At 39.5% G+C, this 71575-nt stretch overlaps 4 protein-coding genes and 1 long non-coding RNA gene across 13 annotated transcripts in view; 3 read left to right on the top strand and 2 right to left on the bottom strand.

Moving 5' to 3' along the window:
• emx1 (empty spiracles homeobox 1) overlaps positions 1-3204 on the bottom strand; it is a 7743-nt gene extending 4539 nt beyond the window's left edge. The window contains exon 1 of the mRNA XM_044046944.1: positions 2572-3204. Coding sequence (XP_043902879.1) covers positions 2572-2932 — 361 coding nt within the window. The 5' untranslated portion in view covers positions 2933-3204. The remainder of the gene's footprint in view (positions 1-2571) is intronic.
• Positions 1-10768, top strand: part of LOC122782556 — an 11064-nt gene extending 296 nt beyond the window's left edge. The window contains exons 1-3 of one of the 2 annotated variants that reach the window (XR_006361931.1): positions 9782-9857; positions 9987-10110; positions 10465-10768. This is a non-coding gene — a long non-coding RNA (uncharacterized LOC122782556). Of the gene's footprint in view, positions 1-9781; positions 9858-9986; positions 10111-10464 lie in introns of those variants that run through there. The other variant, XR_006361932.1, reaches the window with a different exon arrangement.
• Positions 10769-14471: 3703 nt separating this feature from the next.
• Positions 14472-16642, bottom strand: noto (notochord homeobox). The gene is made up of 3 exons (XM_044046943.1): positions 16029-16642; positions 15747-15934; positions 14472-14825 (listed from the first exon to the last, which is right to left on the bottom strand). Exons 1-3 carry the CDS (start codon positions 16567-16569, stop codon positions 14619-14621), a joined length of 936 nt encoding a protein of 311 aa, XP_043902878.1. The 5' UTR covers positions 16570-16642; the 3' UTR covers positions 14472-14618.
• A 21983-nt stretch (positions 16643-38625) lies between these two features.
• cdc25b (cell division cycle 25B) lies at positions 38626-45595 on the top strand. Its single transcript, XM_044048029.1, has 15 exons — positions 38626-39168; positions 39342-39424; positions 40109-40160; positions 41306-41347; positions 41459-41492; positions 41684-41818; positions 42128-42247; positions 42333-42461; positions 42557-42634; positions 42767-42979; positions 43235-43339; positions 43455-43517; positions 43762-43860; positions 43972-44217; positions 44536-45595. The coding sequence occupies exons 1-15, from the start codon at positions 38963-38965 to the stop codon at positions 44674-44676; spliced, it is 1746 nt and encodes a 581-aa protein (XP_043903964.1). The 5' UTR covers positions 38626-38962; the 3' UTR covers positions 44677-45595.
• A 5492-nt stretch (positions 45596-51087) lies between these two features.
• Positions 51088-65556, top strand: ap5s1 (adaptor related protein complex 5 subunit sigma 1). 8 transcript variants are annotated; one of them, XM_044047358.1, is made up of 8 exons: positions 51088-51383; positions 52658-52949; positions 53091-53272; positions 62535-62596; positions 62974-63059; positions 64009-64279; positions 64394-64822; positions 64927-65556. In XM_044047358.1, exons 1-3 carry the CDS (start codon positions 51202-51204, stop codon positions 53217-53219), a joined length of 603 nt encoding a protein of 200 aa, XP_043903293.1. In that variant the 5' UTR covers positions 51088-51201; the 3' UTR covers positions 53220-53272; positions 62535-62596; positions 62974-63059; positions 64009-64279; positions 64394-64822; positions 64927-65556. The 8 variants fall into 8 exon arrangements, with proteins under 8 accessions (XP_043903293.1, XP_043903288.1, XP_043903287.1 ...); XM_044047353.1 differs by having other exon boundaries at positions 62535-62587; positions 64009-64822; XM_044047352.1 differs by having other exon boundaries at positions 64009-64822.
• Positions 65557-71575: the final 6019 nt, after the last annotated feature.

Here is a 71575-nt window from a genome sequence, read left to right as displayed (position 1 = left end):
AACTGGAGCACAGATTGTGAGCCAGGTCTTCTCATTCTACATCAGTGTCTGACCTCATAAATGCTCAACAGAATGAATGAATGAATGAATGAATGAATGGACACAAATACACAAATTTAAAGTACGGTTTATGTATTTAAATATGTCACTGTCATATGTCCCTATTGGTTTAAGGGGCAGGCATCCAAATACCTTTGTCCATATATGGTGTATATCCATTCAGCAAATATCCAAAAAGTCCAAAAAACAGTCTTATATTTTCTCTTTTTTTACACATATTTAAAATTGTTTTATTAATCTTCATATTTCATTGTAAATAATTGCACTCTAGTCTTTATTGTTTTAATTTAATTTAATTTACTTTAATTTAATTTAATTTAATTTAATTTAATTTAATTTAATTTAATTTAATTTAATTTAACATCACTGACATCAATGAGCCTGACTCTGATTCTAAAATTGAGCAAATTGCTCTGTTTTGCTGTCGTTATTGTTCAAATTCTGCCGTTTGTAATTTCTAGATATGAGTTTATTTATTTGAGCATGAAGAGACAACAACGGGTATATAAAAGTGAAATAAACACCTCCACTAAATAAAAATAACACTTATATACTGTGGTTTATTATAATAATTTTAACAGCAAAACAAAATAGATTTAAAATGTATTTTAAAAGCATATAACACTATCATAAGTCGTTTATTATAAGTGTAATATTTGCTGATACATTCACACATTAATATGTGTATTAACACTTGAAAAAGTGTTTCTATTATGTTGTTATGTAATAATTGCCGCTAATTTCAATTAATCTAATTAATTTAATTAATTCGTCTGGAACGCACATCACGCAGAGTCGCTGTTTTTTTTTAAAGTGATTAATAAAGGTGTAGTTAAATAAAACACGTGACAAAACTCGGGTTTTCGTACGTTGTATATGAAGATATTTTTTTAAAAAATGCGTCTGAATATTATTTTAATAGTTTAGAAATACGTTTATGACAGAATTGTTTTTTTTTTAAATCCGTTCTTTTATTTCTATTTCACAATATTTTGTAAAACAAAAAAGAAACAAATAGATCTTAAATATTTCCTATTAAATATCTATAACATTTTACATTTTTATTTTTAATTATCTGTATCCGATAAAACAAAACAAACTAAATCCAAAGAAGTCATTATATTATTTAATAAGACAATACTGTAATTATAATGCATCGGAATTCCAGTGCGTAAATATAGATTTTAATTGTCTATTTTTTTCAGACTATTATGATTGTGTTGGATTTGATCAGTTTTTGCGTCTTTAGTCCGGATGTTGTTGTTGTTATTGTGGTTGTTGTGGTTACAGTCTGACCTGAGGCGACTTTTCTTGTATAAAAGAGAGAAGAAGAAAAAAAGAAAAGAAAAATCCCCTCCGCGCTTTATCTTCTCCTGCTGTGGTTTTGTGAGAGTCGCTCCAGGGCTAACGAGACAGAAACAACGACAATCTGTTCAACTCTGAGGTCTTAATCCGTCAAACCAGGGCATATTTACAATATGTGTGATCATAGCGTCTTTTTAAATAATAAAAAAATGAAATAATTAAATAAAAACATAGATATTTAACATTGCTCTATATGAAAATGTGATTCATTTTTTAAGTACACGTGCGTTACTATAATTTTTTTATGAGATAAACCCAAATTGAAACATTTTGAACACGTCAATTCATTTGTTACATCCAATTATGTGGATTGTGTGAATTATTATGTTATTTATGTTAAAGCTTCAGAGCGTGTCAGTCACACAGACGCCACACCATGAGCCAAACATTCAGTGAGGAAATGATCAATTTTAGTGATAATTAATTGTATTTCCATAACAATAATGCCCTTTTTGGTGAGTCATCAATTGTGAAGTTTCTTGGTGAGATAACAATATCACTTTAACAGTGCAAATTCCATGTTCAGTCAATGAAGCCATTTTTAGTGAGTATATGGATCATTTATCTGATTTTCAGTAAATAAATACATTTTCAGTTAGTATTAATAAGTAATAATAAGTGAAGTGAATGAATGCATTTTTCAGTGAGTATAAATACCATTTTAGCGAGCACTCACTCCATTGTCGGTCATGTATTAATGTGTTTTGTATGGAGCATTTTCTCGAATTTTCAGTGAATAAATCCATTTTCAGTGAGTATTAGAACTATTTTCCGAGAATAATGCCAATTTATTGAGTATTAATGTCTCATTCAGCGAGTATAAATCCAATTTTAGCGAGTACTAATTCCATTTTCTGTCACTTATGCCCTTTTTTTTAGTGAGTATTAATACTATTTTCCGTGATTAATGCCCTTTTATTGAATATTATTCATTATTCCATGAGTATAAATACCATTTTAGTGAGTACTAATTCGATTTTCAGCCACTATTCCCATTTTTAGTGAGTATTATTGTCATTTTTCATTAAATAATGTTATTTTTAGCGACTAAATCATGTGCCTGCACGTTCCAGGGTTGACTGTGATCTTTTGAGTGAAATAAACATAGTGCTTTAATCGGATTACATTGCGTCTCCACTGGTTTACCTTGGAATCTGTGTCCGAAAAAGCGGTTCCGTAGCACCCACGGGTAGAAGTTGAGCGGGTCGCGCGGGTGTTGCGTGCCGAAGAAGTGCGGGTGTTGCAGGTGTGACGCCGGCGTGAGCTGGTGCGGAGCCACGGTGAGGGACGGATGGTTGACCGTGTCCGGAAACACCAGCTCCGGGCTCTGGTACAGCGATCTGGCCGCCGGAGGCTGGTGGTGGTAGCCGTTCATGAGCGCCTCTGTGGCGGGGCTGGAGTAACTTAGCGCCGTGGGTCGCACCGGATCCTCGACTGTGAGAGGGTTCTCTTTGGCGACCAGAGACTCGATGGTGAAGCAGCGCTTACCGGCGGAGGAAAACATCATCTCTGCTCACAAATGGAAACGAACACCCACCAAAAAGAAAATAACAATGCTAATAATAAAAAATGTTTTCCTTCCTCTTGTTGGAAAAGTCTCAGAGACGCATCATGATCACAGAAGGTGTGAGCAGCTTTCTGCCTCCACGAACTTCCTATAATCTCTTGATTTGCTCCAGTGAAGACGCTGCTGGGAAACTCAACACAGATCCATGAAGTAGAAGAAGAAGAAGAAGAAGATGATGATTATTATGTGATCGCACTCGCTTGCGTTTCTGTGCACAAGTGCGCACCAAAGTAACGCGCCTCCGAGATTTCCATGCAGCAGAGGAGGAGGGAGAAGACGCGGATTGGAGCAGAGCAGCTGTCAATCACTCTCCTCATTATTGTACAGCTATACCTGCTTCATATGGATCACATCAGTGAAGAAGAGGAGGAGGAGGAGGAGGAAGCTTCAGAAACACGCTGAAGAACATGTGTGCGCCAATTAAAGCCTCATTGTTCCTCCATTTTCTCACACTTAAAGCCCCGCTTCTTCTGAGGGGAGAAGCTGTCACGTGGTGTTTAGCTGAGTCGCGGCGTCTTTAAGAATGAATTCATATTTTTACGATCATAAATAAATTAATTCATAAATAAATAAGCTGTGGTGGGAAAAGGCGATTTTCTTTTCACCTTAAACTGACAAGGACGAAGTTTGCTTCCCGAAAGTTGAGGGGGAATTTAAATGATTTTGGCTGCATTACTGTTTTTTTTTTAACTTAAAACCCCCCACTAATTTAAGGGGAAAGTTGAGGGGCAACCTGATTGACTTTGACCTGTAAAAATAAATAGATAAATAAATGTATTCCTGCATCTTAACCAATCCTGTTCACTTTTGATTAGCTTATTTAAAGGGAAATTTGAGCGAAACTTACGTGATTTTGCGTTTTGACTGTGAAGTGAAATCCTAATTTTATTATTATTTATATTATTTATTCTTGCCTCTAAACCGATTTGGTGCCCTTCTGATTCAGTATTTAAGTGAACATTGAGGGAAACTTAAATAAGACAGCTTGGCTTTATTGTAAAAAAGAAAAGTAAGTGGAACCTTAATTTAAAAATGCCAACAAATTAACCAACAAACCATTTTTTGTCTGCTTCTAAACCAGTTTAGATGAGATCCAGTTCAAATCTGGACCACGACTCTTAGGGTTCAGATTAAGTTTAGTTTTAAAAAGACATTTTATCGATTTGCCTACATGTAGACCACATTGGACCAGGTCCAGATCAAAAATCCACTACACCCACACTTGTCAAATGGTCTAAACTATCTTAGATTCTCTAAAGACAAAAAAATATCTGCTTTGTTAAACCGTTATTATATTTGTCATATTTTTTTAAATATCATTTTATAGTTTTTTTCCTGACTGTAGACCACATTAGGTCCAGATCAAAATCCACCACACTCAGAATTGGCAAATCCATTCACAGGCACATTAATGTTATTTAGTGTGCTTTAGCTGCCAATAACAACACAACACATGGATTTTATTTACGAGATATGACTTCACACATGTGTTGGATTCATAAAATCACCAAATGTGTCTTTTTCTTATTGTTTTTTCTTTATATTTAACGTTAATTCTGCTCACATGGCCTCTTGCTTCTGGTGAATCTGCATTTATAAATCAGTGTCTTCTCTTTAATTTACACCTTTATGTTGGACTTATAATAAGGTCAAATTATTGATGTAAATAAAGGATGAATAAGGTGAAATAAGTGCAAATAAGTAAATAAACACATGAATAAGTGTGTTCGCTTCCTGCTGCACTTCACAACAGTTAATACACAATTAAACCTCAACAGTTAATCATTCATAATAATGACTTTGTCCGATATGCTTCCATAATTGAACATTTCAAATTAGGTTTTTATCGCCTCTTTGGTTTAAGGTTAGCTTAAGGTCGACTGATGGTCCAAGGAAACGTGTTATATCTGTGCAAAATTCAGCCAAATAGTAGATTCTAACAATTTGATTTTAATTAAACACGTTAAAAGGATGAAAGTGTGACTGACTAGTGTTTACAATACTGTAGAATTTGAGAAAAACACACAGTTTCTGCTGTTGTCTGTGTGTTTTGTGGCCCTGTGTGTGTGATGGTGGCTGCAGCTGCAGCTTTGTTTGCTGCTCCATGTCGTCGTCGTCACACTAACAGTTAATAATTCACACGTTAATGCGCTCGTTTGCTCACAGGCTGCACTAGAAAATCATTACCGATGGAAATTATGAGCTGAAACAAGTTGTTGATTAGGCGTTTAGAGCTAAAGACGCAGCACACGGTTTCTGTCAGCGAGTCCGATTTCATCCAAATTCGATTTTATTCTCATGTTCATCAATAACGACACTTAAAGTAAAGGACTTTTGTGTTAAACAGGTAAATCAACTTTAAATGAAGACATGGTTTCCAGTAGCAAAACTCAACTTTGACTATAACAATTTTATTTTTGAGAAATTGATTAGAATCTGTCTCATATTTGACACAAAGAAGATTTAACACAGTCAGGGAAGTGTGTGTGTGTGTGTGCGTGTATTTATGTCTTTGTGAGGTCCAAAAAACACCCTGTCCTTTTGACCTTGTGGGGACATTGTCTCTCGCCCCCACAACTTTAAAGGGCTTTCAGGGTTAAGACTGGCTTTCAGGGTTAGGGTTAGAATTGGGTTTAAGTTAGGGTAAGGGTTAATGTTAGTCACTTAGTTATGATGGTTGAGGTTAGGGTAAGGTGGTAGGGAATGCATTAAGTCAATGGTTTGTCCTCATTAAGGGCTTTTTCAGGGTTAAGACTTGGTTTAAGTGTTAGTTTTATAGAATTGAGTTTACTGTATGTTAGGGTAAGGGGTTAGGGAATGCATTATCAGTGTTGTGTCCTCATTAAGATATAAAAATAAGTGTGTGTTTGTGTGTGTGTGGGCACGGACACTTGTATTTATATCTTTATGAGGACATTTTGTCTGGTCCTCACAACTTTAAAGGACTTTTCCAGGGTTAAGGCCTGGTTTAAGGGTTCAAGTTAGAAGTGAATTTAGTTGAAGTTAGGGGTTAAGGTTAGTCACTCAGTTGTGATGTTTAAGGTTAGGGTAAGAGGCTTGGGAATGCATTATGTCAATGACGTGTCCCCACTAAGACATAAAAACAAGTTTGTGTCTGGGCCCCCACAACTTTAAAGGTATTTTTCGGGGTTAAGACCTGGTTTAAGGGTTATGGTTAGAATTGGGTTTAGGTTAGGATAAGGGTTATGGTTAGTCACTTAGTTGTGATGGTTTAGGTGAGGCTGAGGAATGCATTATGTCCCCACTAAGATATAAAAACAAGTGTGTGTGTGTGTGTGTGTACGGATGAATATCTGTATTTATTTTCAGGGAGGCTTTGAATTCCTTCAAACTGTTTCCATTGAATTCTTTTACACTGTAAATATTAATCTCATGCTCTATATAATCTGGTTACTCACTGTCCATATATGTTATTTATACAGTGACTAAATCTCAAGAGACATGTATAAAAAAATTAGAATTAATAATTGGGTTGTAAAGGTGTTCTAACGTTGTGAAGGTGTTTTAACGACAAATAAATCAGCGTTGACATTTTCAGCTGCATTAACTTGCCTTTCAATTTCTATTATCATAATAATAGCAATTGTATCGTCATCTATATTAAAATCCAGCAAGAAATGCACACAAAAATGGTGTTAAAATGAACACAGTTTGTGCCATTTCTGTCATTTAATTGTGTTGTAAAGCAGTGATTCCCAAAGTGTGCCCCCTGGTGGAGTGCACAGGTGTTGCAGGTGGTGTGGGCCATAACGGGTCATACAAAATAAACAAATAGAAAATGTTTTCATTTTCAGTTTTATAATTACAAACCAAAATGTGATTTTATGTAATTATTGGTATTTATTTATATACATTTAGCATGAAATGAAAACATGCAAGATGTACTTATATTATAATGTGTGCTTCAACTTATGTAGAGAAAAACAGTTGAACCAAAACAAGAAAGCTCTTTTGAGCTAAATTTACTCATCAGTGAAGTGAAATAAGTACATTTTCTTCTTTAAATACAGTTTTTTTTGTTACAGGCCACACAGTAAAGTCTTCATATTTAGCCAGTTCAGGTTGAAAACAGAATTAGTTGTTAAAATCTCCGCCTCAGTCACACGTTTCTTTACATGTAAACTCTGGTTCAGCAGCAGGAGGAAGTTTCAGACTGTGTTTTTTTTTTTTTTGTTTAACGGTGAAACTATGTGTGACGCACTGACCCTGATCACTGCTGGTTAATGGATGATCCGATCATTGTGCATTAACACACACACATACACAGGGCAGAGCAGTGGAGCGTTGTTCCATAGCTGCTGCTGATAGTCCCCCTGAGGCTGTGGAGCAGAGGAAATGAGTTTAATTAAATTAAAAGTTATATTTTATCCTGTTTTCCTCCTCTTCTTCTTCTTCATCTTCTTCTACCACCTCTAATACTAATTCTAAATGCATAACTGAGGCCACACATGATTGGTGTAGTGATTGCCTTTGCAGCAAGAAGACCCGGGTTCACGACCCGGTCAGAACAAGAGTCTTTATGCATTGAGTTTGCATGTTCTCCACGTGTGAGCGTGGCTTCCTCCAGGTTTCTCCCACAGTCCAGAAACATGCAGATTATGATCCGAGCACTCACAGTGGTGCGAGGACCTATTGCAATTCCTGGATCGTATTTTTGAAAAAAAATGGCATAAATTGTAAAATAAGGGAAATAGTAAACGTGGCGCAAAATCACTTGGTAGTGCCCCCAAAAGTGAAAACCTGAAAACCTAAAAACCAAACCTAAGTTCCACAAAACTTCACCAAAATATTGGGGAATATCGTAGTTTTGACGCATTATAAATGTTGGTGACAACGGACATAAATTGGCAAAAAATGTATAATATAAGGGAAATATCATATTTTTGACAAAATAAATGGTGGTAAAAAACGGACATAAATGTATAAAATAAAGGAAATATCGTATTTTTCAGGTATTAATGTTAGTGAAAACGGACAAAAATATAAACTAATGTAAATATATAAAAGTGGTGCAAAATGGCTCACTAGCGCCCCCAAAGGTGAACCCTGGTTGGACAAAGCTGTATCTAAGTTGCACCAAATTCCACAAAACTTGTTCAAACACATAATAGCCCGAGAAAATTCCTTTTCCTGGTACGATTCCTAATGGAAGCGCAAAAAAACCCTTAATATTTGTCTTAAGCTGATTATTTTTTTATTCTATTACCTTTTTTGTATTTGTCACCTTTTGACCTCTGACCCTTTGACTCCCCCTTGCTGCTGTAACAAGTGGAGTCATCTTCAAGAGAGAGGACGTGGTTGTAAGCTCAATGCTGCCACCTAGTGGCCAATCAAAGATAGAGCACTTTCATTACTATGATAAAGACGTTTGTGATTTGTTTGTTTTCTGTTATAATTAAAGTAAATGGCTACTACAATTCAATCACAACTGTAGTAACTTCTGAACAACTGTTTTTATTATATATATTTACACATATTCCATTTATATAATTCTATTTTTGTACAGTATACAGAGGCATAAACCACAAACACTTGAATGTATCTATGATTTAATCTTGTGTGTGTCTATATATTTTTTTTTAACTTGAATTGAACCATTAAAAATAACACATTCCACTTATATAAGTCTATTTTTGTACTCAAATTAAATTTTGGTCAAACATTGGCATATACCAAAAGAAATCTGAATATGTGTCATTTTGTTTTGCCTAATTCACATCATTAAAAATAAAAACATAGACTTGGACCGGCTCTGCTCTGGATGACGTCACCGTCGCGCTCTCACCTCGCGCCTTTCTCCTCGCGCCTTCATTAATAAACTAATTGGCCGTTTTGTTTCGCATTAGCGTTGTGTGCTCAGTTAATCTGTGCCGCTTCAAATTTCACTCCGCTGTAACGAGACGCGAAAAGTCGCACACCTGCGCGACAAGTGTCACCTGCTGCACCAAGCCCCGCCTACTCCTCCGCCGGCCCACACCTCGTCAGCATAAACAAACACAGACACACACACACGGAGAAAATCTGACTCCAAGGAAGGTTTTAACCTCAAATTAATCCGTTTTACAATAATTTGTGAAAACGTGAGTGTGTTAACTGAAGTCTATGTAATAAAGCTTTTCATAATCTCTTAATCTGACGATTTTATTCTAGATAAATTATTCTGTTTGAATCATAAACTGTGAAAAACATTTTCCCTAAACATGCAGGAAATGATGTTTGTCCACGAAACAAAAAGAAAAAAATATATAATTAATAGTTAATTATAATCAAAATCGTTGACGATTAATTTAGTACTCCTTGCAGCAGGTTTAAATCACTACAGTCTTTATTTGAAATTATAAGCAGTTTCCCATATTGTAGAAGTTAAAGTAACATTTTAACATAAAATGGTGGTAAAATATTCTTGTTAGAAAGTTAAGAAAATCTGATACCCATGTGTCTTTAGAGTCGTGTAAATATTAAAACGCTCACAAATGGAAGAGACAGGCTTATTTAAAACAAAACAAAATGTTTTCATTTGTTTTCACGCGTGAATTGATGCACTGAAGACATCAATGCCACCTTTAGTCATTTCCCCTGTCTGCTGCTGGTGCGTAAATTACGCGCGTTGGACGCATCACACGCGTAATTACGCATACAGTCCTTCTTGGTTAAATTCTCCTCCCTCTGTGTTTAAAAACAGGAAATGCTACTTCCTCCTGTCCCTCCTGTCCTCACTGTCCTCTCTCTCTCTCTCGCTCTCTCTCTCTCTCTCTCCCTCCCTCAGCAGAGCCTGGAGTCATTGTGCGTCTCAAATGCGCTTCTTTCACCGCGAGACAAAGAGCAGCTTCCACTTCAAACGCATGTAATGAAAGCTAATGACTATTAGATGGAGTAGAGAGCCTTCACCTCTGCAAATAAAATGCAAATGACCTTTTAACCCCGCCCCCTTCTCCCCTCATTTTTTACAATCGCTCTCTCTCTCTCTCTGCAGGTTATTGCTCTCCATGAGAACTTTCACACCTTACACGTCACAATCTGACACTGCTCAACAACTCATGAGGGCAGTCATGTGTCCAAAGGCCTTTTAGGTGGAAGAAAATGGTTCTCAAATTGTGGTGAGTATTCTACTGTATTGACCAGGTGTGCGTAGAAAAATTAAACAAATACTAAATAATATAGTAATAATTAGAGTCACCTTAGTGTAGTGATTAAAAGCTCTAAACAGAGTCGTTTAACCCTTAAACACATCACAGCGACACTTTTTTAGGTTTGTGGCTTATATAATATTTTTCATGCATATGTTAAAAAATGATGCCAAGTTTTCATGTAGTTTTTGTTTTTAGTTACCTAAAAAAAACTATTTTTCTGACTGTTTGTCTCAGTTGCAGGACAGGACATGTCTGTCCTGCAACTGTCCTCGAGACACACTTTTTCTCAGTTCGATTCAGTGACAGATTCTGTTTTCACAGGAAAGCCAGTGTCCAACAACCAGCAGCAAAACACATGGACCGGATCTTACAGTCTGACCGGACTGGACTGGACTTGGTTTGCCTGTGTGAGTAGACAGATCATTCATTCTATCTTCGTGCCGTGCCGTCCCATGCCCCAAATAACAAACTGATTTCACCTTTTTATACTTATACTTATACTTTATACTTCTTCTCTGAGAAGTCAGAAGTTAATCAAGCATAACCTTCAACCAGGAATCCAAATAAATAACTATAATTTGACATCTTTTTGCCAGTGCTGTTAAAGTAGGGCAGTTGTGTCTAATACAACATTAATCCTCAATTTAGAGGAGCTAAACTTAAAACATGTTGTTTTTATGGGATGTTTCCTCTGTATAAAAGCAAAACAGTCATGGTATTGTTCAAACGGCGAAACTAAGACGTGCTGTGTGAAGAGGAAAAGGGAGTCAGAGTGGAGTCAGGAACTCCAGCCAGCACTGACTGGTTTCCAGCCGTTAAGATTCTCTGTGCTAATTGGGACGATGAGCTCTGCCCCATCTCCAGCCTGGGTTTTCCCAGGACTCCTGCTTCTCTCTCTGTCCCTCAATGGGATTATGTTTGCAGAGAGGAGGAGGAGGAGGGAGGCAGGATGGGAGGGGGGGGGTGGGGAACTCTGATCACATCAGAAACTGCAGCTCAGGCTGAGCAGAGTGGAAGCAGAGTGGGTCGGGGGGGCAAGGAGATACAGAAGAGAAAGAGATCAATTCTGTTTCTTAAACTGAAGATGGTATTAGCTTTTAATGTTTTTTAAGTTTAAGTTTGTTTGTTTTTTCTAACCAGTAATTCAGTAAACCTGGGAATGATTTGTGAGTTAATGAAGTATCTGACTGACAGAGACTTCATTTGCTGCTTATTTGTAAAGTTTATTGTAACACGTTTTAATGGCAACAAATCAAATCATTTGTGTCTGTCTGTCTCCATTCATCCGTCTATCGTCTGTCTGTCTGTCTGTAGCTTGTGTAAAATGTACTCAGAGTAAAAGTTACTTGGTTACTTTTTTACAGGGTTGGGGTTTTTTCTTGTGTTGTACAAAAAGGACAAGGGGAGTTTTTTAATTAAAGGCAAACCATAACAGATGAAAGTACTGACAAATTAAAATATGTAAACACATAATGAATCAGGCAACATGGGTCAAAGGTCACAAATGCTTTAAGGGACCTTAATTAATGCCAGTTCACCTGTCCTTGTCATTCACCTGTCCTCGACATTCATTCACCTGTCCTCATCATTCTCCTGTCCTCGACATTCATTCACCTGTCCTCATCATTCATTCATTCACCTGTCCTCATCATTCACCTGTCCTACATTCATTCACCTGTCCTCATCATTCACCTGTCCTCATTCATTCACCTGTCCTCATCATTCACCCTCGACATTCATTCACCTGTGCTCATCATTCACCTGTCCTCAACATTCACCCGTCCTCACCATTCACCTGTCCTCAACCTTCATTCACTTGTCCTCATCATTCACCTGTCCTCATCATTCACCTGTCCTAATCATCATTCACCTGTCCTCAACCTTCATTCACTTGTCCTCACCTGTCCTCATCATTCACCTGTCCTGTCCTCAACCTTCACCTGTCCTCAACATTTATTCACCTGTCCTCAACCTAATCCTAATCACTCACCTGTCCTCGTCTGTGGTGCGTGAATTTATTTATTTATTTTTTTTACTCGGATGTGATTTAAAACATAGTGAAATTACAGCACTCCCAATAAAAATTAAAAGTAAAATTAGCAATTTTGAAAATGACTTTCAAAAGTTACTGTAACGCGAGTAAATGCACCTCTGGTGTCTGTTTGGCCTGACAAGCAGTAGTTGAATGACTGTACCTAATAAAGTGGCCGTGAGTGTATTAACACGTTTCATTGAATCAGTTTGGACTCTCTGTAATCTGTCATTTCCTGACATCTCTGCTGTTGATGATGAATGAATCTGTTAAATGTTGCTCTCATGAAGCCGTTAGACGAGGTGACAGTGTAAAGTTTCCCATTGACATAGAAAAAAGGGGGAGATTTTGGGATTACAGAGATTAAAGTGTTGCAATCACAGCGAACCACAGGACGGGACTTTGAGGTCGAGCTCCTCAATTAGCTCCTCTGATGGACTCGTTTGCTTGCGTCCTCGCCTCTGTCCTCCTCGGTCCTTCATGTCTGCAGGAGGACACTCCAGCCGACAGCGTGAGTCTCCACACTTTGAATAGAGCAGAGACAGGGACACCTGCTGTCAGCCGGAGGACAAGAGACCTGTCCACTCACAGAGAGAGAGAGCAGGCGTATGAAGCGTTTAAACAGATTAAAGACAAAAAGCTCCAGCGACAGTCTGACCCCAAACACCCCGGGTTACAGAGAATCCCAGCTAATCCCTCAGCTGCTTATTTATTTGCTTAGCTTAAGTCAGAGGGGAACCAGAGTCTGTCCCCAAATTAACGTCCCACATCAAACCCGGGAGGAAATGTCTCCATCGTCCTCAGACTGAGGAGCAATAAGCAGAGGTCAAAGGGATGCAGCGATGATTAAAGTGGGACGCGTACACATCAGAGAAGACGCCCCAGCTTCTCTTTTCCTGCACTTTAAACCAGTTTGTGGAACTAATGTGCAGATTAACGAGACAATGAACAGGTGAATGTTTAGTCATTGGACGTTTAAATTCACTTTTTTTTTAAAGTCTTCTCTAGCTGTAAAATGAGTTGAATCACAGATTTTTCAATAACTGAATTTATCAGATGATAAAAAATGTCACTAATGGGCTGATATGATGATAAAAATGATGATAAAGTGGATTAAATATATAATTAATGAGTAATTAATGAGATTGAATATCCACAATCTACATTTTAGATTTAAATGTAGTCCGTAAATGATCCAAAACGTCTTTAAAGTGGACAAATTTGACTGTATTATCTCATAATCTGTGCCTCAAAATGTACATTCACATCCCCAGTTAATATAAATGTCTACATAATCCACAACTGCTGATCAAATTGGATGAAATACACATATTTAGGTATAAATCTTTCAAGTTATGAGCTGAATCTTGTGTTTTTTTTCAATAACTAAACTGTTCAGATGATAAAAAAAATGGGAAATATCCCGGCTGATACGATGATATAATCTCAAAAAAAGTGGATAAAATATGTGTATTTATTTTGTTTTAGTCTCTGAAAACACGGTTTCAAATCCTCAATAGTAAAAATTGCTAAATAAACAAAAATTAGTGATGAAATTTGAAAACAAATATCTATGTTTAGGTTTAATTTTTGAGATCCCTCGTTTTTTCGATTGCTGAAATGGACAAAATATTTAAAAAATTGAATTTGATTCATTAGAAATTAAGAATTTAGATCTTTAAAGTGGACAAATTTGAGTAATAATGTCATAATCTGTTTGTTTTTTTTTCATCTCAATGTACATTTCCATCTCCACTTAATACAAATGACTAAACAATCCACAACTGGTGATGATATTACAATAACTTAACTGTTCAGGTGATAATTAATGTGATTTAGATGGAGTAAATTATTTCACAAATGGCTAAATAATCCACAACTGGTGATCAAATTTGATATAAAAATGTATGCATATTTAGATATAAACCATAAAAGTTTAATTTGAAAAATCTATGCCTCTTATTTTATAATATAAAATATCATTTATATGAATTTAAATTGAGTTTAAGTCGCAAATGTAATGTAATAATGTAATCTGTTTATCAATGACTGAAATCAGACTAAGACACAATTATGAGAATTTGTGCCTATAATAATATATAAAAAGTAAATGTGATTTAGATGCGTTTTAAATCCTTTAAAAACATGGTTTCCCAGTAAATCTCACAGTAAATAAAAATACTAATATATGAGTTAACCCCATTAATAATAATATATAGTTTTTTTGGGATTTAAGTAAATGCCTGTGAAGATGAAAGAAGAGGACAAAGTCACCGGTATGTGTCATAAAATATATTTCTGAATATTTCATCCAAATATACAAACATGGGACTCATCAAAGAGCAATAATAAAAAAGTAGAAAAATTAAATATATAGCTATACATCTATTAAATAATCACACAGTCCTCGGCCGTGTATGTACAGAGTCTTTGGTGTCTTCTGTCAGCAGTGGTCGGTGCAGTCGTCCGACACGTCGATGTCCACGTCCGAGTCGGAGAACTCCTCGTCCTCGTCGCCCTCGTCCCCGTGGCCCTGGGACCCGGGGCTCTTGGGCGGAGGAGCCAGTCCCAGTTTGGCCAGTTTGGCCTGTTGCTGCTCCAGACTCTGTTTGCGCCACTTGATGCGTCGGTTCTGGAACCAGACTTTGACCTGGAGGCGGAAAATAAAGGGGACGTTAGAAAACTGCACGGGTGAGGATACCACACACTGTATTCATTTTATTTTATACTGGCACGACCCTTTTTGTTCTATTTCTAATTTGATTGTGTTGTATTTTCTATTCTCTGTCCTTTAACTGCTGCAACATGTCAATTTACCCAGTGTGGGATCAATCAAATTTTAATTTAATCCATATTACAGTAAAATATTTAACTGTGAGTTGTAATTCACCATTGATGAGATATAAAAGCAGATTTCCGCTGAAGAAACAATCAAAACATTAACTACTATGCAATAATTCAAGGATTAGAGCAAAAAAAACCTATTTTTTTCTTCTTATCTCAAAAATGGAACAATTGCAATTCATAATTAATTTGCGATTTACTCCAAAATGTTGACAATATTGACAATAATGTCAAAAAAAATTCAATAGTTATATAGTAAAAAAAATATCCATTTTATATTCACTTCCCTTAAAAGTCTGCTGCCAACTAGTGGTTGGAGGCTTAAACACAACACAAACCCACTGTTGACGCTTCAGGGACAGAATCACACCATGAAATACAGCAGTATTTTTTTTTTGGTATGTATCGATATTTTATATTCCAGTATCTGTTATTGACGAGCTGATTATCAGTTAAATCACTGGATTGCATTTTTGGAGTTAAGATTTCTTCCCTATGGGAGCAGAATATTTGTGTTACAGTTGGAGAATTAGCTATTTTAAATGGCTTGAAATGGCTGTAGGTGTTAAATTACAGTACGGTGGTGGTTCTAAAACTGTGGTGCGTGTAGCACCAGTGGTACGCTGCAAGTTTTGCTTTTTAATCCAGAGGTTTAAGAATTCACAAAAAATGATACTGATCCACGCCTGGTGTCTAAATATTCACAATAAATGATGCTTGGACTTACTTGAGCCTCAGTGAGCTGCAGGGCGGAAGCCAGCAGGAACCTCTCGGATCCGACCATGTACTGCTGCCGCGCGAACTCCTTCTCCAGCCGGGACAGCTGCTCGCTGGTGAAGCTGGTGCGCATGCGTTTGGACTTGCCACTTTTGGACTTGAACGAGTGCAAACCGGCGTTCACCTTAGACATGGAGGCTGTGGAGCAGACGCGACACCACACGTTACAATCACACAATCATACAAACACACAAACAAACAAGAACGTTTAGGTGAATGACGCGGATTTTACCTTGTGCGTAAAAAGCTCCGCGGCACGTTGCCTGGTAGTTGAAGGGCGGGCAGCAGTAGACAGAGTATCCACTGGGCTGCGCGTGCACAGCGGAGTGCAGCATGTTTGGAGAGTACATGTAAGGAGCCGCGGTCACCGGCAAGTGTCCACTCAGAGGCACGAGTGGAGCCGCGGTCTGGTAGTGAGTGGGACTCGCTCTGTCGCAGCTCGCTTCCTCCGGTTTGGCGAGCAAAGCGTCGATGGTGAAAGATTTCCCACTGGGAGGCTTCGTGGGTGATGCGCGCTGGTATCCTTGGTGCTGCGGATAGAGCGGCGCGTAATTACGCATGGGGAATCCAAAGGCTCTGCTCGGCACCTGCATTGTGGAGTGAAGTTCTGGACACGAGAGGGGAAACAAGTTGTCGCTCCGAGCGCAGTGAGAAAGTGACTTGTCCTCCCCGGTGTCTCCTCCTCTTTTATACTCCCCCGTGGACGCGGAGGTGTCAACAGCCCCCCCGCGGCTCCTTTGTCTTTCTAAGTAGCACATGAGAGAAGCGAACATCCCGAAAACGTATCCAATTAATTGGTGGAGTAATACAAGCTGGGATTGTCAAACATCCTATAACCCTTTGAATGACGAGGCTTTTGAAGAGAGCTGAGTGCGTGCATTCATGGAGGGAGGAGGGTGAGGGGAGTCACAGAGATTTACTGCATGGGCTACAAATTCCTGCATGGATCTTAAGTCCAAATGTAATCATTACCGCTGAGGGAAAAGCCTTGATGTTTCCAAATCATCTTACTTTGGTGCCTTTTTAAGTCCAGGCTGCGCCACAGATGTTTGAAGCTGCGTCACAATTGGATAAAGACTTAGAGTTAAAGTACAATCATTTACAAAGAACACACTGTTGTTGTTGTTGTTGTGTTTTACTTCATTGTTTCAGATAGATGGATAGATAGATAGATAGATAACCATAAATAGATAAACCCTTTGACAATCAGTAGAAAAGTGACAATTATTGTTAATTTTTGTGAATGAAAAAGACATTTCAGTGCTGTACCATAACACTCCTAAGTAGATATCTGTATTTTAGTCACTCAATTGACCTTAAAATGGTTCAAAACACAGGTTTTAAAATGTAAAGATTTAGATATGAGTGTCAAACTGATAAATATAAATGAGTGACTGTCAATTACAAAAGTACAGGATTTGAAAGCAAACAATTAAAACCTTATGCGGATAAACCCTTTCACGATCTGTGTAAAGTGAATTAAATCAGAAATAGGGAACAAACGTGCATGAGCATTCATTTTTGTCTCTTAAAAAAATTGCTGTATGAAGTACATATATGTATTTAAGGGGGTACAGAACTTAAGGGGTACAAAATGACCCTTAACAAAGTTTATTGAACCTAAAGGGAAACTCCATACACTACTACAGTAAAGAAGTTATAAAGATAACACACAGTAAATGACAAAAAACAGGTTTAAAAATGTAAAGAATAGATTAAAGTGTCAATTTGCTACTGTTGGTTTTAAAGTATGGGGATTTTTAAAATGAACAATAAAAGCAGGAACATGGACCTTAATGTACCTGGCATGCCTTTTTTTTTTAAAAGGATTTCCATTTTGTCCTATAATAAGTATCAGTTATTGATGACAAAGGAACTGCTCTGATTATTATTGTATGTGACAGTGCCCCTGCTGTGATTCCTCCTGCAGCAGCAAAGTGAAGCCTCTGCTCTGTGTAAACACTCCATCATCTTTTTCCCTGCCTGCAATCAACGCGCTCTTTTCTCGCCGCGTGTCCTTTCACGGCGGCGGCGTCGCTCTTCGCGTGGCCTACCGAGTGCAGGCGTCGGATTCTGCGGCTCTGCCGGTGGTCACACGTTGACAGAGAGGTGCTGCTGCTGCTGCTGCTGCTGCTGCTGAGTGTGGACCACAAACTGAAACTCCTCTAATCTGATTCACTGACTTTTAATCCACTGTTTCATTCACTTTCTAATGATGGGACTGAGAGGAACTCTGGTTTCTAGATAGATAGGTAGATACTTAATGAGCTATTGTTGATTATAAAAGGGCAGGATTTTAAAAAATGCACCTTAAATAGACTTATTTGACACAGGTACCTGACCCCTGACACTAGGAGGTCAAATTAGAGATTCAATGGGGAGTAAAAAGGAAAATAATAATAATTCCTTGAAGAACAATAAGTCTTTGGACCCTAATGATGTATAAAATGAAGTATTAAAGCCTTAGGATGTGGCAGTATCTGTCGGAAAAACTACGGTGGCCTTCAGAGATCATTAAAAGGCAAATGGAAATTTCACCCAAATCTTACACACTGCACCTTTAAATCTGAGGTTGAAACTATTAAACCGGATGAAACCCAGTAAAGTGTTGTAAGAGCAGATTTTCCTCTCGCGGGTTTGTTTTTTTGGAGGATGAAGAAAACGCAGCGCGGCGTCTTTAAAGGAAGTGATTTGCTTTTGTGACACTGACACAAAACAAAGACTCTCTCTTTCTTCCTCTCTGTCTCTTTCTCTCTTTCTCTCTTTCTCTCTCCTCTTCTCTTTTAAGTGGGATTATTGCCAGCTCTGCAAACTCCGCGCGCCTCATTTCCATCGCTTGGACGTGGCGCGGTTTGGTGTGCGCGGCGCTTTCATTTAGTGCCTGTTAACAAACACATTGACGCAGCGCAGTGAACGCGGCCGCCGCCTTTGAGCTGCGTGCGCGTTATTTATCCTCGAGCCTCTGACACTAGAATGTCTAATGAAGGAGGCAAACACAGACTGATTCTCGACTCCGTCTGAACAATGACAGGACGCTTTAGTGAGGCCTTCATGACCCGGGACCACCCATCACTCCTGGACTCAGATCCTGGTCTGCTCTGGTCTGGTCCTCTAACTCACATTTAGGCCAATAGTCACAATAAGTGAAAATAAAGACAAAAAGGATGCTGCCTTTTACATTTCCAGGCCTGTCAGATTAAATGTGAACTCACTTAATCTCAAGTGAGTCTCAAATACAGGGCAATAAAATGTTTCCAGATTGACCAAAATATCTTAACTTCTTAAGATGAAATATGCCATTACTTAAATTGTTTTATTTTGCTTTATATAGACGATGTAAATTGATTACTTTGGATAAAGGGGCAGAGGAAATAAGTTTATTTTCCTACTTTTCAGTCAAGATTTGGACAATTTTGTGTTTATATTTAATTGTTTTGTTTTTTTATTTATCATAAATAAAAAAAAAGGCTTCAGATTAGAGTGAATTTTGAAGTGATTTTCATTTTGAAAACTGAAATGGTTCATAGGTTACAGCACGAGTGTCCATGAAATTTCTTGATTTTTCCATTGACTGAATATGAATGTAATTTACAGTTTTCATTATAAATCAGTAATCAGTTACTATTCATGTGATTTTGTGAAGCAAAACTCACTGATTCCAGTTTGGTAAATGTACAATTTTCCCCCTTTTTGGACATTTTATAGTTCTGGCAAAAATAAATCAAATAAAATTTAAGTAGATATTTTATAATATAGGTTTAACATTTCCTGTAACAAAGGTCCGCACATACAGTATGTGGCTTGTTTTCCCCCCAAAAAACAAAGTTACCAAGTGCTTTTCATGACACAAAGTGAAAGAAATTGTAATTATATTAAAAGTAGACGTGATAATCATTGAAACGGAACACAAACAAAACAACAACGGCCGTAAACTAAGAGTCAGAGACACTGTAAAGGTTTTAGGAGGAAACTCTTCTTGTTCTCCTTCATTCTTGTCACTGCTCACGTGAAACTGTAAATGTTCTGAGGAGAGAAACTAACGTGTGTTTTCTCCCTGAAGCTGCTGCTGCTGCTGCTGCTGCAGAGAAGCAGAGATTCCTCGTTGTGTATTGAAGCCAGACAAGGAATACACGGACCATTGTCCCAGAGAGAGCGTCCTCCTCTCATTCATAGTCATGTTCTCTAAGCACAGGAGAGGCTGCTCTCCATTAGCTCTGAGGGCCGGTCTTTGACTAAATGAGCTCGAAACTCCTCATCAGGACTCTTTCATTTCATTCAGGATCAGGAGATTCAAACCCTGATGGTTGCTCTTTTTGTCTGTATGTGCCTTCAGACTCTGGTGGTCCTTAAAAATCTGATTTAAGGACCACTTACTATATAAAAAAACACATTTGTTCTTTTAGGTTTATCTTCTTTCAAATAAAAGCATGACGTATATGTTGGTATGTTAGTGGGTGCGATTAAATATGTGCTTTTAATAAATATTTAGGGGATTCTTTTCTCTTTTTCTTTGAAAACAAACATGTTTTCTTGTATTTGCTGCCAGTTTAGGACCTTTTTATGTCATAAACACTAACCTCATTAAGACCAGAATGAGGCAGAACCTCATTTCTAAAGGTAACTGGTTGAGATTAGGGCTATTATGATTTGAATTGTGCTTGTAGTTCCAGGTTAAGGTTAAGATTAGGGATTAACTGGTCAACAACAGATGCACAAACCTGTGTCGCCCGACACAAGCAACGCTGTTCTTCCAGGTGATTGGATTCAAATTTATTGTCTTTACACACGTTACAAGTTCAAAGTAACGAAATGCAAAAGATATGAGATTATATACAAGAATAAATAGGTACAGTGATATGAAATATAAATATGGCAGTGTAACAGGTGACGGTATAGGTATAAATATTGCTTATTATTGCTTACAAATTTACAATAATAAAAAATAAAATAAATATAAATAAACAGAGAAAAAAATTGTGGGAGTAGAAACAAATTCAATAAAAGACTCATGTTTAATTTCCTTCTTCTGGTTTTATTTCATTTATTTTGTCCCCCAAAACGAGCATAATGTGTTCCCGCTGTCTTACAGTTCATCCCAGATGAGTTTGGGTCCAGAGAAGTCATCGGCGTTTGTTAAATAATTATGTTTTACTTCAAATATTAAACTAGATAGATTAAACTTAGATAGAAAAGAAGATTGTTTTGCTGTAGTTGTTCTATTCTCACAAGTTTTTATGTTTATTGTAAAGTGCTGTGTAAGTAAATATTGATTTTTTTTTATCCATCAGTGAAAGTGCAGAAACGCTCACAGACAAAGTTTTCTGTGAGTGAGAAGTCAGATGTCGGGACGTGGGCCGCGGATGTCGAAGTCTCACCTCGTCCCTCCGTTCACACGTGATTGAACGAGACAAAGGCATGAAGAAACACTGTCATCATTATTATTAGTGAGGTGAAAGGGGATCATTTTCTCACCTGCCTAACACATTCAACAGCCTCTGTCATCTCAGCCGTTCCTGTCCACGCACATCCATCGCTAATGGCTTTATGAAGCCGTTTGCAGAACCACGTCCACAACGGCCTGCCTCTGTCACCCTGCTGCTGCTGCTGCTCATGATGATGATGATGATGATGATGATGGGACTCGGGGGTCATTACTGTGACCTTGACTATGAATGGGGGCTCCTCAGAGAAAGAGGCAGGTAAGCAGCGTCTGGCTTCAATACACATCCGCGCTCTGCTGTGGATTTGTCTCCTCAAAACCACTTGCAGTCACACTCTGTACACTTGTATGCACAGTTTAATCAGGCTAAGGCCATAGTCTGACTAAGACAGGCAATCAGACAACAAGGAATTGGTACCGGTGCGAATCTAATCAGTTCCCTATTGACTTTTACGTCACAGAAAACCAGACGGTGAATGGTGAGATGGGTGGTGCTGTAGTTCGGTATGTTTCGTACCTGCTGTATATGTTAATCGTGATCGTGGCTCATGTGGTGTGGCCTTGTTGTTGTGATACGTCGTCTACTTCTACTTCCGGGTCAAAGAACGGGGGGGGAATTTTGGCACGTGTGCAGAAACGCCAAGTCCGACTCCAGTCCAACTCCAGTCCGACTCCAGTCCGATACATGCAGGAGTAATCGGACTATGAATCGCATTATCCGGGTATGTTAGTCCGATTAAAGACTAGCCGGATTTTAGTCGGACTAACATATTTACATGACTTTAAACTGAATTATTGTCTTAGTCTAGCTAAAATCGGGCTTTTAACATGCACGTAAGCACACTGTCAGAAACACAACTTTCCCTCTCGTGAAACAGACTAGATGGAGCTTGGCTCTTGGTTGCTGTTTTGTCCGAAGAAAATCTGCGATGTCATAAGATGCGATTTCCAAACAATACTGCAATTTATACATCATCTCCTTCCACTTCTGGGTCAAAGACCAGGGAAGACATTTTGGTGCCGACTAAGTCTATACATGCAGGAGTAATTGGACTATGAATCGCATTATCCAGGTATGTTAGTCCGACTAAGACTAGCTAGATTTTAGTAGGACTAGTGTGTTTACATGACATTAAGAAAACTGAATTATTACTGCGTATGACTTTTCACGTGTGTAAGTTTACACGTCGTTGATAAAAAAATACAAAACTGTCAACCCTCTGACTTTCTACTCATGAAAGAGACAGGGTATCTCAGGTCGTGTCTAAACAAGTCTGTAGTAAAGTGTCAGGTCGTTATGGGGGGCGTGTCCTTATAGGAGTCATTCACAAGTCTCGCAGAATAATTGCCTTTCAAATACCTTGAATTTGCATCAGTGCTTAAGCACATAAAGAACATAAGAAAATATGGTTCAAAACGGCTGCATAAATATTAAAGAAACAAAGTTAAATTTAATATGGGAGATTACAATAGAAAACAGTGCTTGTTGTTATTATTATAAGAATTATAATACTAAAGGCGAGGTGGTGTCAGGGTCAGAATTATTAGGATTATTATCAGTTACACGTTACATTACATGTCATTTAGCGTCACATAAGTGGGACACCGCTCAAGTTTAACCTCCACAAACATTTATTACGTTTAAGTTTAAGAGACTGGGTCATCTGTGTTTTTAATACCAATTAAAACTGAAATGTATACAAAAAAAAACAGGAAATAGTGACAATTCAAAAACTGTGCAGGGTATAAATGTGTGTTAATAAGAAATTACAATAGAAAACACTTGTTATTGTAATAACTATCATACTAAGGTAACATGGTGTCAGTCTTTTTAGGACAAATGAGTCAAAATGATGTTGTGAAAGAGGCTTTTTAAAATAAAATCTCTTTAAAACACAATTAAAAAGATCTCTGGAATTTATAATAATTATTTATTATAATGCATTTTTCAGGTGGAAATAAAGGAGTTGTGTGTCAATTTCTCTCATACTAGAATATGCACAGTTATGTCCACAAAATATACATTAAAATACATTTATTACTACTGTTTTTGGTTAGACTGGAGCAGAAATCACCCTTTAGACCCCTAAATACTAATTAAAACTTAAATATAAAACGGGAAATTATGAAAATTCAAAAATCTGTGCAAGATATAAATAGAAATCCAGTATGTAGAAAATGTAATAATTATAATACCAAGTTTATGTCAGTATTTTAAGGACAAATTAGTCAAATTAAGTATGTTGTGAAGGTGGCTTTTTTATGGATTTAAACCGAATCTCTTTAAAACACTTCCAATCCAACAAAAACAGAGTTGCACCAAAGTGCTGTGCAGTCCAAAATCATACTACTTTGTCTATAAAATAGACAAAAATAAAACGACACAAACGTGAAAACACCCACACAATTAGTAATAAAAGTACAAGTCGTGTTGTGGTGAAAGCTCTGTCTTTAAAATAGATTTAAAAACAGGAAGAGAAGAAGCCTGCCTAACAGTTAAAGGCAAACTTATTTAAAACACCTGTATAACTTATATAAATAAAACAGTTTCTCTACTAGAATAAGTGCAGTTATATGTCACGCATGGACGTCCACAGCTCTGTTAAAACACAGATGAATCACCGTGACCGGAGCGTCTGTGTTTGTCCTGCTAAATTAATACCATCGGCTCAACGCGTCAAATGTGAAATGAACTCACTAATTCCAGCTTCTTGTGAGAGTCACTATGCAGATGTGTGTGTGTTTTGCATTTGCATGTGTGGCCGGCAGGATGACCGCCCATTAGCATTAGCATTAGCATCGACACCAGTGCTGTGAAGTGCTACTGTACGGGGCCCAGGGAGAGAGTGAGAGAGAGACATAGAGCAGCTCTCTCTCTCTCCCCTCGGGGCTCAGAGTGGCCACTCTGGCACAGAAATGAACGTCCACATCATTAACAACTTAATGAGGGATTAACTTTGCCCCTGAACAGTTTCTGTTGACCCACGTAGCTGCTCTGCCCTGGGAACGTAGCGCGTGTGTATTGGAGCCGTCTGACGGCGACACACGGGATTTCACGTCACCAGTTTATAAGCAAAGACCTGCAGGTTCATTTCAGACCGCCTCCAACACCTGGATACGTTTACGTGACGTTAGAATGTTAGTCAGACACCGGGTTATGAACATTGGGGCGTGTTGTATTATAGCGCTTTTCCATGATACAGTTCTAGCTCTACTCGACTCAGTTTGGTATCAGTCATTTTCCGTTACTATAGAACCTCCTCAAGTGGGCGGAGTCCCGGCATAAAACGTACCCATTTAGACCTATTTATGCTCTATACACAAGAGACAGACGGAGCTTTTCCTCCATCATTGATGGATCCCCCGCCCTCCCCTTTGCCTTGGGGCCCCCAAATTCTCTTGAACCACCACTGATTGACGCAGCTGAGTTTAAAGCGTGATCGTTTTCGTTTTCACTTTTACAAATGTTGCCAGAAATGTCTTCATGCGCACACAAACCACGCCTGTGTGTGGCGCTGTAACGCAAGCTGCGCGTACTGTAAATACACTAAAAAGAAGACGACGACGACAACGTTCACTGGCTATGACAGCATTGTTCTCCCAAAGGTGGTAAACACAAACACACGGAGGTGACGTTATGAGACTCTCTCACTCTGAGAGCCATTTTCCAGTAATAGTTTAGTTTAAAAGTGTGGATTAAAAGTGGATACAATGTCAAATTTTAGAAAGTTAGGTTGCATCGGTGCATTTATAGACATTTCACTGTCTCTGCTGATCTTTATGAAACCGGTCATTACAGCCTCTTCCCAGGTGCTTTGAGGCCCCCATGGTGAGACTCCCCCGCCCTCTTTAATGGAGGTGAGAATTGGCGGGTTGGACTTTAACACTTGACCTCTGTTTACACTTCCTGTGGGTGTCAGGACTTGTCTATAAAGCGCTGCAGCAGGACTCTGGTGCATTGAAAGCGTCCGAGCATCCTGGCCGCCAGCGGCGGTGGCTGCTGCTGCTGCTGCTGCTGCTGCTGCTGCTGAATGCTCTGCTGCTCCTGGGCCGTCATTATCAGCAGAGGCCATTTCCTCTCTTCACATTCTCTGTTTGCTTATATTACTGCCACACTTCCTCGACCCCCCACGCTCACCGAGCCTCAGGCCTTTTATAGGAAAATGATGACGAACCTGCTCAGCCTGACTGCTGCTCTCAGCCTCACTCTGAAGTCATATTAACTAAAAACCTGTTCAGATATGAATACTTTTCATTTATAAATACACACTTGTCAATAGGAGATACGATGCAATATGATACAATGAAATGAGATATGATACGATATTATATGATGAGATACAATGTGATACAATGTGATGCAATGCGATACCATCCCATACCATACGATGCGGTACGATAACATGAGATACGATACGATAGAATGCTATGATATATAAGGGTGTAGTGGTTCAGTGGTTAAGACCTGTACCTTGCGTGCGAAAGACATCATGGTCGCAAGTTCGACTCCACCCCTGGCTGATTGTACTCAATTCCATTGTAAGTCGCTTTGGATAAAAGTGTCTGCTGAATGACGTGTAATGCAATGCAGTACGATACGATGGAATGCTAGCTATTATTAACAATACCGATCAATGACAACGGTATTTGGCGCACAAAAACAGCATAGTGACACGTGTATGGTTAAAAATGAAACGTGCGCACTGATTTATTGTGAAACAACGACGACAGAAATGATATTAACTTTAGAAGCAGAAGTGTTTGCATTCTAAATTTAGTTAGCAGGTTTTTTTTGATGCAAACGTGCTTAGTTTGTCCAAGTCTACACATGTGGTGTTCACACAGACACGTGTGTTAATAGATGAGGGTGATTTAGTTATACTTTCTGCTTCTTTTCTTCTGATTTATGTGATTTTTTATTTCTTGCAATAATGCCTTTTATTGCAAACGCCAGTGACAGAGGCCTGGCTCTTGGTTTCCCCCTCTTCTCTGCACTGATGAGGTTTATAGTTGTCACACCTCGGCTGTCGTCCATTGTGTTGTGTCCATGTTACTTTGAGATGAGCAGCAGACAATCAGAGCCTCCAGCAGCAGATCAAAGTGTCCGTCTCCGTGGAGAAAATGCCAAACAAAGACAGATTGACTGACTTTGTGAGCTTGTGATGGACTCGCAGCGTCGGGAACAATAACTGGCAGCAGACAGCCCCAACTAAAGGCACATTACACCTCACTTCCCCGTCTTTTAACTTATGCAAAGAGTGAAGGACACAGTGGCTAATTTAGTTGTTTTTTATAGATGAGTGAGCACTTCAAACAGGACCACACACACACACACACACACACACACAGGTATCTGCTGACTAACTGTAGTGATGGACTGAATTTTAACATCAGGATTATTATTCAATTATAAGTACAGGAAATATCATCTACTTTAAGACTTTTACTTAAGTAATATGATTAAAAAAAGCCACTTCAGCTTCCACCAAAGTCATTTTCTGGTGACATACTTGTACCTTTACTCAAAGAAAGTTTTGACAGATATACTTTTGCCCTTGAGAAGAGATTTTTCTTCATCTGATTATTTGTTTGTGAGTGGATTCTTGCCTAAATTTCATGCGAACATACTTGAAGATGCTGAGATTAGACACAGGATCAGGAATGAGGGACAGCTCAGGTTTGGTCACGTGCGGTGGAGGGATAGTTGTTGAAGGAAGACCACAGAGGAGGTTCATGACTGTTGTGAAGAAGGACATGAGGACAGCTGGTGTTACGGAGGAGGACAAGATGGAGGCAGAAGAAGAAGATTATCGTCTTCACGTGCCTCAGTAAAGAAAAGAAATCAATCAGACAGCTGCTTATTACACCTGTCCTCAAATCACTGCACTGGAAACACACTGTGGACAATCCTGTTACTGGTCAACAAGACACTGAATGGTCTCAGTGTCCTCAGCTCATCTGGGACAGGTTCACTCAAAAAACCATCAGGGTGAAGCAGATTTTAGCTTTCACAAAAATTCATGTTCCCTGTTTTTATTCCTTATCTATTTTGCCTGCTCGTGTTTTATTGTTGCCTTTTTTATCCCCAGTGTTTTTAATCCCTCTGTGTTTGTAATGTGTTTGCTGGGCATTGTGTGTGAACAGTGCGTTGACTTGAGCGTCTGCTGACACCTGCTGGAGGAAGGAGGCAGCTGCGCGTCACCGAACACAAACTTTAATCCACACACATTCACATGTTTTGAAGGAAAATCCTAATCTCAAAGATTATTTTAAAAGCTACTTAAAAGATACTTCACCAGAACAATATGGAGTTGAGTGAATTAAAAAAGATTTATTATGAGTTTATGTTTCTACTGCTTACAAACCCCCTTTTATTTGAAATGGTTAATTGTATTACGTGTATGTATTATTTATTTTACTTAATTTTTTATTAAACTTTAGACGATGTTTTACACACAAACTTCGAGACATAATGGATAAACTACAAACATTGAAGGAAAGAAAAAAGAAAGAAAGAGAAATATCAGATCAAAAGGGTAAAACAAAGGCGATGTAAAAGCACCTTTTTTTTTTATTAATTTCTGTCAATATAAACTTCCTTTCCGGCTCTAAGCCCCGCCCCTCAATAACAAGCACCTTCTTCAGCCAATGGGATGAACTTCAACCTATTCCACCTGACAACATCAGCTCTGATCACGTGGTGAAGGGGGTGAGTTTTAACCGGATTGTTTCTTCATTACCGAGTTTTCTGTACTGTTTAATCCGATTACAGCTGCAACACGAGTTTATAGATGTGATGACGTATCGTGGTCACAACCACGTGGTTTACGTTATCGATCAACAATCGACGACCCTCAGCTGTGCCGTCCTGACTTGCCTGAAGTGACGTAGACGCCGCCATTTTTGTAGTGCAGGCGCTGTTGGTGCCCCGTTGGCATCAAAACTGCAGTGCAACAGTTGACCAACAGGTGGCAGCACAAGGCAGGTGAAGAATGACCTGTGCTCTTCTGAAGTTTCATTTGTATCACACATTTCACACACAGTTGACATTTAGAAATCAGAAATGAGCGATTATAAATAAATAAAACACAGTAGGCTACAGGAAAATAGAAAGACAAATCAAACATAGAATATGACAGTGTAGAATAAAAAACGGATTTCCTTTAAGGTTATTGAAAGAATGTAAAGTGCAGTTAAAGAGTATGTAACGTGCCTTAGAATAACTCAATCATTATAAGCATGTGAGAATAGATATATGGTTTTAAATGTGGATTTAAAAATATTCACATTCGCTGCTGATTAACAGTTGTATTGGTAGAACATTTAATTTCTTAAAAAGTCCTGTTGAATTTAAATGTTTTGTGTTCATTTAATGCGAAAATACTTTAATGATTTACTTTATACTTTAATACTGTTTCATAGTTAGTTTAACCCTTTTTGTGTCACTTGAATACAAAAATAGCCAAATTAAACACTATAACATAGCTGATTTGTTTGTAATGATCTGAACTGGTGTTAAATTAACTCATTTTGACAGTGCTTCCTCCTGATGGTCTCTCCTTTATTCTCTCTTTTAACACATGTATTTAATTAATGTTTTCTTCAAATGTTTATACATGTATCTATATCTACATATATACATGTATAAACATGTATATATATGAATATAACCTAAATTAACAGAGTCAAAATCATATTTTTATGTTTCTGTTAATACACCAATATGTAAAAGCTCTTTAATCGAAATTATATTTTCAATGCTAAAATATATTTATTGTTGTTATTTTCAAACTGTCCAACGATAAACAGGAAAAAAATAGCAAACTATTATCATTATTTATTGATTATGACGTCAAATTGAAGTTATTTTTATAAAATTATTTTTAGTGGTTTAATGGCTATTCATTTCTCACTTGAGCTCAAATTTGGGCATAAAAGTAGAATTTGGCGAATAAAATAAATAACAATAACATTTTTAGTTTCGTTTTTTGAAAGATTTTTTTCACTTTTTTAATGACATATTAGAAGTGAGAGTTATTTCATGTTAAAGAAAAGTGCATCGATTAACGGTTAACAGCTGCAACATCACACAGTCTTTGCAGCTGAAAAGACACCAAATGTTTGACTCTTTAAAAAGGATGTTGTAAAATATTTATGCCTTTTTTTTCTTCTTCTTTTGGTTAAATTTCACGGCCGTCAAAGGATGTTCAGTTAAACTATTTGAGACACCGTGAACGACATAATAATGTATTTTTATGGTAATTAATGGCGTGAGTGAGGTGTTATTAATAAGCCGAGGTGAGGCTGACATTAGCTGTCTCACCGTGGGACAGAACCTGGCAACCGCTCATAAAGAATAAAATGACTCCCAAACGTCCTGCGCACAGGAAGTTTAACCCCTGCTGCGGAGAATGACATTAACCCACGATTAATAAGAAATCAATCATTTAGGACATCGTGGCTTATCGCGGTGTTTATGAACATTTAATAACGTTACCTTTGATACCCGTTGAACTTATTAACTTTTAATCCCTGACCTCATCAATGATTAATAACTCTCTGTCTGAACCTTTAGAGACGAGGCCCCCGGTGATGCCTCTGACAGATGGACAAGTCCAACTGCTGCCAACTGCTTTCTATACAATATTCAACACACACACACACACACGCGCGCGCGCATGTGTGTGTCCACCATCCTCATTAGCAGTCCAACAAAAGGGGGACGTCTCTCTGCCACAGGGACTCACTTATAGACAGGACGTCAGTCTTTTCTATGAGTTCATTTGCAGGATGTAGATTCATTAACATTAGAAAAGTGTGATTGTATTATTAAGTATGTGTGTATGTGTGTGTGTTTGGGTTGTTTTAAAGCTGCGGTGCGCGACTTTTGGCGCCATTATTCTGCTTCTGTTCAGAGCGGATGGTGACATTATGCGTTTGCTGCGCGTTCGTCCCACGTCCCAATCAGACACGACAAAAGGGAGCGTTTGTGTGTATACAGCAGCAGCAGCGCAGGGGCGGGCGGAGTCAGGAAGTGTTTAATGGGCGTTTCTTTGTGTTTTTAGTCAAATTCCGGCCGATTTGCATAATGTTACTGTTGCCTCCGTCCGTCTTGACATAAAAGGAATCACTTCCTGCGTGCAGCGCGGGAATGTCACCGGGCGACACGTGATGTAAACATGACTATCCTAAGAAGCTGATAGACCTAATCAACAAATCATTTCATTATAGTTTTTAATGTGACAGATGTTTACTCGTACAGATTTAAAGGTGCAGTTTGTAAAATTCAGCGTGTGTGTTGAAGAACCTATGTAGCCTTCAGTTATCATCGAAATGCTGAAGATGTTTAGTTAAAACATTTTGGTCCATAATTCAGTTCCTGATATGAATATAAAAAGTATGAATTTTTGTTTTTCATGACTAAAGAAATGTAAAAGGCTCATTCTTTGGGAACGAAAATCAAATATTCATACAACCGGGTGATTGTACACTTACACAAACAAAAAATAAGAATATAACTGTAAGATAAAATGTGAACAATAACACCTAAATAAATTAAGCTCATCCAAGGAAAATGTGCTTAATTACCACATATTTAAAGTTTGTATACAGTATAAATGTTGTGGTTCTGCATGAAATATGATGCATGGCAGTTGTTTTATGAGCTGATGGTGGTGATTTGGTGTGAGGTTGAGCTCCAGCACACACTCACTGGCTGCATAGATTAAGATCTAGAGCTAATTAGAGGCTTTAAACTGCCGAGTGTATTCAAACACAAATTCACACTCTAAGGCTGTTTTTGTTCTTCGGGGTTTGGAGCAGGAACCAACTACAGACTCCCGACGACAGTTGCGCACATTTACAGCACAGTGAGGCGGCCGGACATTTCTCCATACATGTACAGCCCAAAATAAAAGCATTAAAAAGGAAATCTTAGATTTTATCTCTACAAAACTACAAAAAGATTCAAACAAACTTTGCTTTCACTTTCGTTTTTATTTTCCCTTGTGGAATTTGAACAGAGTTTCGTCTTAAGGTTAAAGTGCAACAAAATAAAAGCATATATAAGAGAACAGGCCATGCAGTCGTAAACTCAGTTATCGCCCAGCCCTACTTTCTAGTATATTTAATTGTTTAATGTCACTGCTGTTTTTTATGGATCACTGCGTTTCTGAAATTCTTCAAATTCGTCTTCAACCAAAATAATGAAATTAAACCCTGTATTCGTTTGAATCGCTACATTTACTAGTAAAAACATGTATGTATGGTACATACTGAGATTAAATCACATTTTAAAAAGACAATAAGGTAAATATAGGGTTTTGCCATCACTTATAATTTCTTATCACTGTCATCATCATTATCTGTTGTTCAGATCTGTCTCCTTCAGCTTCCTTCACCGTATCATAGTAAAGTGCACTCTGATCCCTGTTAGGATGTGTCACTTCACTCTGTAATGGTCTTCCTCCTCCTGCTTTCTTCCGTGAACACCCCCTCTTTGACCCTATGCAGCCTCCCGTCTTCGTCCCCTCCTCGCCTTTTGTCTCGCTTTCCCTCCAGAATTCCTGACTGGAGGCTGGAGCTCTCTACCTCCGCGCAGGCGTCCATCTGCCGCCTGCCGGACCTCCTCCGTGAGCAGATGTTCACCCCTTCTTCCAGGTCCTGAGCCTGGAGGTGTGGGGGGAGTTTGGCTGTTGACCAGTGGAGGCTTGACCTCCACCGAGGGAGAGTCTGCATTGACACTAGTTGAGACAATGCGAGGAAACAATAGCATGGATGGTGGTGGAGGGGGTGAGCGGTGGCTGACTGACCGTCTCCATGCTGACATACATTCCTGTGTGGAGTAAAAAACTGTGTTGTGATGATGTTTAGTGAGAAAATAGGCTGTGTTTTCTTAAGGAGAATTATTCATTTTATTCATTTCAAATACAATGAAAGACATCACATTTATTTATTTCTCATTAATCTACAATAATTCTCACTCTTTCCCATACATCTATCCCATGTGTCATATTGTTTTTGTTTTACTCTTAATCTTCACACGTGTCACCCACAAAAGCTGGAATAAAAAAGAGTTTTGACAACATATCTGCATTGGATCAGTTTAAAAAAAAAACAAAAAAACAAAAAAACATCAGGCCTATCTGGAAAACTCTATCTGAGAAGTCTGAAAGAAGGAAACCAGAAATCCTTTGTGCCCAAGAGAAACAAGTGACCCAGATAGCACTCTGCTATCTCAGGAGCTAATCCAGCTAACGTCTAGATAACAGGACGAGTCTGAAATTAGTAGCTCCTTTGTCCAAATATAAACACAACTGTATTTTAACGTTGGCGGTAATGGTGTTACCTCGAGAGCTCGATATTCTCTCAGGTGGTACTTTAAGTTTGAGAACCACTTACGTTTAGTAAATATGAAATATTAAGCAGCTGCTAGCTTAGCATCATAGGAATGCTAGAGCTGGAAACTGTTTGTGTGTTGAATTCATACGCAGTTATGAAGTTAGCAAGACTTTTTTCACCAACATGTAACTGTTGCTTTAGCTAATGACCTCCAGATTAACTCAGAGATTAAACAAACAAAATATAACAAGCTAGTTAGCAAAGAGTGTTGTTGTTGCAACTGACAGCACTATGCTAGCTGTTTCTTTTAGCTAACCCTGTCTTTGCAGTATATTTCTTTTTAGCATACACGCAGCAACGTGTTGAGCTTTTAAAACATATTTCTCAAAATATCAACGTTTTGATCTAAATAGTAAGCTAGGCAGCCATTAGCTGGCTAATGTAGCACAGTGCCTGGCACTGAAGTACAGTAGGTCTCGGTAAGTGATTTCAAACTCATGACCTTTGCATCATAAATACTTTTTTTGTGAACTAAATATTGTTATTGCATATTAAAACAAACACTTTTATTTTGAAATATTTCAATTCAATCCAACTTTATTTGTAATAGACAAGAGACATAAAAGCTCACACAAGGCAAAAGAAATACACTTTAAAGAGGAATGGCATATCGCCCACCCCTACTGAACTGATGCTTGTTTGAATGCCTTTAAACTGCATGAATTTACATTTCATGTTTGTATAATTAATGTAGAACTATTAATTAAACCCAACTTTGGTGGGTACGAGGGTTTACTGCAGTGACGAAAAATGGTTTGAAATGTTTTCACTGTACTGTTTTCTGTCTGGAGATATTTGGTGACAGATTTTGGACTCACTGGAGCCAGGTATAGATGGTTTATTAAGCCATAATTAGTCGCGATCACGCCACAGTGACAAACATACAGTATCATAACGCTCTGCTGCAGAATAAAGTCCCGACACGTTATTTTCTGTGGGCAGTCTGTGATGTTAATGAGTCAGAGTGTGGTGTCGTAAGGCAGCGGTGTCTCCTCAGCAGCAATGTGATGGTCTGGCTGCTCTGTAAAGTAACCGCCGCTGCTGTGCTAATGACCTGTTTGAACTAGTGTCAATGTAAATGGTGGTGCAACAAAACATTTCCAGATAAGACAAATGCAAATGCTCGAGTGAGTGCGTGAGTGTTCAGTCAGCTGGTGATCGGCCGTTAGTGTCCCACACTGAGGTTTACAATGTGTGTTCGTTATGCTGAGGATTCCTGCCTAACACAGTGGTGTGGAGTGCATTTATATACATACTCGTGCTTTGCTATGTTCCGACATTCCTCTATTTTAGTCTAAGCAATAAAATATGTATTATTGTACAAAACTGGCAAATTTAAGAGATGTGTGGGTTTCAAAAAAAAGTAAGTTGAATTTGCCTGTGTCTTTAAAGCCCTCTTTGACTCGATTCACTTTTTCCAGAATAGAAGACACTGCATTCTGCCTGATATATAAAGCATGATTAATTTTTTTTATTTATCTTTCAGGCCCAGATATTAATGCTCTAAGGTATAGAAAATAATTCTTACATGCTCTTCTCCTGGTGCCGTGAGACTTATCTCTTCATTTTCATTGGCATGTGACTGCTCAGGTTTAAGTCACATGATTATGAAAAGCTCTGTTTGTCCTCTAGACCTCTACACCTATAGACCTCTCTTGGTTTACCTATACCAGGGGTGTCAAACATACGGCCCGGGGGCCAGATCCGGCCCGCCAGACGGTCCAATCCGGCCCACAGGATGAATTTGTTAAAATTTCACACTACGATTACAATCTAAACGTAATGTCAAATACAATATTTTTCTCTTCCAGATACCTGTGACTAAATGTTTGTGCCATTTTAGATCCAGTGTGCTGTGTAAATAGTACATTTAGGCACGATATTGTTGAAATTGCACTTATATTTCTCAAGAAATGTAATGTTTTGTAAAAATATCCGTCATTAAATGTAAAACAAAGGAGAAAAAAAAGCAAGGAGTTCTTGTTGTTCATAGGTTATTATGCTATTATTTTACTATTTTTACTGGTCCGGCCCACTTGAGATCAAATTGTGCTGTATGTGGCCCCTGAACAAAAATGAGTTTGACACCCCTGACCTATACTGTCCATTTGTATGGCCTTTTTTTGACTATTGCTGAAATGCAATTATTATTGCGTCTGAAATACAACTTAAATTGACTCCTGTTTCATTGACCCCTGTGATAATTTGCTGCTTTTTATGGGCCAGATATTAAAAGTGGTACGAGCAGCAGAGGATTAGTTCATTTGAGTAATATTTTACTTAAAATTAAGTACTTTTCTGTGTTTTTGTGTTACCTATACATAAATTAATGTATTCCTATAATGCAAATAAGCACATTAATTTAGATTTCTGTAGCGCATGATCCTCTAAATGCACTTTTTTTCTCCTAAAACTGCTGCCTCTTTTGTCATCAGCGTCACCTCGGGTTGCACAACTACTACTGTGTTTGCCCATGTGTGTATAGAACGCCCTCCCTCCCCTGTAGCCACACACTCCACCTATTACTGTAAATGAAGGGTTTCCAAACAAAAGAGCAGACCACAGAGCAGTGAATAATTAAAGATCATAGCAGCTAACTTCCTGCAGATAAACACGCACTCCTCCTTTAAGTGAGACAAAGATAAGATCCTGGTCCCAATCAACTTTATTGTGGTGTATTTTTTTAATAGCAGCACTTATAGTGTTGTTATATTTCATTATGGCAGCATTTACAATAGCAATCAAAGTTTTGGACATAAAACATTTGAATGGCACTGCACGCGACGTGTCACACGCCTGAGATGCAAAAGCAGCAATAACAAATACACTTGATATAACTTTAATCTGGTTTGACGTGCACATGTATTTATACTGGTGCACAATCTGGAGTTGCTACTAATAGGTTACGATCTGAATAACCTCGTATGCACATGACATGGTTATTAAATGACATGTTTCTGTGACTTTTCCTGGTCTTAAATGAACATAAATAACTCAGATACTAAGCCTTTAGGTAGTCAAACTACAGTACCTGCTACTTTCCATTTCAAATGATCTCCAACTGGCTTTATTCATTTAGGCATCTCTATTAGCCAATCATTAATCAACTGTTTTAAGCTGTTTTTACCTACTAACATTGGATAGTTGTTATATCCTATTGGATTCCTGTATGGTCTTTTCAAATGGGAACCTTAAAGATTTGAATAGCTGGCTCCACTCTTTTAGTTGGAGTAAACAGAGACATTGAAATTTAAAATGTTGTTTTGTAACTGCCATTCAAATTGGGTGGTGTTGACCAAATATCATAAATCAACCCAAATGTATTAAGGATAACTGTGCTAACCCAATAACAAGCAATGGCCTGAAAGTGTGTGGTACATTTTCATGGTTTTACATCATACAGCGATTATGGAAACAGAAGTGATTTCATTTGGTTCCGTTTTAACCTGAAGTAAACGGAGCAATTGAGACGATTCTTGCAAAAAATGACATAAAGCTGAAAAATTGTCTAATAGGAAAATGTATTAATGGTTATTTCACTTAACAGATGAGCACATGATGACAAGTCTGGACTGAATTGAGGTTATTTCTCCCTGAAAGTTTAATAATAAGCTTTTGTGTGATGAGCCAACGCAGATACTGTATGTTTCCATTTTTTGTGTGTTTATGAAAACAAAGGAACTAATGGTAGTGCTTTTACATGATATAGTTCTGATTATTTGGTCAGAAAAGCTTTAAAGAGCAGTTTACTCATTACTTACTGTACTTGTGTTAAGGACAAAAGACTGAATTTAGGCTATTTCTCCTGCATATGAAGGAACTTTGTGACTGAATGATCTTGGGAGTACATTGAACATGAGTATTCGTGGACATTTTCTCTGCAGCAGATTGTGAGTTTTACTTGTCTTTGTTTGGGTAAAAACAAGGAAACCAGTTGTCTGTTGGTAGTCAGTGCAGGTTTTGGTGGGAACAGGAGGTGTTGGGAGGGTTTTAGAGGAGGTTTTATTCGGGGTGAGTCAGCACTGTCTCTCCCTCTCCTCTGTCTCCCCCCTTTTGTCTCCTCTCTTTTCAGATGTGGGGTGTGGAGCCCGGAGTCACGGGCCCTGTGCTCATACCTCTGCAGGGAAGTTCATTAAACCCCATTTACATCTGTGATGCCAATCACACAGATACTTTAAACCAAACAAAGACGGAAAACAGCGGTTGAACGTTGGCTGTTCCGCGAGACAAAGTTCAAGAACACTCCCTCTGCTCGCGCTGCTGCGGGTTTGCTTAAAATGAAACGCTGTTGTTGTGCTAAAACGGGTGCCGTCTGTCGAATTGGCAGATTCTGAATTATGCATACAGTCTGTACATGCACTCGGCAAGTGTGTGTGTGAGTGAGAAACCTGGCATTATTGTGGAGGGAAACGTCCTAGGATGAGGAGGGAAGTTGCAATTCTATTCAAAACTCCCCCTAAAACCTCAGGCAGAATTCTGAGTTAGCATTATGTCTGGTGGAACTAGTTAAAGGTGTGTGTCTATTGGTCAGCTATGTCGTATCTGACTTTAGTGTTTGAGTTTTTTGGCGCCAAACAATGGATTCCTAACAAGAAAGGCCTGTAGTGACAATGGCTTCCCCTTTGAAACTTTTACCATTACAGCTTCACAATTTTCTTAATTTATGACACAAAAATACTAATATTACAAACATTACAACATGACTTCTTTTGTAAGTTCATATTTGAACCAGAATCAAGGGTGTGGCTTTGTTTTCGTTCTCATTTTCACACATATGTATAGGGCAGGATGTGATGTTTATAAGACGGGAAACATGACTGCAACCACTTGTAAGGTTTATACTCGACCACACTTTTGCCCACAAATACATCACACACTTGCATAAAACAAAGACAATTCACACATAACAAGCCTCGTGTAACTATCTTCTTACTCATCCCTCTTCACTGTCTCTTAAATATGCGTTGATTTAATTATTGAAAGGAGAAGAGAAGAGTGCATGTGTGTGTGTGTGTGCTGGTATGAAAGAGTGAGGGAGAAACGGAAAAAAATAACCAGAATTCTTTTGTCTGAGTCACTTTGTGTGGGAGGTAAATGAGCGTGGCAGCCATTACTGGTATGCAAGCACACACTTAGGTCACAAAATGAGACAACTGGAGGCTTTTCACGTAAATATAAGATCAGAATATCTTCACCCGATTGTACCGCACCCTTTTATACTTCAAGTCCAGTTTATTTATACTATTTTTGTGCTATTCTTCATGAAGAACATTCACCTATGTTGTTTTATACTGTAAAAGGCTGCTGTTTTCAGTGACAATAAACCTAAGTACATTATGTTTTACCGTAAAGTTAGTTCACACACTGCATTCAGGTGGATATATTTTACGTTTTACAACAAATTCATGTTCTGACCACTGAAGTAACTAGTTACTAGTTAGCAGAAGACATGCCAAACTACCTTTTGGCATTTTAACTGTGTTTACTTGTGCTGTAACAAAGCAAGCACAAATAACGAGGATCTGACTATGTATAGCATCACAGCAACTGAAATCAATCAAGTTTATCTTGAAATTCTCATATAATATGCCATATGAGTATGATGGTGCAATTGTAAGGGATTTCTCAGTGTCTTTGTTTTCAGGAGAGGAGGGGTCTTGCAAATGTGCTAATTTTCCATCAAATTCTTCAAAATCAACAGTCCATTTAATTAACTGTAAAATGTTTTTAAATGTCTTAGGTTGAGGGGAGCTTTAACTCACTGTCGAGAGGCTGCTGAGGACAAAACAAAGTTCTACGTGAGAAAAAAAGCTCAAAGTTTTGGGTTTTTTAACAGGCAGAATTGCGTCACATCCTGTTTCTCTTCAGTCATCCGGCGTCAGGAGAACAACAGCGGAGACTTGTGATTGGTCGGTGATATGTAACGTCGGCGCTGATTGGCTGACAGATTGCCGCTCCAGATCTTCTATTTTGAACATAAATACGAGCAGCCACTGCTTCTTTCTCTCAGAACCCAGGAGCTGTCAGAGGGGGAGTACGCTGTGCCGCTGCAGCTCTCTGTGACCAACACCACTCACAACTATGTGGTTTTACTGAACTAGCAAGACTGTTTTAAAGTTTCACCCCGCGCGGAAAGCACCGGGTCTCCAGCAGCCGGTGTTCATGGTGAAATGCTATCTTAAGTTATTGCTAAGCTAGCTGGCTTGTTAGCTTGAAGTTCGGGCCGTCTTGCTAACTAATTGGCATTTTTACGACACGAGATTTGAACGAAACAAAGCAGAAAAAGAACCACAAAACAATAGCGGACTGTGAAATTCGTACAAACAATGGAGTCGGCTAATATTTTTGAGAACACCAGCCCCGTTAGTAACGTTTTGAAAAGAAGGCCCGACGGGATCCCCGGGCTTTCCTCGTTCTCTCTGCCCGAGCTGAGCTCGCACTGCAGGAATCTGTTCTCCCCTGGACCCTCCACTGTGCTATCTCCTGTCACCAACTTGGCTCTGGACATGGACAATTTAGCTGGACTCGGAAGGTATGATTATGATTATGGCTTTTTATGTGTCAATTATATATATTTTTATCTGCTGCTGTCTTTATTTTTATTGTTTTACAAGACATGGAGAAAACGTCTAATCTAGCATGTATAGTGTGGTTTTGGTGGTCACACCATTGTCTTATTTTCTTGTCCATCTCTCCCCCACACAGTCAGTATGATACGCCGAAGAGGAGAAAGCATGCGACCCTTGAAAAGGTTCCCTCCTTTGCCTCTGACGTCTCATCTGATGCTGGTGAGCCACCATCAATAAATTAAAACCCATTGTCTGTGCTAATTGATCTTATTTAAAGACGATGCCTCCGAGGCTTAATGTGTATGCTTTGCAAGTCATACAAGGCATCTTAATTTAGGTGTGGTATTGAGATAATCGGCATTGTCCATGCTGTTTTGTTTTAATCATGTGTTGCCATTCGTTTGGTTTGATAAGCACAAATGCCAAACATTTCCATGTTATCTTCAGTTGTGATGCTTTTTTTGCTTTGATTTTATTTAACTATGCAAATCTTTTTTTGTGAATTTTTTTTTTTATGAACAACATTGGCAGATGTATGATTTAATTAATCAGTTTATTTATTTCCTGACACTTCCTTTGTTCTCATAGCCCAAGGTCAAACTTTTGTTTTATTCATCCAAAACTCATTTGACAAGGGTTGCCTGACCTAATTTTTAATTATTTACTTCAAAATTAACATAGTCGTCACATACAGCATTTTTTTCCCCACTGCTTAACTGCATTCTTCACACTACAAATTGATAAGGTCTGAATCCAGAATGCAACTCTGGTACCATTTGTATATTCATTATTTTACCAGTTGCTCCTCTAATCCACTGGTATTGAGCTAGTATTTAGTGTCAGTGTCTCATCTGCTCTGCCATCTTATCTATATACTAATCTGGCTAAAATCTCTCTCATCAGGCCTTGGTATGGATCCCTCGAGTCCCATGGATGCTGTTGAAGTAGATGACGCGTAAGTGGTGCTTCCCCCCTCACGTCTGTTGTAATCAATCAGATTAACACACCACCCATCCACCTCCACCCTGTGCTCAAGCTCAGCTGAGCCAAGCAAAATTTCTCATTTGTGGGATTATTGGTTTTTTTTTTTACTGTTGGTTTTAAGATGAGAGCCTTACTTGAGTTTCCTAATAAGATTACTCTATAAGGCAAGCCAGCTCGACTTTCTTTGTTTCAGTTAAAACACTTGTCACCTGGAGCGTCACAGTTTACACCTGTTGAAAGCCAGTCTTGATACGTAAAGGGTAGAGACGAGAATAAAGGGGGAAATGATTCGTTTCAACTTCACCTTTTCTGTCGTTGATCAGTAAGTGTGTTTGTCGTGTTTATCTATAGTAGCTCAGCTGGGCTAATCTTGGGTGGCCCTTTTCTTGATTCTCAGTTGGGTGAGTCTCTGCAGACATCTGCCACCGTCTGATGTGCGAGTTCCTTTACAGCAGCATTAGGTGCTGAAGAACTCATTCACATCCTCTACAGCTGTTTGGTTGCTAGGAGTTTCCAGGTTTCAGAAGCGGTGTGGGGGGAGACATGGTCTGCTTTAGGATTTAATGATAGCCCACCCCCTCTGCGTTTTGGCACACTCTTCCTATGCGCTGTTATTTCAATAGGAAAAATGGGAGCACGCTATTGAAATGAGGGCACCCCCAGTGAACAACTGCCCTCCCTTCTTCTGGTCTGCATTGAATGGGACACGCTCCCCCTCGACAAACAAAGGGCCCTTACAGAGAAGGGGTTGGCGGCATTGGCTCCAGCAGGCATATGGTAGATTAGCTGATCACTGCATCTCTCCTTGAGCTCTCCTCAACTCATTTTGCATACAGGTGGGCATCACTCCAATGCATAGACCACCTCTTGCTTGTGTGAACTCGCCTGACTTCCTCCAGTCCAACCGCTCCTCTTGGTTTCTCAATAGATGTACAGATTCTTTGTAGTTAATTGGCGCACAGTGTCTCGTCTGGCATTCGAGTCCTTTTCAGCCTCTTTCCAAAGCTGGTTTTTATTACAAAGACGTGTTACTTCTCTTTTATGCAAAGCACTATCCTGAAAGTTTGTAACCATTTCCTGCACACTCTGAACCGTTCTCTATTTTTTCGGTTACAGGTTTGAAAAAGCCATTCAACAGTCGAGCCGTGTCATCAGCGAGTGAGTTGCTCCAAAATCGTGGACTTGTGTTATTGTGCATCTTATTTCAAACGCAGACGGTTTGGTTTTTATTTGTACTCATGACTGTCTCCCTTTTTCTGTCAATTCCAGGAGGGTACCATTTAGAAGAAACAACTCATTGCCAGTAAGTAGCATTATATTTTTGGATTTTGTGCTTTAAAGTCAGTTTAATATCTGGTTGATCTTTATACTTGTAATGTAAGAATGAATTTCTTCATTTTGTTGGGTAAAAATCATCCTCCTGTGTCCAACTTGCCCACCACAGAGCAGCGTGTTTTACCTATTCTGACCATGTCCGTCTTCTCCTGTCTTTAGCTCCAGCTCCTGGGTTTCAGTCCATCTCTAAAGGGACAGGAACGGGACTCTCACCGCTATGGGATATTCAGCCAGCAGCCCTGCACACAAAACACCGCCTCCTGTCAACAAGAGAACAAAGAGAACATGCCAGAGGTCAGAACTGCTGTTTGTCTTTGTTTGCACCTGTCGTTGAAGGTGGTTTTTAAAAGATGACCCGCACTATTAATCTGACCTTCTCCTGGCTGTATCCAAACCATAACGTGAACTTTTACTGACGAGACATCTGATGTGTTTGAACATTTGGCTTCAAATTTTTGGTATATCCTTATTTAAATCTTATTTCATGTTTTTAACCCTTTTGTAAGTGTAAAAAAACAGCAACTCATCTACAGATTAGCAGTGGTTGTACAACCACAAAGTCTTGAGTGCTGGGTTTTGAACTTTTTAACACATGTTTTCCAGGAGGGCTTTGAATTCAAGAAACCAACCAAGCCCGTTTCGCGGTGTCGTGGGCGCTCCTTCAACGAAGGACAATCAAAAGACGCGTTTGCCTGCCGCCCCAGCTCAGCGCCAGCCCTCATGGTATGTGAATCAAACTCCAGTCACAGGCTCTGGACATTTGCTTGTCGGAAGATGCCAACTCATCTTTTCCTCCTCTCGGTTTCAGCTCTCCTCACCTCCCCTGAGCCAGCAGTTGGACTTTTTTGACTCCAGCCCCATGTTCCTGAGACGCTTGTCCACAAACGACGAGGATGACGACGACGGCTTTTTTGGAGTGCTGGATGACGACATGGAGGTGAGGCCCCTGTTCAGAACAAATGTCTGACATCGTTCCTCACAAATCTGTTTTTATAGGATGACGATAAACTTACAAACCTGTGTCTCCTACAGAACGACTCTGGGATGCCGATGGGAATGGCCAGCTTGCTCACTGCCCCGCTGGTGTCTGACAATGCAGGAGAAGACTCTGTAAGTTGCCTTACTAACCAACAAGCATTCATGTTATTCCACTACAGGAATGTAGCATTTCTGCTTGGCTGATATCAAGCATACTGACCTAAATGCTACAGTATTTTAAATATCAATTTTCGTCTTCACCAGCCTGTGATTCGCTGCCGGCCACGAAACCTGTTCCGCTCGCCCTCCCTGCCCATGCCCATGCCCAGCACCAGCCCCAGCCCGGTCTCCCGCCCCTCTGCGAAGCGCCCCGATTGCCCCGGAGACGAGAACACACCGGCCAGAGTGAAGAGACGGCGCAGCGTGGCCGGAACGCACGTCACCACCCTGGAACAGAACCCTGAATCGCCGCGAATGGTGAGTCCTCGCTGCCCCGTGCCACACGTCTGATGCCGGTTTTTAGAAACCAGCACAGATGATGGCTATTCATTTATGCTGACTTCCTGTTTCAACTGCCCTACGATAATAAATGATGCTTAAAGTCAGGAAGCGGTCTCTCCCATCTACAGTTCAGTATTTTAATTTGCACTAAGCACAAACCCGGTGATGTGATTAACGTGCAGCCTCTGCTGAAACCACACGCTCTTGTCTAACTAAGACTCTCTCCTTCAGAGCTGCTCGTTGCTCCAGAGGTCCAAGTCCTTCTGTCAGGTGGAGATCGAGAAGGTGCTGGACGGTGAGGAAGGCTCTCATGAGCTGATCGGAGATTTCACCAAGGTGAGGGCAATAATCTCCTCAAGGTTTTTCCCCTCAACACTTGTAGATTATGTCATTATGTGAAAGTCACACATTTAATCCAATATTTTTTTTTCATTTTATCTCTTTTTTTTAGCCTTTTGTGTTATCCACAGTGGACGGCAAACATCAAGACCTCAAATACATTACCCCAGACGTTGTGAGTAGATGCTTTTAAGATACAAACACACGCCTACAAACGTGAATGACTTATTTACATTACATTTTAACCACTAAGGGAAAACTTCGAAGCCTAGTTCGACGGGCATTATTCATGGAGCTACACGCCCCATAAACCCCTGCAAATGATTACATTTTCAGCAACTTTCGGCTTTTTTACTCTGTTTTGTTTGTTTTTTTTCTTAAATAAACCATTAAAATGTGTATTCTTTGTTTTCTTTCAGATGGTGGCAGCTCTGAACGGACAGTTTAACCATCTAGTCGAGCGAGTCATCGTCATCGACTGCCGCTATCCCTACGAGTTTGAAGGGGGACACATCAAGGTGAGTCTATAACGCTAATTTATTTATTGATACATCTCGTTTATCACTTGGTGGAGAGGGAGAGAAACCACAATCCTGTACTCATCGAGCTTCGGTTCTTTGTGGCCTCAGGAGGCGCTGAACCTGCACCAGGAGGAGCAGGTGGAGGATTTCCTCCTCAAGACGCCCGTCATCCCGTCCTGTCCGGAGAAGCGCGTCGTCATCGTCTTCCACTGCGAGTTCTCGTCGGAGCGGGGCCCTCGGATGTGCCGCTTCGTCCGCGAGCGAGACCGCGCCTTGAACGACTACCCCAAACTCCACTACCCCGAGCTCTACATCCTCAAGGGCGGCTACAAAGACTTCTTCCCTCATTTCCAGGTTAGTTTTTTTTAGCATTTTATGATTAAAGTTGCGCTCGGGTTAAGTTTACTGAAATCTTCAATGAAATTGGAAAGAGCTGGTGTGACAGCTGAGCTGAATGTTCTTGACCTTTTTATGAGTAATAAAATTATATTTTGGCTTTAACCAATATTGCACTTTCTGTGATATGAAAATAACATCTGGCTGTATTGCAAGATAAAATTTCCAAACGTCCAAAACATGGGTGCACCAGATGTAGATGAAGGTGAATAAATAAAACCTGTCAGTGGCTGAAGTCCCTCCCTCTGACCTTGTCTCCGTGTCCTCCCCGCACAGTCACAATGTGAACCTCGGTCGTACCGGCCCATGCACCACGAGGACTACAAAGAGGACCTCAGGAAGTTTCGCTTCAAGAGCCGCACCTGGGCCGGGGAGCGCAGCAAGAGAGAGATGTACAGCCGACTGAAGAAGCTGTGAGCGCCTCCTTTTCTTCTTCTTCCTCCTCCTCTGTGAACGGACTGAGTATGAATTTCCTTCTGAGCCCGAGGCTTTTCCCGCCACCAGCAAGGAAACGAGTTTTTTTTGGTTTTTCAAGGAGTTTATGAGCACCAAGTCGAGAGGGATTTTAAGTTTCATTTAACTATTATTTATGCAAATTCAGAGAGGTAAAGACATGAAATGATGAACCCTGAAGACGTAGAAGATGCTCTAAAGCGTTGTGATCATTTTTAAAGGCTTTTCCCTTTCACTGCCCGTTTGACCTTTTTGTCATTTCGCTGCCAGATTCCTATACAACGACTAAACCACACTGCCTCGTCTGAAGTTTATCTTTCAGTCTCCTCACTGAATGCTTTCATTTTATTTGATTTTTTCTGCATTGGTCGTGTTCCACCTTATTTTAGCACTTAATTCAAAAACCTGAAATGGTAAGGTGCTTCCCCCCCCCGTTTTGTTGATGCTGCCTCTCCAGAAAGGTTTTAATGTTCCCCATTCAAGCTCACATTTTACCAGACGACCCACAAAGCAAATTTTAATGTGAACTTATTAATGTATGCAATTGAAAACAAAGCTGTTTTCTTTCTCTCTGATTGGTTCTAGTATGTAATGGTGTTTCTTTTTTGTTTACATTTTATCTGGGTCAGAAGAAACCAAAGCAAACAAAAACTACCTGTGAACTTTGCAGTGAGATTTTTTTCCAGTGCTGCAGGTCGGCAAGTATAAAAGGATTTTTTAATCTTTCCCAAAAAAAAAGTCTTTGTTTTGCTTTCGATACCCTTTTTAATGTTCAGAGATGAAAATGTCTTCACCTCTGTTCAGGCAATAATGTCCGTGTTGAATACTTTGGTGCAGGCTCGTGGGGGGAGCTGTTGAAATAAAGATCCAATGTGCATTCAAACATGTTCACCATCTTTTTATCTTTTGAAACCTCTTGTGTTGTGAATATGTTCTTGGGCAGGATGAAACTTTAAATTCTATACATTAAGGTAGCCTTAAAAATATTGTTTTTGCTCAGCCCTCATTTAAAACTTGATAGACGTATGATTTGTGCTAGCGCTTTAAAATTAAATTAACCTTGCCTGTCATTTCTAGCAACTTTTTGTTTTTTATTTAGCCAGGAAGATCCCGTCTTCCAGGGAGTCCTGGACAAGTTAGCAGCACTGATGGTACAAATAGTTACAGAAACGAGATAATTTCCGCTATAAAGCTCACAACAGAATCTAAAAGTTAAAAGGAGGTAATTAAAAGAGATTTATAAAGGAGTCAAAGTAAAGTGCAGAATTAGACCAACGAGATCCTTAATCCAAACTCCTGAAAAAGGTTATATGTACAGTAAAACATGTTTCTTTCATGACCGTCCATAAAATGTCTTTGAATGTATTTAAAGAAGTCTGTGTCTGTAGTGGAATATATAAAAAAATAATCTAACACAGATACGTTCATGTTAATTTTATTTTATTTTTTTAACAATTTGATTGGTTTCCATCCCCAGCTTTACTTCTGGACTTCATTTCAGTGGAGAAAAAAAAGCCAGACGTGTTTATTTAAAGCTTCTCTCAGTGACTCATTTTAGTTCAACTTGTTGGTTTTGTTTTTTAAGCGATGAATTACGAGTGTACAGACGTAGCCTGAGATGTAGATACTGAGATTTAAAGCTCCTCTGTGTAACATTTATTGGTCTAAACTAAATCTACTACTCATGAGCATGTTTGTGTAAGGGTTTAACCACTGTCTGACACCAGTGTGAGCATGGGAGGCTGCACCTTTTCTAACTGAAGTTTTCACGGTATAGAATCTTCAACTCCTTGTTAAAGTGAGCAAGAAAGAGTTTAGGAGTGTGAGAACGGCTTTTTATCCACATGGAGACATTTTTCCATTAGTATGTTTCTGTTCGAGGAGTTGTCGGTGCACTGCTGTACGATCACACGTCACATGTTGTGCGTCAAACTTGACTCCACACACATGTGACCTCTCTAACAACAACAACACACCAGCCATTGTTCAGACTGAAGCTCTCCGTATGACCGCGACACAGGTTTTTCCTGCACATGCACAGCAGTTTTTTTCAAATTTTCCCTCCACAGCCGTCATGGGAGTTTCTTCTCTGCTGCAGCACGTGCCCTCTCTCTCACATGCACACAAGCACACATTCCTGTGTGTGTGTATGTAGGGAGTGCCTCTGCGTCGGCAGCGCCTGACGTGCCCTGACAGGAGGGTTAACAGTTGTGTTTTACAAGGGAAAACAATCAGTGGCGGCATGTGTTGGAAACACGTGACTCTCCCTCCTCCCTCCCTCCCTCCTCCCTCCCCTCTGGCTCTCTACCAAAGTTTGAAATCAGGCAGCGGAAAGAGAGTCTTTGTGTGAGAGATCTACACACACACATTTACAGCCAGCACTTCTTACAGTGTCTGTTGGTCGACCCTTGAAACTCAGTCTCGTCTGAAGAAGCGCTGTTTCTTCACTTCAGCGCTGCTTTTCACACTTCCCTCACTTCAACTGTCTGATTTAAAATGCAGATGAGTCCCAGGCAGTGCCACAGTCAAGAAAATGAGTGTGGTTTTACACCTGGATCCATCCAATGCTACTTTATACTGTATAAAAGCTGCCGTTCCACAGGCTTGGTTTAATACTCGTAACTTGTGTCAGATTTGCCGAATTTGAGGTCAACAAAAAAAGCACCTAACAGAAAATGTGTAATAACATGTCTTAAGGGGAAAATTCAGGCAAAAACCAGTTTTAAATGAATGACTAATCCCATTCTCTACTGTTATACTGTTTACATTTAGGCCAGATTATGTCTACACACTTTCACAGTTGAGTAAAAGGCGCAGTTTTGCTGTTTTACAGTACATCCGTTACATCTCTCCGTGGTTACGATACACAGGACTTGCAGTGATTCAGACGGACATTCAAAAATAGTCGTTTCCCGTTGGTTAGTAATGAATGATTAACAGCAGGAGGAGGATTTTATTTTAGTGGACTAATCTGACCTTTTTCTGTTATGGTTTTATTTAAAAATATAAGGAATAAAATGTGTTCCATATCTGTTCAATACGGAACACGTCTTTGATCTTTCCAATACGGAACAAATCCTTATTTTACGGAAAGGTTGGCGACCCTCGTGTGAATCCTCGTCTCCACCTGAGTCTGGCCCGTTTGACTTCTGCAGCAAAGGTCTGATCAAAGCTCTGAGAAAATGCAACTGTTTGCTGTGACCTGTTGACACTAGCAGCAAACTGACAAACCAGCCTGTAAAACCAGGTTCTAACAAGGTGGCACTGGGCGGTGAAACAGTGTGGTTTCACTGGCAGGGTGGAGGAGGAGGCTGTGGGGCAGAGACGTGAACTTCCTGTATTGGGTTGTTTTCGAGCATCAACAGCGTGTGATTTTGTCTCCCTGCAGAATGAGGATGTTTTAATTTCCCACTGTGGTAATGCAAACCCAACATAAATGATCAAGTATTTTGATAAGCTTCCTTTATTTCAAAAGAGCTGGGCCTGATTGTCATTGGTCGGTGCTTCTGGCTGGCTGCCCCTGCCTCCAACCACTTCCTGTTATTGTTCTGATTCAGCTGGTTTTTCTTCAACAGAGGGAACTGTGACTCAGACTGACTGTATTTCAACATCACCTCAACTTTTTCAGACTTTACGGTGGCCCTGATGTGACAAACACTGCAACTTTTAAGAAAATGCTACAGCATTAAGAAAACACTCCAACATTAAGAAAACACTACAGCATTAAGAAAACGCTACAACATTAAGAAAACGCTACAGCATTAAGAAAACACTACAGCATTAAAAAAACACTACAACATGAAGAAAACGCTACAACATTAAGAAAACACTACAGCATTAAGAAAATGCTACAGCATTAAGAAAACACTCCACATTAAGAAAACACTACAGCATTATGAAAACGCTACAACATTAAGAAAACGCTACAACATTAAGAAAAACGCTACAACATTAAGAAAACGCTACATTAAGAAAACACAACATTAAGAAAACACTACAACATTAAGAAAACACTACAACATTAAGAAAACACTACAACATTAAGGAAACACAACATTAAGAAAACGCTACAACATTAAGAAAACGCTACAACATTAAGAAAACGCTACAGCATTAAGAAAACGCTACAACATGAAGAAAACGCTACAACATTAAGAAAACACTACAGCATTAATAAAATGCTACAGCATTAAAAAAATGCTACAGCATTAAGAAAAACACCCACATTAAGAAAACACTACAGCATTAAGAAAACGCTACAACATTAAGAAAACACAATATTAAGAAAACACAACATTAAGAAAACACTACAACATTAAGAAAACACTACAACATTAGAAAACGCTACAACATTAAGAAAACACTACAACATTAAGAAAACACAACATTAAGAAAACACTACAACATTAAGAAAACACTACAACATTAGAAAACACTACAACATTAGAAAACACTACAACATTAGAAAACACTACAACATTAGAAAACGCTACAACATTAAGAAAACACAACATTAAGAAAACACTACAACATTAAGAAAATGCTAAAACATTAAGAAAATACAAAAACATTAAGAAAACACTACAACATTAAAAATGCTACAATATTAAGAATATGCTACAACATTAAGAAAACGCTACAACATTAAGAAAACACTACATTAAGAAAATGCTAAAACATTAAGAAAATGCTAAAGCAATTCCTTCACACCGCTTTTATTTTGAAAGCTGTGTGAGCCTGCACGTGCAGGGAACCTGCAGCTCCACTTTGGCATTGACTTGTCACAACTGTTTTTGGTTAATTATTACCTGCAGAGATTCACTCGTTCACTGCTTCATAACTGAAGAGCGATGAGTGTGAAGCAGCCTGAGATAATCATTACACACAATGTGGCGGCTGCACACGTTCTCCTCTACACAACTTTTCATCTGGGTTAAATAAACCAGAGCTGCACCACAAACGCTTTTAATTTTTCATACAAAGTGGATTAAACAAATGAAAAAACACCAGTCAGGCTCATGTGGAGTGGTGTTGGGCAGCTAAACCGGTCAGGAGGAGGCATACTATTACAACTATTACAACTTTTAAAACTTTCTTTTCTCAAAAACAAATATGACTTTATTATCAAATAACTTAGACCAGTTAAACACTATTTAGAACATGTTAATTTTTTTAGCCGCTGAGTTCGCCTTGGGCCAGCTCTGATCCAAACACATGAAATCTTACAAACCACATCACATCTATTGTTGCAGGACTGAATGTCCAGAGGTTAAGAGGTTAAACACTGTGGTGAAGTGAATGGTGACGGAGCACAAAGTTTTCCCTCCATCACTGCAGTGCACACACACACACACACACACACAGAGTAAGTTAGCGTGAGCAGCAGCAGCTGTTGGATTAACAGCTGCCCCAGACTCAGAAAGTGTTCAGTGATCTCAGTGTCACTGCAGCTGCTTCTGCTTCACTGACACTTTATCATCTCCTCTTTTCTGTCCACTCCACAAGTCAGAAACAAACAAAATAATCAAATAAATAATAATAAAATAACGTGGAGTTAATGTGATTCTCAGACACATGCTCTCAGGTAAATATAGCATGTGGTAGAATTTAAGGAAAGACAAAAGGTGATTGAATCAACCAGCTGACAAACTTAGATTATAATACCTCTTTATTTTATTCATTTATTTATTTATTTTCCATTCAATGAAAGTTGAAACGTGTGTCTTAGGCAGTGAATACATTTTGTTTTAAGTCATAAATAAATACAATTCCACTCAATATAATATAATATGATATAATATAATATGATATGATATAATATAATGTAGTATAATATAATATAATATAATATAATATATAATATAATATAATATAATATAATATAATATAATATAATATAATATATTCAAGATTCAAGAGGTTTATTGTCATATGTTCATTTAAGACAGACGTCACACTGCACAATGAAATTCATACTTTGCACATCTCCCTGGTCACACAAAAAAAATGAAATAAAAATATATATATAACTTAACAAGTTAAAAATGTACAGACTAAAAAAACAACATTAAAAACAACAAAATTAAAATTAAAAATGGAATCTTAGATAAGATCCAAGGACAATATTGCGTGATTGATTCTGGGAAGAAATGATAACAAGTATAATATATATAATATAATATAATATAATATAATATAATATAATATAATATAATATAATATAATATAATATAATATAATATAATATAATATAATATAATATAATATAATATAATATAATATAATATAATATAATATACTACATGGAGCGAGCGCCATCTGCTGTTGTAAACACCACACAGCAACGGAAACCACGAGCGCTCACGTGACCAACGCGGAAGTGGGAAGTGAATTAAAAACATGACGGCGCTGAATCAAACCTGAGAAAAAGCTTGTGTTTAAAACTGGAAAAGTGTGTTTTTTTGTGGTGTTTCTTCGTCTCCTGACACGATGGTTCGGTGTTTTCTGATCCACACCGTGTGTCCGGTCAGCGCTCTCTCCTCTGCGGAGAGCAGAATCCTTTACTCCCGCGTGTTCGGTCCGGATGAGGCGGCGCTGACGGAGCAGCAGCGCGGGCTCAGTGCGGAGCAGAGGCGGCTCCTGCAGCGGGAGAAGGTGGCGGTGGTGGCCCGGTGAGTCCGTCTCTGTCACCGAGTCTGTGCTGGAAACTCATTTGTATTCAAGAACCAGTTCGTTTTATGAGGTTTTTTTTTTTATTTGTTTACATATAGTGTCCAGTTTATTAGGAACACCCAGCCATGCCTAGCCTATGCATGTTGGTGCCCCAGGCAAGATTAGGATTTGGTTGACCTCTGACCTTTGACAGTATATCAACACGAGCGCCATTTAGCTGTGGTTTTAATCAATAAAGTAGGACTCTATTCATGACTGAGTGTGTGACACTAAAAACCTGTATTTCTCCAGTTAATTGTTCGTTTGTGCCACACGTCAAACAATATCTTTCCCCTAAAAGTCGTGTGTACTGCACTTCTATATAATCCGAGCAAAACAAAGCCGCCATCAGGTGTTTGTTTGTTTGTGCGTCCGCACCTGCTCCTCCACCTCCTCTCTCTCTGCGTCCTGCTGATTTTCTGATGGTGCTGGACGTGAACAGCATCAGACGGAGCAGCGGAGGCCGTCACTTCTCTCCACGGTCGCCTCGTTTGTTTTTGTTCTCGGCGTCTGAGGGGGCATTTTTTCTGCTGTAACCACTGATTAAAACTGTCATCACAAAAGAATGACAGCGTGACCTTCAACTGTGACGCATCAACTAATGATGATAATAATAATCATTTATCAGCTTTTGAGGAGGAAGAAGAGGCATTTTAAAGGTTCATTATGTATATGTATGTAATATTTAGCCGGGTTTATTGTTCCTTAATTTTTCTGCTTCTTAAATGTATATTTTCTGGTCTCTTTGTTCCATATAATATGCAAATTGTTACAAATGAATATGTAAATAAAAGAGGACATTTTAGAACTTCATCATTTTAAAGGTTTGGGAACATTTACAGCCCTCGTTTATTGGCAGAAATCAAATAAAACGACCAAGATTCTGTTTTATATTGGTGTGTAATTATTTTAAAATGACATTTTTATGGTTTTTTTAGCCTTAGACTAAGTCGTGCTTTTTACAACAAAGCGTACATTTCACATTTTTGTATTTGTTAAACTTCGCTTTCTCAAACAATCGCTCAGTGAATAGCAAAACCAGCCCGAAGGTATTTTTCGTCACCTTTATAATAACATTCACAGTAAAATAATGTGATTTACATAGAAAGTAATGGTTAAAAAGCTTGCTAGCTAATAGGGCTGAACAATGCATGCTTTTAAAATAGAAAATGATATTAGTTAGCAGAAACTTTGATATCATTTTTGAATATCGCTGTGATCCTGTGTGAGTCAGGCAGGTGAAGAGCGCCGTCTCCCTGTGCCGCGAGGCCTCGGGTCGGGCGTTGGTGGAGGCGGTGCCGGGCGAGGAGGCGTTGGCCCTGCAGGACGCCAACAGCGGGGTGGTGCGCCTGAGAGCCGGCGAGCCCTTCTCCGACGAGACGAGCGCCCTGTGGCTCGGCGTCCAGAGTCTGGGCTTCACGCTGGTGTGCGAACCCCACGAGAACCTGCTGCTGGCCGAGGGAACGCTCCGCGGCCTGACCCGACACTGTCTGGAGCACCTGCACATGCTGGGGCAGGGGAGTGAGGTGAGGAAGCGTGTCCAAACGTCTTTTTTAATATTTTCAAGTGACTGCATTGTTTATTTTTCAGTTTATAGGATGAGTTTTTACCAAAATCATTTCACTCCAACAACTGACCACAGAAAAGTCGTCATCTTTTCCCTCCAGGTTCTGCTGAGGAGCAACCGCATCGACGCCCTCCTCAGCCGCCTGCTCCCTCACGGGCAGCTCCTCTTCCTCAACCACCGCTTCGCCCAGAGCCTGGAGAAGGAGGTGACGGCGTACATGGCCAAGTGACCCAGCGCAGCACGGCGGCCACGTCGAGGTCACGTCTTCACTACGACTCCCGTGTGAGTTTGAGAACTGCTCGCAGCGTCCACACAAACACTTGTTTTACCTTAAGTGACGTTTTCTGTGGCGGCAGGAGGCGGTAAATGGACTCCTTTACTGTGGGAGAGGCTGCGGTTCAGATCATGTTGCTGAAAATGTGGCGGCAGAAACAGCCGGTTAAAAACCAACACATCACTATCTCGATTAAATTAATCTTTTGCCGTATTTTGACTTGAAAACCAAACAGAAAGCAGTCTCTTTCAAGCCACATACGTCATATACTCACTCTGAGGGCACGGGATTAAGACAGGAGGTGGCGTATAGCGTTAGAGGACCACGTCGAACGAGTGTGTAGATGTGTTTTAATATCTTGTGAACATCTGTTGCACCCCCGACCGCGTCTCCCTGGGAAACCAGACATGTGCTCCTCCCGCAGTTTTCACTAAAAGCCTCCACTTTTCACGTTGGCTGCCAAATCAGAAGCTAAAGCAGGTTTCTTCGGGAGGAACATAACATTCCTGGATGCCAGCTTCGTATTCTCTCATTGTTTTCTCGTGTTGCTTGAGGCATTTTGTCAAAAAAACAACAAAAAAACTGTTAAATGTAGTGCACAGGTTTGCAAAAACAAGGCACGAGGGAGGGATTAATTACTGAAAATGATAAAACACAGGAGCGCGCGTGTGCGTTTCTCATGGGCTTAAAATAAGAACACCAGCTGCTCACTGGATAACTCGTGTTCTTCCACCAGTAAACCAGCAGAGGGCGATATTGTGGAGGAAGTCAAACCTGGATTGAGCTGAGGACAAAAGTATGTGGACAAACCTGCTCGTTTGTCCTAGTTTTGGGTTTATTTATGGTGTATGAAGCACAAATTACATTTGGAATATACCAAAATAATACACAAATTAAACACACAGCATACACTGTTTATTCAGGCTGCAACAATTAATCGAAATAAAACAAATTCTCTGATATTTCAGCGTCTTACATGTGATTATTTTCTGTTTTCTTTGCTCCACGTAACCTCATTAATTGAAATCATTACAAATTATTAATTTTTAGTTTCCGCTTATTGTTTGATATGTTTATACATATTATTTTAAGACATTGCTACTCATTTTGAGCCCCTTTTTCAAATCAATTGCAAAATGAATTGAAGCAAGTGCAGTCAATCTCCTTCCTTGTCCAAATCACAGCTTATTATTTCCTTCTTGGCTCATTACCTGCATCCTCAGACTATTTCAAGTAAAAAATAAAGGGATACAATCATAAAACTTTGCTGTGGGACTTAAAAATACAGTATTGACTTAAATATTTACAAAATACTTTACTATATTTTCTCTGTAGCTTCATAAACGTGACACACTGTATTTATTTATTTAGTTGTACATGCATTGCTCCTGTGGATCGGCTCATTCTGGGCTTCATTAACATCTGTGCAGTAAACTTTCATGACCAACTTGCAACTCCAGGAACGGCAGTGCAGGGTTTCACCACTGGGGGGCAGTGTGTAGTCAGAGTGGACGAGGAGCAGCACTGCAGCCTCTGCTGCTGCTGCTGCTGCTGCTGTTGATGATGATGAGAGACAAACACTAACACACCAGAGCAGAATTTCATGATGCTGCTGCTGCTGCTGCTGCTGCTGCTTTGAAACAATCTAAAACGAGCTGATACTTGACATGAAAACAAACGGCGTCCAGATTGTTTCCATGTGAGTATGAAAATCGCATGTAATTGCGTCCAATTAGTGACGTACGTGCAGGGGAAGTTGATCTTTGTCTACAAACAGCTGCCTGATAGCGATGTATGAGTTAATGTCAAGAGGAGATTAAAGCGTGTTCCATGTATGTTTGATGGTGTCGTCTATATATATATATATGGTGTATCTATATATCTATAGATATACAGTATATATCATCACAGCACAGCTTAGTCCACAGGTCCAGTCATCAAGGAAATCAATCACATCGTTTGTTGTTTAAATGAAAGGATTAGAACAAAGTCCTGGTAGAGAAAGATTTGCCACTCGGCAGCCATCTTATTAAGCAATTTCAGACGAATAATCCCGTCTAAATAAACAAATTAAGGGCCATGAATTCACTTTACATGATCACAGAACAGGGACATGTGCGAGACTTTATTTCGCAATGCTAGCAACCAGTTTAGTCTCCAAATATATACATTCATTCAAAATGAACGCTTAATCTACACTGAAAGAAAGAAAGGAAGTGGTTGAAAAGCAAAAGAAAAACTGCTTATTGCTTACTTTCTAATTAGCTTGATCGCGTCCTATTCTATTCTTGTTCCAAGTTCCATCCATGGTTCAGAGATCAGTTCACACTTTGTTGTCGAGCTGCAACTAACAATTATTTTCTCAATGAATACAGAAAATGTCAGAAAATGTAGGAAAAACAGAAGAAAACAGAAAAATATTCACATTTAAAAAGCTAAGAAATCTTGTTTTAATAATTAAAAAAAAAAACTCTAGTAGGTCCGTTAATAATCGATTCATTGAATAACTTTAGCAGCCTTGCTTTTTTCAACTCATGCTCATGTCAGAGCGACATGATTGGCTGCTATAAAGCAGATGATTGGCTCCTGGAATGAGGGGGCGGACCATTGTCACTTTTCCATTATACAGTTGTAGCTCTACTCGGGTCTACCCGGGTCTACCCGGGTCAGTTTGGTATCAGACGCGTCATTTTCCATTACTTCATAGTTCCTCCTCAACGAGTCGTCATAGCACGGCTGCGCAAAAGTGCCGTGACGTAGTTTTATATGCGGCACAAACACAAAGCAGTGCTGTCGCTAAATACACCAGAATCCTCTGTTAAATATTTAGATTTTAGACATTTGCTTTGCTGAATGTTGGAGATGAACGCATGTTTTCAGGATTCAGGTACCAGGCACGATCAGTGATGGAAAAGCAAAAAAAGAAAACAAGTCGAGCCGAGCTTAGTCATGCTAGAATTGTACGGTGTCGTACTCCATCATCAGCAGTTTGCCTCCTCTCTGAAATGGCTTTGAGTAGAAAGGTTGAAGTAAGTGGGCTGAAATGTGTACCGCCATCCTCGAACAAGGAAATCACACACGTGGAAAATGCAGCGATGCAACAAAATGAACATATTTAGCCATCTTTTCTGAAAAGAGGTCGCCGTTGGGTTAAATTTAAATGAGTCAATGAATAAAGGTTATAAAGAGGTTCTCGGCTAAGTGCTGCTCAAGCCCAGGAATGTTTTCACTTTTTTATTCCAGGCAAACACTGCAGATGATTTCTCCCTGATTAGCATGAGGCGCTGGCTCGACACAGAAATCAGCTGCTTAAAATGAAAACCTGAACATTCCCGGGGCTTCAGTGGCACTCACAGAGGGAATGAATTGAAGCCCATTACCTGAAGTACATCACATCCTCATAGCAAAAACAATCTTTTGTAACTTTGCAAATAGGTTTCGGTTGTTTTTTTTTTTTCAAAAGCTGAGTGTGGGGAAAAACCAAACATATGCAGAGCGGGGCGAGTTTCTCGAGCAGATCTACAAGGTCAGAGCGTGCGAGGCCGTGGTGGCAGCAGATCAGAGGCAAGAAATCTGTGTAGCTGATGTGAACATGAGCCGGAGTTCACCTCTGACTCACAGGGTCCAGAGGGAAGGTCACACTGTGCATGTGCAACGTGTTTTCTGCAACGCTTGTTGAAATCCTTCACACTCTGTGATAGTCATTCAGAAGTAAAGTTATCTGTTGGCGTCACACTACTGCAATTAAAGCCACAAATTGTTTCATTCTGACCCCATGGAAGGACAAGATGCCATACCTGAACACCTCTACCTGCCTGAGGGAAGCAGTGGCGGGAAAAATGGCAGGCAACGTGCAGCCAGAACTCTTTATCCCTCGTCAAACAATGACTGCCAGTGTTTTTGGTGGGGGCGGAGCTTTGGCAAGTTGTCAAAAGTGTAGCCCCACACGAGAGGATAAGTGGCCAGATTTTGGTCCCGTTTGTCCCTTCCGACAGTCGTGGGTACCTTCCGATTTTAGGTTTACTTGATGTCATATAAACACATTGGTCCGACTAAAACCAGGCTAGTCTAAGTCGGACTAATATACCTGGAAAATGTGATTCATAGTCCGATTGCTCCTGCTTGTATACGCTTAGTCAGACTGGGGTCGGACTGAAGTCGGACTGAAATTGGACTTCTGCATTCTGCGCATGCACCTAAATTTCCTCCCCAGTCATTGGATCATATGGCAGCAGCGTCTTTCTTTGGACGGCACGGCAACCACAAGAGCCATGCTCGATCTAAACTTTATCACGATTAACGCACAGCAGGTACGAAACCTACAGAACCACAGCACGATCCATCTTAACGTTTGTTGTTCGTTTTTCTGTGACGTTAAAGTCAAAAGGAAACCGATTCAATACGCACTAGCTTATAGAGAGATACAACGCCACTTATGGAGGCGGAGTCACATGTACACGGCCAACAAATCGATTTCTCTGCATGTTGTCCATTTTCCTTAGTCAGACTATGGCCTTATCTCTCAACCACACAAACCTGACTGGGTTTTCCAAACTGGAGAGATTTGGCACAGCTTTTCCAGATCACGATGTGAAGGAGAGAGTTTCGGAGCTGCACCCGTCTCCACCAGCCTCCTACTGCCTCCGTCCTCCGAGCTGCACTCATATTATTCACTCATCATCTGTGCAGACTGACCAAACCAAAGCTGACACTGTCACAGTCCATCTCAGTCACTCACACAATCTCCTCTTCTCCCTGTGTTTTATTGTTCTCTGCCACCCACTGGCCCCAAACCCCCCTTCAGAGGATCATCTCATTGAATTTAGATCCTGGCCATTAAATATGCCTACTCTTGAGTGCAGGGGTTTTTCCCTCTTAATATTTTTTCCTCCCGCCTCATTAGACGTCTCCCTGACTATTGTATGGCTCATGGCGAGAGCACAGTGGAGAAAATGGGCTCAGCTCCAGCCGTGGATACAATATGAATTTCAATGCGAGTTGACAACTTATTCACTTAAGCCACTGTCAGGGCACGCGGCGTGAAATACCTGAATTCCGCGGCTCCCATTCATATACATTAGACCTCATCTCGATTTCCTTTCATGCATGTACGTCCCCTGAATTTCAAATATTCCTCTCACGGGGGTAAAAAGAAGCTAAGTGGATCTTCCACCAGAGTGGAGGTTGTGGGAATGCTCGGTGTTAACAGCTAAACGCCACTCCTATTAGATGTCACAACAAATCAGTATGATCCATAAGTTCCTCTGTGTGTGTGTATGTGTGTGTGGGAGGCAGATTACAGTATATGTTTGGAGCACAGCATGTGGGCGCTGACATGTTAAGCTTAAAATAATAGCTTGCATGTAATCGTCATCATTTTCTTTATTGTGGTACATCACAATTCACAACTTTATACCTGTAATTCTGTGTTTTTTTTTCCAACTAACACACGTACACATAACACAGGTGTTAACAACAAAACAATACTAATCAGTACTGGATGATTAGCTAGCTTTTCACCAAATAGCAGCTAGTTACTCTACAACTAGCAGCTACTTAGTCAGCAGCTAGCTACTTGACAACTAAGCAGCTAGCTTCTCTGCAAGTAGCAGCTAGCTACTCAGCAAATAGCAGCTAGTTACTCAGCAACTAGCAAAAGGCCTCCTATCAACTAACTTCTTATCAACTTAGCAGCTAGCTTCTTATCAATAAGTGACTCGCTTCTTATGAACTAACGGCCCGCTTCTTAGCAGTTAGCGACCAGCTTCTTATCAACTAGCATCTTAGCTTTGCCCAATCACTGAAGACATGCTGAAATGTTGAAATGGACTTCTCTAAAATGTATTTCATAAAACCATTAAAACATGCTAATTTATCTGAAAAAACATATGTTTGATGGTATTTGTTTAGCATTTTTTTCTCCTGTTCAATTGTTCACTTTTGCTTTCATTTGTGCTATTAGTATTATAATATTCATTTTGGGCTTTTTCATAAAATATTTCAAAATAAAGTCAGGTCTATTGTAAAATAATTATTTTAAAGGTAAGGACATAAAAATTTGACTCATTCTATAGTGTGCAAATTTCTTTATTAAATCCTACTGAATTGTATCATGTCATAATAAAGAGTGTTTTTCTCAGAATCGTATCCTTGCCCATTTGATACATCATCCATGGAAAGAATGGACACACATACACTAGATAGAAAGGCATTTTCCGTCTATCAAGCATCAGAAAGAGATATTTTCTCTCAGCATCTCAAATTTCCAATTTCAAGCCATTTTTTTTTTTACGGCCAATCATCACGAGGCTCCTGCTGCCTCACATTAAAACATGTCAGTGTGACACGATCACACCACTTTAAACATCTCAATTAATTGAAAATATACATCAAGGATTCCTTTAATTAATGGGGCTCCTTATGCTGTGTGGGTTAAAGCTGCTGTTGCTCATTATCGGTGAGGACTCGGCACCGTCTGCTGGGGGAAACCATTAATGTACGACAAACTGCACACAAAGAAACGGAAACGAAAGATTTCCAACCGCATTTTTTATTATTTATTTATTATTTTGTGATGTGTTTGTTTTTGGCCACAAATTGATGAGTGGATCTGTAAATACTCTGAGCGATGAAGCAGTCTAGACAGAAGAAGGCCACATGCTCTTGAAGCTCTCAGAGCGACTGGGAGGGGATTATGTAGCAAACACCTGCCTCTGCCTCTCATGTCTGATACTGATACTGTTCTTTTTTTCTTTTCTTTTCTTTTTTTTTTCAACAACTAATCTTTTATTAACACATTTGTGCCGATGCATTTAGCCCCTGTAGCCTAACCAGCTACAGCAAGAAAGAAATAATCTGTTGAAATGCTGCTGCTTCTTTTAATCCCTTGGACAAAAATTACACTCATTTACACATGGGTTTGAACAGGGTTCTGACCAGGGAGAATATGTTAAATGGGCTTTTATTCCTCGGTCAAATTACTGCAATACATGTGGAGTTTTATTAGTTTTGTCTTTGAGCAGCATTAGTGGAAAACAAAATACATTTTTCATTTTTGCCGGTGATATTAATTCCTGTGTCTTTTGTGTGTTGTGAATGTTACTTTTTACAATTTCCTCCATCTAATTTTGTCATTTTAGTGTCTCTCCTAGTAAATTGAATTTAGTTTAGTTTAAGTTTCCTTTATTTGCCTTTAAGGTAAAATCTATACCTCCTGCAGTCCACATTTAAAGGATTAGTGTGTAGGAGGTTTTGTAATTCAACCACCTGAATTCCTTCTGTTTCACTCTCCCAATCCAAGTGTATTTGAGAAACTGCAGTGGCCTTTGGGCTTAAAACACAAAAAGCCCAGTGCTTGATTTGTCTGTTCTAGGCCACCGTAGAAACATGGTGGACACCATGGATGCGCGCCCCTGTAAGAATGTCTCACTGTTTTTCACCATTATTTAAATCAGATATTGACATGTTATTTACTTCCTGTCACAACTAGTGGTGGATGTCATCACACCTCTGTGTCAAACATCAGTCGTGGCCTCATCATATTTTTTAATCCCGCTCCAAACCTTCTGCTTCTTTATCGCTCTGACACTCTGTCATTAATTGCAATTTAAACAGTGATTAAAAATAATCATGGTGTGGCTGAGGCTCGTGTGTGTTAAAACATCCAGGATCATAATCTCAATGGCTCTGAGCAAATGTGATCATATCCTTTACTGCGCCGCAGCTGTAAAACGTTACGACCTCCTCGATAAATTTACATCCGAGAGTGGCTGACTCTTTTACGGCGGAATTACAGTGAGACTGCGTGTCACTGTATTTTACTCAGGCCTGCAGGCTTTAATGGGTCGCAGCCCTTTAATCGCACAAACACTCCCTCCCTGCTCCTCACGCTCTCACAGCTTTTTACATCAGTCATAAATGTGCAGGAGGCTCAGGTTTAAACCGGACAATGGCTTCAGACTATTTTAAAGGGACGGTTCAGGGGAAGTGTGGTAGCATGAGATAGTAATACAATATCAAATATGGATGGATGGATGGCAAGATGGATAGATAGCAGGCTAGCTTCTTATTAACTTGGCAGCTAGCGTCTTATCAATGGGTAACTAGCTTCTTATCAATCAGCACCCAGTTTCATATTTACTTAGCAGCTAGCTTCTTATGAATTAGCAGCTAGTTTAATTTTTACTTAGCAGCTAGCTTCTTATCAATCAGCAGCGAGTTTCATATTTACTTAGCAGGTAGCTTCTTATCAATTAGCATCTACTTTCATTTTTACTTAGCAGCTAGCTTCTTATCAACTAGGATCTAGTTTCACATTTACTTAGCAGCTAGCTTCTTATCAACTAGCAGCTAGTTTCATATTTACTTAGCAGCTAGCATCTTATCAATGGGTAACTAGCTTCTTATCAATCAGCACCCAGTTTCATATTTACTTAGCAGCTAGCTTCTTATCACTAGCAGCTAGTTTCATTTTACTTAGCAGCTAGCTTCTTATCAATCAGCAGCTAGTTTCATATTTACTTAGCAGGTAGCTTCTTATCAATTAGCATGTAGTTTCATTTACTTAGCAGTCAACTAGGATCTAGTTTTTTACTTAGCAGCTAGCTTCTTATCAACTAGCAGCTAGTTTCATATTTACTTAGCAGCTAGCTTCTTATCAACTAGTAGCTAGTTTCATATTTACTTATCAGCTAGCAGCAATTAGCTGTGACAAACATACAACTTTGTTTAATTCTGTCCAGTTTTTGATGATTTTTTTGCTCATTTTAAGGAACATTAGTACAGTCTGAATGTGGCTGCAAGTTTTCTAGCCAAGCAATATTTGCTTACACTGTTGGCAGATCATTTTTCTTAAAACGAATCAATTTTAGAATATTTGGCTCATTTCTAGTAGGGCTGTTTTTTCAGTTGTATAGACCCACTTGAGAAAAACAGGGACACAGAAATTTAACAAAAGACCCACCTATTTAAAATCAATACCTGCTCTGTTTGACAGTATGCTAAGAATGTATTTACAGCTTTTTCTTTCCATCAAACAGCCTTTTCTGGCTGGAAAATGAATTTTGTAAACCGCTCACTTTCCTGCACCAAATTCCATAGAGAAAATCAACACTTCTACATTACAGCATGCAGACAGTATTTATCCATGCTGCTTTTACTACGAAGTTCGACCAGTAGCTCATTATGTCTCCATGAGCTAAAAAATGCTAATTTTCTCTATGGACTTCGGTGCAGGAGAGTGAGCTGTGTTTTGTGTGTCCTTGCCGGCAGCCAAATCAGTGATGGCAGGTATTCAGCTCGCAGGCGGCTCCACAGAAGCAGCGGTGAGTCATGTGAGTCAAACATTATGTAATCACACTTCAAAATACCTATATTATCAACCGACTTTACTATGTTAGAAATAACTGTATTTGTATATACTGTAATAAAGAGGCAACAGACAATTTATCATGGTGGTTCCAGGTGTGTTATTGTTTGCTCAGTGTCGTAAAGACGCAGCAGCGGGTACTTCAGAGCGGGTGTTGTGTCATAATAAGCAGCCTTGTATGAAAAAACACAATGAATGCCAGGTGAACACCGTTCTCATCATCGTTTCCATGTTGTTTCTCTATCACCGTCACACTGTGTAATCACTTTTAATAAGCCAGTTTCAGCGTTACACACCAGACCTTCACGATGAAGTAATTGTTCATATGCTTTTACCTTGTAGGTTGTGTGCAGACACCTGAAGTGGAAAATATGAAACATGTTAATGAGGAGGAGGGAGGTGAACGGACAGGAAGTTAGACGTTTCAGGTGCTGTATGTGCTGCTGTGTTTTGCTCTGCGTGTGGTTTTTTTTTTTAGTTATATCTCGCTGTTGCATAATGTGCTTCCGCCTTTTGTTTTTTGTAAGCAACGTCTTTAATATTGTTCCTGCTGTTTATGGTGTGCTTCTGTCTGCATGCTCTCACTAATATTGCTCGTTCTTGTTGTGTATCGTCGCACGCTTTTGTTTTAGTGCTTTCAAGTTCTTCTTCCAACTGTGTACTCTTAGTATAATTAGATTTGTGTCAATATTTTCAAACAGCACTTTTTAAGAAGCAAGTAACACTTTATCTATTGAGCAAACGAAAATGAACCGGGGGAAAACTTCAACAACACCAAGCCTGTGGCTACTTCCGGTCTGTTGAGCTCAGTAGCCAATCAGCAGGCAGCTGCCTAAGCCCCGCCCATGGTCAGAACAAACGCAAAAGAGTCAGAGCAAACAAAGTTCCGATCATATTTTATTTGCAAGTTGTGTATTTTGATTTTATGGTTCATTTTTGTTTTTCTTGAAAATATGGACAAAAACCTAATTCCATGTAGTAATTGCTTTTATTTTAATCCATGGAAACATCAAACCATGGTTAGGGCGACAGATGAAAATGAGCTCATTTGCCAATACATAAAATAAACAATCAGCCTTAATTAGTAGCTTTAATATACTACTAGATGAATGCACACGATAAAACGACAAGCAAAAATTAGATGGGATTAAACTAAAAATAATTGATATTTCATGTTCATCAGAGAATAATTAGCGTGCCTTCTGCTCCATGTCACATCGCTCTGACGTCGTCTTCAGCTGTTATGTTGTTTTAATAATTACAAACCAGTAGAGTACGTTGACGAGTTTGTGGCCGCGAATCCATCACTATTTTCCACCGAGTTAGCTGAGTAGTTATTCTTAATCTCACCCGCAATTTGTTTTTTCTAACCAACAGAAACAGCTGTCACCGAGCGCACGCACCCGATCGATCTGAATCAGCCCACAAATTGGGGAAAAAAGTGTGGACTGTGGACTCCAGGACCGGGATGTTTCACTTCTGTCTCTGTGTCTCTCGGCTGTTCAGTCCACAGCAGTTTTATTTACCTCTCCATATTCTATGTGTTAAAGGCCCAGTTTGTACCTGGAGGGGATAAAGTGGAAGAAGATGGATGGATGGATCAAAGAAACCTCAGAATAATTAGATGTCATAATCCTGCATCAGCTTAGTAACGAACAAGAGTTCTAAAATTGTCACAATATGTATTTTTCTTCTTGTTTTCTTGCATTTGAGCTTATTATTGAATAATGAATGATATTTTTTTGTCATGTTTATTTTACAGTTTCACATTCAAACATCACAGCGCTGACACCGCGTGAGAGCCCAGAGTGGTGGTGGTGGGGAAAAAAGGAAAAGAAGTGCTTCATTACTGCTGCTTTCCGAATTAAATGGCCAAGATGTATTATTCATCTGTGAGCGAGAGAATCCCCCCGTGAGTGAGTCGGAGCAGGAAACAGAACAGGAAGTGCAAAGAGAGAGAGAACCGCGCTCTGCTGCGGCGGGACCCGGAGAGAAGACGCGCGGCATTCACAAACATAAATTACAGCATGTCCAGGAGGCCTTTTTCAAATGAGGTGCATTCCATTTATGCCTGATAATAAGAACGTGGTTTCCTTTTGTCCACACACTCACACTGTGTTTTACAACTGTTCACACCTGGACACGTTGGACACAGCGTGATGAGACAAACTCATGATTAAGAAGCTGAAAAGTACGTGGCTTTGAATATGAAATTTTAGATTTTCCTTAAAATAACTATAAATTGATTGGACAGGAAGTACAAGACAACATTAAAACGTGTTATTTCTCAAACAGTTTCAGGAACACTTCCCCAGGGAGGCTCCCTGTATGGTGGCATCTTAACCAGGTTCCTGAACCACCTCATCTGGCTCTTTTACACACAAAGGAGCAGCGGCGCTACTGAGCTTCTCACCCTATGTCCAAGGTTCTGAGAGAACCCATTTTGGCTGCAGGTAATCTTAACAGATTGACCTTTACAGATCTTGTTGCCTCCTGTCACCCAGTCGTGTCTGAAGCCTGAAGTCTGAAGCTAGCCTACAAAGTTCTCCATGGGTCTGCTCCCACCGCCTTAAATGCTCTCCTAAAGGCTTATGTTACCACTCAACTACTCCGTTCGTCCAAGGATTGGACTCTCATGTCATTCCACGCTCGTGGAATGAGCTACCGAGCGCTATCAGAACAGGTCCCTTTCTATCTTCAAGAAGCTCTTGATGACCCAGCTCTTCCAGGAGCATCTTCTGTCCTAGCACTGCTCCTGCACTTGGATCCACCTTCTTTCTTTCCAAGTCGCTTAGTCCTCTTTTGTGAGCTTCTGCTAAATAAGTGTAAATATTTGGTGATTCAATGAGTCATTTGTTAATCATCGATGCATCGTTGAAGCCCTAGAATCAACATTGGCACCTAAACTAACATTGTAAAGCTAAAGAAACGGACAAAGGATGGGGGAAAAAAATCTGCTGCTGCTGCTGCTGGGATGGAGAAGAAAGAGAGTGTGTGTGTGTGTGTGAGCAACATTCAAACGTTTTACTCAGAACGCACAATGTATGTTTGTTTTTTTAATGCTTGAAAAGCAGGAAAGTAAAAGAACAACATTTTCCAGGAAAGCAAAAAACAAAAACACACACACACAGAAAAATTCAAGGTCTGGATCCACAACAAAGGCTCCACGTCCTATTTCAAAGCGGCTCCAGTTTGGTCAACACGCCCAGCTGCTCCCTCTGTACAGTCCCCAGCATCCCATCATCCGCCGTGTATTCATAAAGCAGCTTTTAATGGAGCTCGAATCAACTCGTAAAGTCGATATTTATCACAGTACCACACTGCGTGCGGCCCGGGTTTGGATGCGATCGTAATCTTTCCACTAGTAAACAGTACATCACCTGAACTAACCCAATAAAGAAAGGGCCAGTGCTGGTTGTAAATGATGGAAAAAGCGGGCAGTGGAGCAGCTTGTTATCCACAGAATACAGCTGGCATTGAAATATTTACCATTATATATACAGTATATATATATATACTATTGGTTATACAGTAAACACTGAGGCTGCCCCAGATTATCATTTTGCTTTTACACATGTTGGAATGGCGACGGCACACGTTACTGAGTGGTTTTAGTGGAGTCGTTTGGGAGGAGCGCGCGTCGCTTTATTCACACACCAGCATCACTTCATGTAAATACATGAGGATGTATAGCACTGTAAATATGTATGAGGCTGCGTATGATACACACTCCAGCCTCTGTCTTGGATGCACATACACTGAGGCAGCCCGTGGTCCAGTGCAGGGATCAGCAAGTGAATGTGACCGAGGCCAAAACATCGTATCTTCATATCTTCATCGGATAAAGTGCCTTAAAACGACTTCAGTCACAAACACAAACCCACGTTTGCTGCCTTAAACTCACAATAATGTGGACAGTGTCTTTAATCACCAGCTTGTTACGCGTGAGATACGTACTCGTACTGTTAATATTTATTGTGCATAGTTTTAACACCTCAGCCTCAAAACGTCCTGTAACTAAGTGCTTTTGCCCATTTTTTCCAGAATAACTTTCAATATGTGGCAGCTACTTAGAATTTACTGCCATGTCAAAATAGTGTATTAACAATTTAAATTTAAGTTTAAATTTGAACAGTATAAAACACATTTAAAGTACTACAGTAATCATTACATTACATTACATTACATGTCATTTAGCAGACGCTTTTATCCAAAGCGACTTACAAAAGTGCATTTAAACATTTGGGTACAAATAAGAGCTAGAAGTAAGTAAGAGCTTCAAGTAGAACAAACTATGAAGTGCTAGTCATAAGTGCAATACAAATTTATTTATTTATTTTTTTGTCGTCTTAGTCGAGGTAGAGTCGGAACAAATGTGTTTTTAGTCGGCGTCGGAAGATGTGGAGGCTTTCAGCTGTCCGGATGTCGATGGGGAGATCGTTCCACCATTTGGGAGCGAGGACAGTGAACAGTCTCGAGTTCTGCGAGTGCCTCTGTGATCCTCTCAGTGAGGGAGCAGCAAGCCGGTTTGTCGATGCAGAGCGGAGTGGGCGGGCTGGGGTGTAGGTTTTGATCATGTCCTGGATGTAGGCTGGACCGGATCCGTTTGTAGCATGGAACGCAAGCACTAGAGTCTTGAAGCGGATGCGAGCAGCTACAGGAAGCCAGTGAAGGGAGCGGAGGAGCGGTGTAGTGTGGGAGAATTTTGGTAAGTTGAAGACCAGTCGAGCTGCTGCATTCTGGATGAGTTGCAGAGGTCGTATGGCGCATGCAGGAAGACCAGCCAGGAGGGAGTTGCAGTAATCCAAGCGTGAGATGACAAGAGCCTGGACCAGAACCTGTGCCGCCTTCTGGGTTAGAAGAGGCCGAATCCTTCGGATGTTGTGCAACATGTATCTGCAAGATCTAGCTGTTGCAGCAATGTTGGCAGTGAGGGAGAGATGGTCGTCAAGTGTCACACCCAGGTTCCTTGCGGTGTGAGAAGGAGTTACCACAGAGTTGTCGAGGGTGATGGTTAGATCTGTGGTGGGAGAGCCCTTTCCTGGGAGAAAAAGAAATTCAGTCTTGTCGAGAGTCTAATCGACAGTTGGGTTCGCTTTGATTCTTGTGTCAGACGTCGTGCTCACGACTCGTCTCTCTGACCAATTAGTGACCAATTAGCGTCGGCTCAGCTCGAGTCAGAAATCAGAATTCTGAATTCTGTTTCTTTAATCTCAGAATTCAGACTTTTATTTTGTATTTACATGTGGCCCTAATACTCTTCCGTAAAAAACAGTAATGAAATGTCAACGGTTTTCTTTTTCCTCTTTCATTTTTTACTTTTACATTTCATAAATGCAACAAACTATGTTTTTTTTATATATGGATATCGCATATATAGTATATATATATATATATAATAGAGCTGAAACAATTAATTGATTACTAAATTAATCAACAACTATTTTGATAATCGATTAAGCCTTAATCATGATTAAAACAAGATTTCCGATTGTTTAAGCTTCTTAAATGTGAATATTTTCTTAATTTCTTTTCTCTGGATAACAAAGCAAATCTTAAATCTAAACAAAACAATTCATTAATCATCATCATCATTTCCGGGTTTAACAAACACCAATCAACATTTTTCAAGGTTTTCTGATATTTTATGGACCAAACGATTAATCGAGAAAATAATCGACGGATTAATCGATTATGAAAATAATCACAGTTGCTTTTTTACTAATACTAAAGGTTGCTGAGCCCTGGTCTGGTGAGGTGAGTCTAAAATGCTTATACTCTGTGTGACATGAGAGCTTTAATTGCACATTGAATCTCCCGTCGTGCGTCGTCGTAAACTCTTAAAGAGGGAATTGCAATTAGAGAAGGTGAAAGTGGGTCACTCCTGACACCGGGGATGTGCTGCAGAAAGCACTGTGCACTCGTCATGTCATGTTCCCGCTAAGCTGCAGTCACTCAGGAGCTGCCCGTGTCACTCACATCACATTTGTGCAGGTTTCAAGTCGCTCTAAAAGCAAACTCTTTCCATTTCTTCTCCTCACTGGCCATTACCTTTTCACAGTGTGAGCCCGCAGGTCTGTTTGATGACAGCTGTCGTGTAAAAATGCTGCCTCCATTTAAGGAGATTAGAGCTCTGTACTAAGCTTTTGCATTCTTACTGAAGCAACATTTGAAGAAATATAAAATAAAAATAGACCATGCACACATGTTGGTGGAAAAAGAGTTAAAAGTGACTTTTTTCCTTCCTTAATCCCAGGTCTGTCATGAATGTGATGTGTGGTTGTTTGAGGCTCACAGTGGATTTTCTTGCATGATGACAGCTTCATAATTACCTGTGTGTGTGTGTGTGTGTGTGTGTGTGTGAAAGGAACTGCTTTAAATAAATTGTCTGAAAATGGCGCCAACCTCATTTGACCACAACACAAATCCACTTTTGACTGACGCTGAAAAAACAAGGTTGAGAACATTCAGGGAGAATTTAGGTGTCATATTTTTGTCCATTGTCCTATTCTTTTCCCCAACTTTTATCATTATTATTTCTCACCTGTGTAAAATAAAGAATAAGAATAAATGACTTTATATCAATTATACCACATTATATCAATGCAAATACTTAAACGATGGGAAGAAAACAGAGATATCGTACACTCACTGGTCACTTTATTAGGTACACTTGTTCAGCTCGCACAATAGAGCAAATAATCTCGCATAATATCTTTATATTAACTAGCAATATGTATTTATTTTGGAGCAATTTAAGACTTTTATCTCACTTTAGTGTTATGATATTTTAATTTTACATATTATTATGTTTGTTTCAGTTAATGTTGTGTTTTAGTTAATGTTGTTGAGTTTCCCTATGTTTGTTATGTCTTGTTAGATATTTTGTCAAAAAGAACGCTGCTGTCTCAAAACTGCAAAACAAACCTAGCTGTGGGTGTAAATAAAGTGATTTGACTTGTGATTGCAAACATCGAGTCAGCCAATCACGTGGCAGCAACTAGATGCATTTATACATGTAGACACGGTCAAGACGACCACATGAGGTTCAAACTAGGCAAACTAGGCAGAATGAGAAAGAAATGTGATTTAAGTGACTTTTAAAGCAGCAGATTTTCAGATTTGACAGCTGTCGTCCATCTTTCACTTTCACGTTTCCCACGTCCATTTTATTCATTCCTATCTCGTCCCAGTTTGCCGTCTTTTTTCCAAAAATCTTCTCCCAATTCGTCACTTTTACTCCCCGCACCTTCTCTCTCCAGAGTCCCACCTGCATCTGTAAATCGTGATCTCGTTTCAGGGGGAGGATTTTTTTTTTACAGCCGTCCTCCGTGTATCAGTTTGGATCTGCGGGTGAACAGAGGGTGACAATGTTCCAAGTTCATTTCCCCCCCGCCATCCATTCCTGCGTTTAACGATGTCCCGCTCCGTCACTTTCTTGTTCTCAGGTGTCGTCCTCCTTCTATCACTTTGGTTCTTGGGCAGTCGAGGGTGAAAGGTTCTTCTACCTTTGTGGTCATAATGTGCTTCTCCCTCGCTCTAATCAGAGGTCTTTGACTTTTATCCCCTGTCTTTTCCCCCGATCTCTTTATTTGTAATTTGAGAGGCGTCATCGTCATAATTCTGGTGCCATTAATGTGTTTCCATACCCGGTTGATTTAAGTTATTGTAGCCGTTCAATTGAACTACTGTCAAACACAAGTGAGGAATTGATTTATTGAGCAGAATGACTTTGCTACAGTCGGTGGATTATAGTATAGATTATAGCTTGTTAGTATTAGACTTGTATAAAGTACCTTAAAGGAATACTCATCGAGACCAGGAAAGCTCTATATAAATACAGACCATAATACCAACTCTTCTTCTGATTTTATTTGATAATTGATAAGAAGCTAGCTGCTAAGTAAATATAAAACTAGTTGTACGTTGATAAGAAACTAGCTAGCTGCTAAGTGTGAAACTAGCTGCTAGTTGATAAGAAGCTAGCTGCTAAGTAAATATTAAACTACGCGCTGCGCTGATAAGAAGCTAGCTGCTAAGTAAATAAAACTAGTTGTACGCTGATAAGAGCTAGCTGCTAAGTGTAGCTGCTAAGTAAATATAAAACTAGTTGTATTGATAAGAAGCTAGCTGTGTGAAACTAGCTGCTAGATAGCTGCTAAGTAAATATAAAACTAGTTGTACGTTGATAAGAAACTAGCTAGCTGCTAAGTGTGAAACTAGCTGCAAGTTGATAATAAGCTAGCTGCTAAGTAAATATAAAACTAGTTGTACGCTGATAAGAAGCTAGCTGTTAAGTATGAAACTAGCTGCTAAGTAAATATAAAACTAATTGTACGCTGATAAGAAGCTAGCTGCTAAGTATGAAATTATCTATCTATCTATCTATCTAAGTCTGGTGTTAGTCAGACACAGTAATTTATAACATACTGATGGATACTTGTGATCCAGTGTAATCAAAATGACACTTCACAGAATACGATTGGTGGTGGTTTTCAATCCACCCCTTGTTTACCTCCTTCCTGAAAAGTTAACACGGTGATATTTCTCTTTATTCTCAGCGTTAATGAGATAAAACTCTTTTTCTTGTTTTTTTTCTCCCTCCCTGCTGTCACAGCTCATTAGAGCAGGTTTCAAAGCTGCACCTGCCCCGAGTCTGATGTTTCTGTTTGTTGCTGACTCACACGCAAAAACAAAAAAGTCACCAGGATATTATTACAATTTCCGCCAAGTGTACTTTCAATTATAGTAATGGCAGATTTCTGCTGTGCTCTATGTCAACTGACCTCCTCTCACCCACACCAATTCAAGCTCACTCTTTTCTCTTCCTGCTACACTTCATTATTTACAAAAAAAGAGGTGAAATTAATAATATTGGCATTAATTCAGTTCACTTAATCTAATAATAATAATGATCACGTCACATCATATACAGTATAAGAAA

The sequence above is a fragment of the Solea senegalensis genome, linkage group LG16, assembly GCF_019176455.1.
Source record: "Solea senegalensis isolate Sse05_10M linkage group LG16, IFAPA_SoseM_1, whole genome shotgun sequence".
NCBI lineage: Eukaryota > Metazoa > Chordata > Actinopteri > Pleuronectiformes > Soleidae > Solea > Solea senegalensis.
Note: the sequence above shows the minus strand (reverse complement) of the source record. Positions and strands in the feature narration are given on the sequence as shown.

Excerpts from the sequence above, each read along its gene's own strand:
- noto (XM_044046943.1), bottom strand. The coding sequence starts at position 16,569 with ATGTTCGCTTCTCTCATGTGCTACTTAGAAAGACAAAGGAGCCGCGGG. Across the intron at positions 15,935-16,028 it reads CGGAGCTTTTTACGCACAAG|CCTCCATGTCTAAGGTGAAC; the intron begins GTAAAATCCGCG and ends TCTGCTCCACAG. Across the intron at positions 14,826-15,746 it reads TGCAGCTCACTGAGGCTCAA|GTCAAAGTCTGGTTCCAGAA; the intron begins GTAAGTCCAAGC and ends TTCCGCCTCCAG.
- cdc25b (XM_044048029.1), top strand. The coding sequence starts at position 38,963 with ATGGAGTCGGCTAATATTTTTGAGAACACCAGCCCCGTTAGTAACGTT. Across the intron at positions 42,248-42,332 it reads GCTCAGCGCCAGCCCTCATG|CTCTCCTCACCTCCCCTGAG; the intron begins GTATGTGAATCA and ends TCTCGGTTTCAG. Across the intron at positions 42,980-43,234 it reads ACCCTGAATCGCCGCGAATG|AGCTGCTCGTTGCTCCAGAG; the intron begins GTGAGTCCTCGC and ends TCTCTCCTTCAG.
- ap5s1 (XM_044047359.1), top strand. The coding sequence starts at position 51,202 with ATGGTTCGGTGTTTTCTGATCCACACCGTGTGTCCGGTCAGCGCTCTC. Across the intron at positions 51,384-52,657 it reads AAGGTGGCGGTGGTGGCCCG|GCAGGTGAAGAGCGCCGTCT; the intron begins GTGAGTCCGTCT and ends TGTGTGAGTCAG. Across the intron at positions 52,950-53,090 it reads TGCTGGGGCAGGGGAGTGAG|GTTCTGCTGAGGAGCAACCG; the intron begins GTGAGGAAGCGT and ends TTTTCCCTCCAG.